Genomic DNA, 72089 nt, shown 5'->3' with positions numbered 1-72089 from the left:
AGCAAGGACCAAAGGTCCTGTGGCCGCAGCCGACAAGGGAATAGTGACACGGGGCTGGACACGCTGCTGGGGAACAAAGATTCTAAATGCACAAGTTCTGCAGCCCGGACAGCGCCATATTATGGAGGGCTCCCCCAGGCAGCAATTGCCAGCAGCACTGCGGACTTCCCTCGGGGTACAGAGGGAATACCCAGCCTACCGACTTAGTCCAAATAGCTCTTGCAGCCAGGACAAACCGCTCCTCTCCAACGTCCTCCTGGGAAGGTCACCAAACAGCGTCTTGCACTGTCCCACCACCTCCTCTCGCCTTCCCCTGCTCACAGCACAGCAGCTCCTCCAGAGCAGAGCAGGGCAGGGCAGGGCAGAGCTGTGGCGAGAGCAGCCCCAAGTGCCTGGGCTCAGCTCAGGCTCCCGGGGCCATATGCGGAGGGGGCAGCTGTTGCTGTGATGCACTGTGTGATGGCCCAGCCTGTGTCACAGAGGGGCTGCAGGGACCCCTTTACCCCTCAAGGCGCTGCCAAGATGGCCCTGCAAGGGCAAGGGGAGCTGCCTGGGGCACTTTAGGGAGCTGCCCCCACCTCACTGCCCACTCCCCAAGGATGCCAGGGGGCACAGGCAGCAACAGGAGGGGTTGCCCAGGCTGCGGCTCACCTCAGGCATGCCGCTCCTGAGATGTCCCCAAATCAGGGTGGCGGGGCTATAACTGCTGGCAAGGAGAGGCTCTGCTGAGGAAGGAAGGCCTAAATAAGCACCCGAATGAATAAAGAGGAAGACTCTGATTGCACTCACTCAGCCTCTGGGGAGGAAGGGCCAAGTCCCAGCTGTTGCTTCACTAGGCCTCAGGAATGGAGATGCCATGGCCTAGTGCAGGAGCAGAGGGGTTTGCTCTCTCACCCTGAAAACTGTGTTAAGGCAAATCCACCATGAATGGCTCCCAGCAGTGTAAGAGCCTGGGAAAATCAGGAAAAAAAAAAAAAAAAAGAAAAGCTTATTGGAAAGGTCATTTCTTCCCCTCGGCACTAAATTTTCTCTGCGTTAGAGGCAGCCTCTGGGAATCCTGGTCTTGGGGTGGGTTCTAATTTGGGGGGTTTTAAAGATGTGATCCTAACAGGGCAAAACAAAGTGAAGGGTGGGGCCAGGCTGGGATTATCACTGGAGCCCCAAAACCCATTTTCATTCACTGACCGCAGAAGAGAGAAGCTGTAGAGGGGAAGTGAGTGGGAGTGGGGGAAAAGGGAGGGGATGCGAGCTTGCTGGGAGGTGAATGGAGGGAAGGGGAGCACAGAGGGAAGGGAACGGAGGGGCTGGGAGTGCGCGTGGTGAGCAACGGTGGCGATCAGAGCATGCCTCAGGGGAGCATCCGGGCAAGGCTTTACAGCGAGGGTCCCACCTGGGTCACCAGAAAACTGTTGTCCAAAAAGCGGATTCGTTGCCCGGTGTGCAATAAGCCAATAATGACACCCTCAGCAGAGACATTTGCTTCTTTATTTCAGAGTTGCGCAAGCCTGGGTGCTCGGTGGTTTCCCACAAATCAAGTGCACCCCCCCCGCCCCGGCTTTCCAAGTAGCATTTACACAAACAAATTGCCAGGTTTGCAACTTTCCCTTTTACACTGGTTGGTTAGTGATTTACATACAATTCTAATATTGCTTACACACCATTTTACTACTACGCATGCTCAGGGGAGGGGTCTTCACCCGGGCACGGGTCTTTCTGACCAATGGGCGTGATCTTTTTGTATTACGGCAAGGACAGTTCAGTTAGGGGATACCTCGAATTCTTTTGCTAAATTGGCAATGTATGCATAGAAAACAAAACATTTTGATTTAGAGTTTCTTTAAGGCTTTAGCAGTTCTAGGATGGCCTTGATTAAAGAATTATTTCCTCCCAGGAAACAGAGAGAGAGAGAGGTTCTGCTCATCTGCCTAGTTTAAACAGCAGGAACACTCTTTCTGAGCTTCCAAGGTTGTCTTGCAACACCACCAGAGATGGAAAATGCTTCCTGCCCTGTACCGGGGAAAACCAGGGACATTCCACTGTCCCCCGTGACCTGTGGGGACTCAGGCACGAGTGACACGTGTCCAGTAAGGAACAGACCCAGCGGGCCACTGCTGCAGGGCTGAGAAGGCACCGGCCCCTGGAACTACAGCTCCCGGCCTGCCACAGAGCACGACGCGGCCGGCTGGTGGGAGCCCCGCTGGCAGGGACCTGCCCGCCCCCGCCCCCTCGAGAGGCGCAGCATGGTCACCCAGTAGCCCCGTCTGAGAAGACTACACCTCCCAGCATACCGTGCACGTGAAAATGGCGGCCCGGAAGCCCAGTGCCGGCAGACGACTGCTCCCGGCATGCCGCGGCGAAAACTACAGCTCCCCGCATGCCAGGCCGCCAATCCCGCCCCCCACCCGCAGCGCTAGGGGAGGTTTGACCCTCTGGAGATTCCGTTCCTTTATGGCTACAAATAGCTGATGGGCGGGTGTTAGATTACAGCATGTGCAGAAGATTTTTTAGAGAATGTCATCAAGCGGAAAGACTCAGAACATATCTTGTATTTACACTCTCTTACCAGCACCACTTTGTCTGCCTGTCTAGTTGCAGTGTCCTTAAACGATGGCAGCTATAAGCAACTTTTGCCCCCTGGTCTCCAGGACGGGCTCTTTAAACAAGTGTTGTCCTTTCTGAGAGAGCCCAGAGTGACCTACCACTGACTTCCTAAGTGTGTGGTGATGTACATATTTGTGGTACAATGCTGAAGTAAGCCTTGTTAGCAAGACTCTTTGTATCATCAGAAGACAAATACAGTGCAGTCTCCATCCTTCAAGGCATTCAGAATGCAACTGGACATGATCCGGGGCAACTTGCTCTAGTTGACCTTGCTCTGAGCTGGGTGGGGGAGAGGGGAAGGGTGTTGGACTAGATGATCTCCTGAGGTCCCTTCCAACCTCAGTCATTGTGTAATTCTGTGAGAATTATCTGAGATGAATCCCACACTTTGAGTTCTACTTGGTAGTTTTTCTATTTGAAGAAACAAGAAGAGAATATAGACGATTAACACTGCTTATGTGTGTGCACGTGATTTACATATGTCCATATCCGTGTTGAAATTCCAGAGAAATCCATGCGTGAATACAGTACCACAGAAACGTTTCTTTATACATTGTAATAGGAAGAGTTTTGTATTTTAAGATTCAGACGTGCAAAGAGATGTTGTCAGCCGAAAATCCTCTTCTGTTCAGCAGGATTATTTAGCATAATGACATTACATATTCAGCTTTGAATATCAAAAGGCAGTATTATGTTTCTTCTTTAATTCCTGTATTTTCATGGGCCAATGATTTTTTTGATCCTGTTGGTATTCTATAATTACATATTAATTGCATTAAGTTCAGAAACATCATCAAAGAAGCACCATGCAATGGTAATCTTAAAAATGTTAGGATTCAGACTTCTATCGTCTTCCATTCTACATTGTTATAACCACAGCTCTCCTTTTGTAATCTTTTTTCCTTGGTATAGCCTTTATCACAAATAGAGATTCCTAATATGCTCAGAATATGATGCCTCAAAATATTGTATAAATTGCAGCCATGTGTTGTCTTGCTTTGATGCTTGCACTGATTCTTTAGCTCAGTGCATTGTCCTTTGTCTTGACCTCATTATTTATGGCTCCAATGACCTGTGGAAAATGAGCAGCCAGGTCATCCTTTCCAAATTAAAACACTAGCAAGGTCAATGTAGGACAGGAAATAGAACATTTGGAACATTGCCATTTTTCTGCCTTATTTGCATATAAAAAGTGGAGACTGGAACGGTAGGAAAAGGGTCCATTTTAATTTATTACAAAAAATGATGATCTTACCCTTCCCTCTGCCCGGTTTATGCCTTAATATCAAGAGAACACTCTTGCCCTTACTGTTTCAATCTTCCTAGTGTGACTGCATGGGGGAGGGGGGGAAAGCGTGGCTATGTATGTGGAAAAGGAATGCTTTAAATAGCTGATCTTCTTCAGCATTGTCCTGTAAACACATTTGCTGCCGTCATTATTTCTGAAGTGCATGTTAGAAGTTGAATATTTACCATAGTCTTTACCAATGTTTCTGACAGCGCAATGGAGGAAGGGAAGGACGTCATCAGCCTTTCAATTCAAAAAATGTTGTCCACAGTCTGCTGTGAACAGTTAACCTGCTATGTCACTCACGGGCACTAGAGTCTTGATTACACACAAAACTATTTTCTAATCATTTTCCGTATTACCCTGGAAATTAGCTGTGTGTCTTTGGTGTGACTTACAATGGCATCTAGTAACTTATAACCTGTACCAATATACCTAGTTAACTTTTTGTTAGAATCAAATGTTCAAGGAAAATAAGAGCTTGGGGCACAGCAGTGAGGTTGAGGTGGACAAATAAACTGAAAAACAGGGATTCTTCTTTTCTGCTTATTTCAGAGATGCTGTGTAGCAGGATAACAAAGTGCTTGCTTTCATGTCACCTGTTAACTGGTTAATGGCCTATGGAAATTTTATGTCTTGTCCTGTTCACTTTTGCCAAGAATATATCAGTGATTCTTCTTTTTCCTGGATATCTTTTTTTTTTTTTTAATACCAAGTGGTTACCTTAGAAAAATATCGTATGGTCAGTAGACAGAGATCCTTTCTTATTGTAAAAATAGAAGAAGAAAATGGATTAATTAGGCTTTGGACCTAGGCAATATCATTCACTCTGTTTTATTTTTATGGATTATGTGTTCATGAATATCTTGTGCATCTCTTTGATCCCCTGAGAGAACATCCACACAATGTCCTCTATGTTTGATGTCCCAGGGTTGCAGCTACATATTACAGGATATCTGGTCATCATTGCACCGCTGCTATTTCACCTTATGACTGTGAATATCCAAGTGTGGTGGTTGACATTGCCAGACTGGTGTTGCCACATGATGGGCACATGAACTTTTCCTGCTCCAACCTGTTTGCCTATATGCATGTTTTCATTCTTTGTCAAGCATCTTTTTCAGATATTATGAGGAGGATGTATCTGATGAAGCATAGGTGTCTAGATCTGGTCTAGTCATCTTAGGCTCCCTTTATATTCAGAAGAGAGTGAAAGGAGTTTTGCTGGCTCAGTTCATCTTATCCCAAAGTAGATGTTTAAAACAGGTCAGATAAGCAGCAACTTAACATGACTTCAGTCTTTTACTGTGCATAAAAAGACATAACATGATTAACTTGGATGTAGATATTTACTATGGAGAGATCTAAGATCAGGTGAGGGGCCTAACATTAAAGATGTGTCAGGTTTTCTTTACTAATAATAGCAGGGCAAATTACACTCAGAATTCTCTTGGATGTTTTAAAATTATTTCTTTAGCTTCATGATTGCTGCTGTAGAGAAAGACATACAAGCGAAGAGCATTTCTGTGTCTTCACTGGTAAAAATTAAATAAAATCAAGATGTATTAGCTCTTTGAGGAATAGGTCCTTCACAGCCATTTTGTATTTTAATCAACCAAATATTTATGTACCACTTAAAAGAGCCCTTTTCTTGATATAACCATGAACTAAATGTTCTTTATGGATGGAGTTCTTAGAGCCTGCTAACCTGATATACAGGCAAACTCATTTCCAGGTTCAAAAACTTTCCGCTGCCTTAGTGCTGGAAGCGCTAGCAGAGCACAAGCGTGATTAATTGTAACTAGGAGAATCTATGCGCTTTATCAGGACTAGGCTATGGTTCATCAGGGGAGAGGTACATGATAGAGAGTATCTTAAGACACATACTTATTTCTACAGTTTTGACTAATCTCTAATGCTATGGAGGAGGAGACCTTTTCCCCACAGTTTCTATCCAGAAATCAAACTCTCGTGACGGAGGTATCCAAGGGCACACCGTGCTCCCCTCCCCCTCCCCCGCCATGGCCTTTCCGGTAGGTGACAAACACCCCTGAAGAGTCAAAACCGGTATGAGGCGGTGCTGACTGCCTGTTCCCGCCCAGCGCCCCGCGTGCTCCGCCAGCGGTGATTGGACAGCCACGGGAAGCGTGTCGAACCGCGATTGGCCGAACGAGTTCACAAGACTAGATGAGCTGCGTGGATTGGATACCAGCGAAGCCACCGGGTCCCCCCGGAGGGCTCGTCCCGGGGGCGCCGCGGGCACACAACTGAAATTGTCCTCGTGGTCCCAAACTCTGTGTCCGTGTCTCTCTCCTCAGCTGGCAAGAGCCAGTCGCACTTTCGTGGCATTAGGGGGAAAAAACACAGTCTTCCCTGCCACGCAGGATTAATATGGTATCGTGCAAACGAGCTCTCCCAAAACATCCCTGTACGTATCATCGCGTTGTGTTTTCAAAGCTTGCTCAACTGGCTTGTTCAACTCAACCAACGTAAAATTAAGAGGGGATTTAATGGACTCCATATAACTGCATTTTGAGGTAAATATACCAGAGGGAGAAAGCTATGTAAGTTCAATGATAATATCTGCACAAGCTTGCGTAAGTCTATATTGGCCATGAATAAATTTAGGTCTGAAATTAGAACAGCATTCCTAACTGTACAGGGAGCGAAAACTGCGAATGAACTTCCGAATGGGGTAGTGCAAAAAAGGGGCCAAATGATTTAAGCATTTAAATGGGAATGTATAACGAAGTAAGAAAATGTCTAGAAATAGCACATTTGGAAAATTGAGTGTTATCCTCATTTTTATCCCCTTTCAGTCTTTTTGTGGGGGGGGGAGGGATGTTTTTTTCCTACTTTTGCACCTTTACTGAGAAATTGACCTCTTTGGCAGCCAGGATCTTGCCTTGTGGCTGTTGTATTTGCCAGTCTGCAAATAGCAGCACAATTGAGCAAATAAATAGCAAGCTGTATTTAGTCAGGGCCAGTTGCCTTCTGGAGTCAACACTTCAGACAGCACATTTCATGGGTTTCCCCTGATTCTAATAACACTAATGCTGTTATCATTGGTTGCTTAGTTAGTTAGCTAGTTCCATAACTTGATATTACTCCTTTCTTAAAAGTACTCTGTCTTTTTCTTCAGTAATTAGCTTGCTAATGTAATAAAGTGGAGGGGAAAGTGTATTTCGTATTTATTTATTTTTTCCTCAGTACCTATGTTATTGAACTTCATCTTTGTAATGCAGCCATCTCCACTGCTTTCCTCTGATTGGATTGTCAAAATTCTTATGACTTCTTTTTCTTAGAATAGACATGACCGAGTGATCGGAACATTATTCATTAATTAGTCTTTTAGTAAGTCCTTCCATCCTAGGCTCTTGCTCCTCTGTCCTTCTTTGAGTTCAGACTACTTCTTCACTACTTACAACACAATTGTTTCATTCAGGACAATTACTTCTATAGCTGAAGCTATGAACACCTTATTATCTTTGCATCAGCTTTTACCTATTTGTAGAGAATTACATGAACTCCCTTTATTCTTATCTTGTCTACACTAAGCAATCTAGTTTGTCAGTCTTTTCCGATTAGTAATGCTTTTGGGAGGTGGTGGGGTCTTTAGTGGCTTGCTCCTTCACCTGTGAGGAGGTAGTTGGAGAGCGCATTGATGTCTGGGAGGAATTCTTTCCGAGATGAAGAGATTACAGTTCTGGTGGGGTAAGGGCCACTCCTCAGTTCTTTATGGCAGGCCCACAGAGCTCCTCCCGTTCGGGGCTGTTCTCTGCTCGATTTCTAAATGCCTCATCTCGACCTGGATCCTCCTGCTGTGAACTTCTCACCCAAGAAACTCATCCCTATCAGCAAGGTGAGAGTGCAGGAGGGAGGGGTTTTCAAATGAAAGGGTAGAAGATGCAGAGGAGCAGGAGCACCTGGGCAGCAACCCTCTCTGAGAGGACACAGTGAGTAGAATGTAAAACCAAATCAGCAAAGGTTGTGCCCCTTGAGGGATGCTCACGGTTTTACAGCTCGGGTGGCCATTGCCTTTGTAAGTGCTTAGCTGTCTTGGAGTTTCTCCAACGTCTGAGGTAAAGTCTGCGTGGCGGCTTCAGCTGTTCACTCTCAGCTCTTCCTGCTGCATCGCACACCACTGCACTGCACGAAGGGGAAGGGCAGGAGTGCTGCCTCCTCCTGATTTTCATGGCCGTCTGCTCTGCGATCGCCATCTGGCAATGGCCATCTAGCAGGGCAGCTTTTGGATCTGGGCTCAGAAAGGCAGGCTGTGACCAACCTCTGGCAGCTCTCCATTTGGGAAGAAGGCACGTTACCGCTGCCCATCCAGGTGAGCAAGCCTGGCAAGGGAGTTACCATTGCTGCAAGCTAATTTCTTGTGTTACAATGCCAGATACGAGACTTTAAAGCAATGCAACGAACGCACTGAGCTCAAGAGATTATCTACATATGTACATATAGACAATATGTGTGGAACAAGAAGAACGGGGGCACTGGGGGCAGGCAGGGCACCGGGACTGTGGGCTGCAAGTGCTGTGGTGGGTGCACAGGACCCGCAGGGGTGTGAGCAGTTCAGGATAGCGATGGGGTGTGTGTGCGCTGCTCATGTGCACGTGCATAGAGGTGAATTTGTGGCAAAGGTGCTGAGCCTTGGTGGTGGTGGGGGGCGAGCAGGAGGGCACTGGGGAACAGCCAGAGAGGCACTGAGATTACTTGGAAGACGTCCAGATGTGTGTAGGTCCAAAGGCACTGACAACCACTGGTCTCCTAAAAATGCCAGGCACGAGACTTTCAGGCAATGCACATGGGAAAGGAAGGCCGAACACACTGATCTCAACAGATCATGTATGTATGCACAATATGTATGGAACAACAACAACAACAGATAGCCAGTAAGAAAGCTTAAAAGGATTTATATGAGATTTATGAATCTATTCTAGATATATATGTATGCATATATGCACAGCTCTATTTATATTCTATCTACAAGCTCTCTTTACTGAATTATGCACTGATGACAAGACAGCAAATAAAGAAAAAGAATGGGGGAATAGAAGCACGTTCCCTGTTACTGAGCATGGGAGAAGTTTTCAATTTCTTCCTTCATTTCCTAAAAAAGATAACAAAGAATAATCACCAACTAAACAAAGGCAAACTTGATAGAAGCTGGAATAGAAACATAAACATCCTGTAGTCAGCTGCTTTATATAAAACAAAAGTGCATACAAGTGTTGGCTGGTGCTATTTAGAAAGTACATGTGCTCCATCCATTGCAATGTCTTTGATCAGCTCCAGCTTTAAAGTTATCCTCAGGTGTGCAAAACAGAGTAGGACACAGAACGCACAGTCAGAACAGAGCACCTGTTCTCGCTCTTTTTGCAGTGTGGAAGAAGAGATCAAGACGAGCCAGGCTCGGGAGATCTCCTCTTCTGAAGGCAAACCACAGAGGGACAGAGAAGTTTGCCTCCTCCCATGCACAAGCATCTCAAAGAGAAATGGGTTTGTGGCTCTTGAATCTCAAGACTGAATGTGTGGCCTATCTGAAAGTGCCAGGAGTCACTGCAAACTGAACGAGGGCTTTGCAGTCTGGCCCAATGCCTTCCAGATGGAAGTCAGCAACTCGTATGTAACACAGACTACTAAGCAGGAAAGGGATGGAGAGTGACTAAGCAGAATAACTGCAGTGCACATGGAAGACGTGCAGAGCAGTGACAGGAAGTGCTGTGTCAACAAAGTACCTCTATTAACTGTGTTTTGTCATCATCTTGCCGATGGCGGTAAACACACTGGCTGAGCACCAGATGTAGTTTTTTGAGGTGGTGGATGTTGCAGTCCTTCATGGCCTCACCAACGACATTCAGCAGTTGCTGAAGAAAAAAGGGAGACAGTACAAGTTTAGAATGGCATGAGATCTTTTGAATAGGCTCTCGATGTGTTCAGACACAAAAGAAAATAGTCCAACACAACTCGCATCCTCCTTTCTTCTATCACCAAATAAAAAAGGAGTGCTCCAACCCACCCTGAGACACATGCTGGCTTCCTTCTCAGCACGGGGTGAACATTTCCTCCTCTTCTCTGCTAGGCTCTCTGAGGGTGACGTGTTCCTCCTTCGCTTTCGTCTGCGGACAGCTGCACAGAGGCAGGAGAAAAAGCAAGCCAAAGCATTACCTAAGCAGGTCTGTCTGCAAAATCTAGCATTGTGAGAGGGACTGGAGTACCATTGTGCTGGCTCACTACATACATGTGTTGAGGGAGAGAGGGCAGCAAGTGAAGGGGGTCAGTTTGTTATTAGAATTGAAAAGCACAAGAACTGGTTAGGTGATATCAAGCACAAAAGAATCCTCCTCAAGTTTCTGAGGAGAAAGAAGAAAAAAGAAAAGAAAAGAAAAGAAAAGAAAAGAAAAGAAAAGAAAAGAAAAGAAAAGAAAAGAAAAGAAAAGAGAAGAGAAGAGAAGAGAAGAGAAGAGAAGAGAAGAGAAGAGAAGAGAAGAGAAGAGAAGAGAAGAGAAGAGAAGAGAAAAGGAACTTGCCACTAGAGAGGGGTGTACTGGAAGCTCCGGGCACCGCTGGCCATGTCTCATCCCCTTGCTCCTCAAGCTGCCTCTCTTCCTCCTCTGTCAGCAGTCGAGGCTCGGGTGGTGATGCCACAAGCAGGACTTCCAGTGCCTGACAAGCTTCAGTCAACCAGAAAAGGTTAGCCAAGTGATGGTACTCAGATACCAGCAGAGTAAACATTCATGCCAGGAAATCTATTACCAAAGCAAATGCCGAATGGCTGCTAAGCTACAGATAGCAAAGCTGTGTTTGCAGAATAGCCTCACCTGCTTTTTTTTGTGCTGCAGCAGGTTTAGCAGCTTGGGGAACAAGCAAGTCCTCAAAAAACTTTCTCCTTTCCTGCTTGCCAGGTGACTGGACGTTGAAAACTTCTCCATAAAGCTCAGAAAACAACACTTGTACCTGGGGTGGGAGGAGAAAAGACAGTGCAGCCCTAAGGCCCACCCCCCCACCAAATTTGTCTTCTACTCCAAAAAGATGAATACCTTTTTCCATGAAGCTGAGGAATGCTTTGAACAAGGGAGAGACTAGAACAAGTTTGCTTCCTGGCCTTAAAGGCGAGATTATAGTGGGTCAGCCCAGCAATCTAGGGCATCTTCTTTAAGGAACCCCTCTAGGATTGAAGCTCTGTGAAGCGACCCTAGGTTCCAGTGCTCCCAGGGAGGACACTGGCCATCTCCGAGGCTGCCTGTTTTGGATTTACTTGCCTTGCTGCCCTTCAGTTTGAAGCCTTGTGGCAACTGCAGAGGGAAGAGATGCCAGCAGGGTGCCCTAGTGATACTGGTGTTGAATGGAGTGATGAATTAAGAGGAGACTGGAAAAGGCCAGAAAAGCAGTGAGAGAAATACCTCTTGCGGGAGATCTGCATGGCAAACATCCGAGGTAGCGAGCAACAGCACTGGAGCATATGCTGGAATGCGCTCGAGTAATGTTGTGAGCGTAGCTCTCAAGGTGACTCCAGCAGCCTCCCACCAGACATGGATACGTGGAATATAAATGATGCTCGGTGCTGTCCTCTGGGCTTCTCGGATCAACTGGTAAAAAGGAAGTTGGGAGAAGACTCTTGAACCGGGGAGCAGAAGCTGCTCATGAGCAACAATGTATCAGTCAAAGTTGCCTCCAAAACCACATGGCACAAAGACCAAGTGTCCAAACGAGCCACCAAGAATAAGGTAACATTTCTGCTTGGACCCAGCTCCTTGGACATAGCTACACGGCGAGAGGCAGACCTGAACCTCTGCCCGATTTCCAAATTGCTTAGATGTCAGCTAACTCCCCCAGAGCTTCGCCCCTGGGTGCAAGTAGCAGTGCGCTTGAAAAGCAGGCCCAGCCCTTCAGCAGGGTCCCACATGAGCCTGGGGCCACTGCTACACCACTCAGTTTCCAGCTGAGGGAGGGCTTGTATGCAAGTGAGTGTGGAGCAGAGGCTGAACAAACACAGGCCTAGGTGAAAGGCTGAGAGCAGAGCCCCAGAAAGAAGCCTGCCTATCATTCCAAATTTCAGGGTTCAGTGCGTAAGAGGTGAACAACCTGCAGCCAGTCTGAAAGGCTCTCTCGCTCACAGCTGACCATCTCATTTCCAGAGGATCCTTCAGAGCAGATTACTTGCTCTGTACTGTCAGTAATTGCCCAGCTACGAAGAATGCTCATAGTTATCAGCAAGTGTATTCTTGCCTCTTCCCTGTGGTATGACGAGAGAAAAGAATCGCTTTTCTTTCCCCCCAAACCTGGGTTGCATTTCAGTATTCTAAAGAAGGAGGCTAGAGAAAGGGCATGACATGCAGTCAGGCTGATGCACAGGTGCCTCCTGGGAGCAACAGAGTCTGAAGAGGCAAAGGAAACAGCTCTGGAGAGCCCACTGTCAGCAGCAGCAGCTCTTGCCATGCAGAGGGGTTTATCCAGAGCATCTTGGAGCTCCCTGAGCTGCTAGCAACATCCTTACTGTTTAACTTGGAATGGAAAAGATGCTCGTGCACAACATCCTTCTTCTCCATTGTTCAGTGTACAAGAAAAGTGTTCTTTTGGTGTGAAATAAACACCACAGAAAGCAGAGGAAAGCCAGGCCATGGCCATTAACCTCGTGAAGTCTGCCTACGTCCCCTGAGTCTCTTCATCCTGTGAGACTGCAGAGAGAAGAGGTACCTGTGCACATCTCTCTTCGGGTGAGGTGCTGCTAGCAAAGAGAACCGGCAGGTCCAGCACATGAATTGCAAACCTCTCCAGCGCGTGTATTAGCGCAGGTGCCAAGTGAGAACTTTGCCCGTATCCAGGCTCTCCAGCGATTAAGAACCTGGGCCTATGACATGTTGGCTGGCAACAAGCACTGCTAGGAGCATAACTGCAAAACAAGAAGTTTACAAAGAAAACAATCAGGACACAGATGTTAAAGGTGTCTTTCTTTGTCCAGCACACACCAGTCAGGCTCTCTTCCCCCCCTGCCCCCCAACATGAGGCACTTATGTTCAGCATGTCCTGACTGAGCAGCCTTGAGGTCTCTGCTTTGGTCAGGTTTAGGTGCAGGTGGTCAACTGGAAATGCAGAAGGTGGTCAGGAAGGAGCAGAACAACCCTTCTGAGAAAACAAATGCCGTGGGCTCTGAAAGGCCTTAGCTGTATCTAAGGAAGTGCAAAACATTCCTGTGAGTCCACGGAACTGGAGGATATTTATCTGATTCCTTCATTCAAAAGGTTTCATCTTTCCTTGTGTGCTGTCTCCTAGATTGCAAATACAACTTTCTTGTGATTTTTTTTCACTGTTATCATGGAATACATCTGTGAATAGCACCTTTTTTTTTTTTTTTTGCCATCCCAGTACTGCAGGACCTTTTCTGGCTCAGGTCAAGGAGCCTAGAGACTGAACCAAGTTCTGTGGGTCAGAAGCTTTCCTGAGCAGCACAGTAAGAGAAACTGACAATAATTATTGACCCAGCTGGGACCTCATAAGCTAATATCTCCACTGTGGGATTGAATTACTTTCACAATCCAATGGCAAAATACAAATGTAAGCACAGTGGCTTAAAGATAGCAAATGAAGACATTCTTTGCAGAGTTTTTATTAAGCTCTTTTAGCAGGCCATTCCTCAGTTTTCTTCCTATGATGTGAGTCCCTACTGCCTTCCCAATCTGGGAAGCTAGATGGCTCCACAAACCCACATTGCATTGTTTTTAGCTAAGAGGAGAGACAATGCATTTCTTTGGTCTGGAATCCTTAAAGAATAGCATGCATGAAATCCGTGTGCCCTGATTGTCTGTGGATGTCTCAGGTGGAGGAAAAGGAGGCTGTCTCCTTCAGTATGATTGGCTGGAGCTACTTGCTTTCTTACAACTGTATCACCTGTTTATATCGCCGTGCTTCCTTCTTGCAGTTTTTGATGCCCAAACACCCTGGACTAACTCTTCCTTCCTCCCTCATCTAACACCCCTCCCACTTGTAACCGCCAAGACAGTTTGGAAAGCCCCAGCAATCAGAATTGCAATCAAAGGACACAGACAGTTACCTGTTCCAGTTAAGGAAGGTTTGCTTTTGCTGGCCAGGCCTGGGATGAAACGGCTCATCTTCAGGACCAGAAGGCGACTCCTCATCACTGTGCACGCAGTCGTTTTCTAAGAGAGGAGTGGTACCATGAGAAGGCAAGAGAGGCTTGTTAACTTTCCCACAGAGTCTGCAACCTTCTCTTGCACTAAGACAGCTTCTAACTGAGAGCTGAAACCCAGGGCCTTGCATTTCTTCACCTGAGGGGCATACACTGAATGCCATTTCCAAAGCCCTCAGTCTCTACAAAGCTCTCCCAAGTGTCTGGATTTGTGCGAGCTATGTTTTGCTAGCGGCGAAAGCTCCTTTTCTCCTTGGAAACAGCAAAGAGGATGCTGACAGCCTTCAGAAACTGGATGCTTGAGTGGAGAACACGCTACTGTTCTCTACTGTGAAGTGGGAGGAGTTCCCAGCTCTTCCCTCTCTACCATTCAACTTCACCTCCTCCTGACTGAAAGCTTTGTTTCTGTGCATTGCACAAACTAGCAGTCTTTGCTTTGGGAGAGTTTTATGACAGTGAATGCCATGGCCTTACCTGGCTGTTGGTCCTTCTTAAGTGCAAGTGCTGCGTGGGGAAATACCCTCTGCACGCCTTTGAGGAGTCTCTCTAGCGTGTTCTGAAGCAGTGGCTTGCAAACTGGTGACAGTGGTTGTCCAGAGGAAGCCACAGCCCTCTGTGAAGCTGGGGCAGTCTTCTGCATAGCCACAAGAAAATCTGTTGCTGTGACTTCAATGGCAGCAACATCGATCTGCAGCTTCTGACTGCTTGTGTAGATCTGGGGATAGCATCGATGCAAAGCACAGAGGACAGCTTCAGCGCAGAGGGCTTGGATATCAGCCCCACAGTATCCTAACCAACAAGAGCAGAATCAACAGGTATGTCAGCCTCAGGCACCACAAAGGAGTCAAGGATGGGCTTTGCAAAGGGACATTCTCAGTCTTTGCACGTGGCCCAATGGGAGAAGAGTTTCATGGACAATGGAAAAAGAGTTCCTGCACTGCAGAGGAGTTCCATGATGGGGAACTTGCATTACGGGAGGCACAGCACCCTATAGCCTGTGCTTTGGAAGTAGCCCTCTGAGCCAAACTTCGCTCCTGAGGAAGATGCCCCCCAGACCCTTCCATGTTCTGAGGGGGGAGGGAAGGGAAGTAGACAGAAGCATCCCACTCTGACAGCAACCAAGTCATGCTGCCTGGCTCGTGGGCGTGGAATTCTGAGGGAAGGCATGGGAGCCTGGGGACTGCCTGGCACAAGCTCAGACGCTGTCACGCCCCAGGCACAGGCAGGAACTGGGGGTGCTTTTTCATCTTACCGACGCATTTTTCAGCAAGCTCGTCAAGCAATGCGTCCAGTGGCTTGGGGCTCCAGGCTCTCGTGTGGATCTTGAAAATCTCTTTTCGCGCCTACAAACCAGATGGTTACATTTCAGTTTGTCTTAAACCTTTTTCTCAAAACAAACTAAACAGTGCACAACCCCTGCCCCCCCGGCCACACTCCAGCCCAACTTTTCCTTCGAGGCTTTCCCAAATGGCAAACTGAGAGCAAGGCGGCAACTTCAGAAGGCAAGTGCCTAGGTGGACTCACTAACTAAGCAAAGAGAAAGCACTTGGGCAAGGAAGATTGTCCATGTGCTCCAGCCGGAGTGAAACTCCTGCTTGCAGCCTTCCTGCCGGTTCTGTTTGGGGAACAGGGAGGTGTGCAGCACATACACCACTTCTTTCCTTCCTCACTCTCGCAGATGCTGTGCGGCAGCCTGGTTTTCTTGTCAAGCAAGGCTTTGCCCCAGTAGCAGGAAGGTTGACTGAACAGCCTTACCTCCTTGTTTGGCAAGGTGAAAAGGAACTCCCTGTCAAAGCGTCCAGGCCTTCGTAAAGCAGGATCCAGGGAGTCTGGCCTGTTGGTGGCTCCAATGACTACGATCTCTCCTCTGCTGTCTAAGCCATCCATAAGTGCCAGGAGCGTTGTGACAATAGAACTGACAAAAAAAAGTTGTTTGGATTCCCTGGTTTAGTAGCTGTTGTTACCTCCGGCATGACTTTCTCCAAAGTCACGTCACTCCAAAAGGACAAGCTTTTGTGGATGAGCTGTTGATTAGCAAAAGGACTCATGGGAAGACAGAAAAAGGTCGAGGCAAGGTCTCGAGAGCGACCTTGTCTGGACACCAAGCTTAGTGACCTAATTTCAACTCTTGTCTTTAAAATCCTATGAAGCGCTCTGTCACTGGGCAGAATAAGCGTGTGTGTTGTATAAAGGGAAGCAGGTGGGTCTTCTTTTCCTAGAGGTGAAGCAGATTACATGGAAATGGAAGAAAAAGGAAGTACCTATGAATCTGGTCTTGGCGACTGGAGCGCACAGGAGCAAGACCATCGATCTCATCAAAGAAAATAATCGAAGGCTGCATCTCATAGGCCTGGAAAGGAAGTACAGAGACAGTCATAGTGATGTATGTAGGACACAGCACTACTCAGCAAGACCATGCAGGAGAAACATTCTGGCTGCCAAGGCACTGGCACTGTGCTGGAGCCAACATCTGCAAGATTTCCAGCCCCTCAGGCAAAGCAGGACGGCAGGGAAAAAGGAAACACTGATGTTCCCTTTTCAACAGGAGACACTGCCCAGCTGCCCACGAGGCCAAGTTCTCCTGCAAGACATCCACCATGGAAAAGTAGAGGTCCAACTCTGACCCAACCTGTAGCTCATTCCCTCCTTACCTGCTGAAATAATGAGCGCAGCTGCCGCTCGGATTCTCCCACCCACTGGCTGAGGCAGTCGGCACCTTTTCTCATGAAGAACGCTATTCTCCTGTCTCCCTGCCTACACTCATTTACGAGCGCTCGAGCCACCAGTGTCTTTCCAGTGCCTGGTGGGCCATAAAACAGACAGCCTCTGCAACATGAAAAAGAGAGATTTATGTAGCTTCAGCAAAAACATGGAAAAGTGCCTACGACAACCCCCATTGTGAAAGCAAAGCATCCTTCCCTCCTCATCAAAACATTTCCAATATTAGAAAGCAGGCAGAGCTGCAGTGTGAGGAAAGTCCAAAGAGGTGCAAGTGTTGCTAAGAGGCGAGATTTGAGAGCAAAGACTGTCTTTCTCCCTGCAAAAGTTCAAAGCTCTTGGACTGTGCCTTCCAGAAGTTGTTGGCAACTGCTGGGGAGGAAGCCTTAAGCTGGGAGACCGAAAAAGGTCTTCCCTGTTTCCACACCCTACTTAAAACATCAACTGGAAAAAAGAATTCCTATGAACAAAGCAGCAAAACATCTGAAGATCTGCAATACTTTTAAAGGCATAGAAAGGAGAGGATTTAAAGTCATGTCTCAACATCCAGTGAGTTAAGCTTTGTTGGCCAAGGATATATAAAGCTAGCCTTTAAGTCTTGAGATATTGCCCCTCCAAAAAAAAAAAAAAAAAAAGAAGAAGAAGAAGAATACTTTTCCTGTTAAAAAGCATATCACAACAGTTAGCTCTGTAGTTCTAATGCACCGCCTGTTACCTGGGGGGTCGGATTTGGAATCTCTCAAAGATTTCTGGGTAAAGCAGTGGGAACAGGACCGTCTCCTTTAAGGCTGAAATGTGGTGAGAGAGACCGCCCACACCATCGAAGCATACCTAAAGAGACATGCAACAGAAGACATGTCAGAGGTCAGAGAAAGCTGCATCCTCGAAAAAAAGGCTTCCTCCAAACTTCCTTAGTGCTTCCTATGCCAGCACAAAGGCAAGGTTCAGGACGATCTTGAAGTTCCCTGAGAGAAAACTGTAAAGCCTGGGAGCTGTCAACAGCACAGTAGGGAAGGTTTTTCATGACCCCTGGAAAAGGCCCCACCAACACAATGAGTCACCGCTCCTTACCGAACTCTCAATTCGCACTGGATCACCTTCCGGCAAGGTGGTTCCGGTTTTCCTTCCATCCACGTGCTTTCCCTTGAATTTGTCTTTCCCAGAGTTTAGGGGTAGGCACCTGATGTGAATGAAAGAGAAAGGGAAAGGGGCTCTCTAACTGACCATGCAGTTAGCGAGATTGCTGTGGTTTTCATAATCGAAAGTGAGTGTAGAAGCACTTCTACACTGGCATAAACTTCCCAAACTGTTAAAAATGCCCTAGAATTGATTGGCATTCACTATCCAAGCATGAAGAAAAGCAGGTGGGCATTTTTATACATCATGATGAAATCGTTGAATGACAACGTGTGGAAGGGGATTCTAGCTTCAAGTGTAGAAGAGAAGAATTGCAGATACCCAGTCTCAGCCAGGACATCCGCAATCATCGCTGACCCCCAAATCCCGCCTTTTTAAAAGCTGTTGGCTAATGAAAGTTCTCTTCTTTCCCAAAGAAAAAGCCTTGCTTCCTCTAGACCCTCCAGCTGCCACAGCTACAGTGCTGTGCTTTTCCCATCATGACCATCAATCGGAAAATCTTCTCAAGCATTACTCAGTGATGGGAGTGGCACCACTATGGATCCCTGAGAACTATCACTATCCATACGCCAACCTGTTTGTTCTTTTGCAGCACGGGCTTCGCGACCGAGCACGGGTAGATGCAGCCCTTTGCCTGACAGGAGAAGATGGGCCTGAAGAAATGGAAAGCAGCAGTGAGCATGCACACTGTCCAAGAACTGCAGTGTGCACAGGATACACACCTCTCAATCACAAAGAGAGAGTTTTACCTGCAGAATGAAGGCAAGGAATTGAAATGAAAGTTGGGGGGGGGGAGGTATATGTCTTTTCATCTAGCAACTTGTAGCCCACTGTACACAAGAAATCAGCTCTTCTGAGAAAGTGTGCACGTAACCTACTTTCCAATGGATCCTGGAAGTACAGGACAGTCTTCCTGGGTCGAAGGTTATACTCCTCGCAGGGATCTTTGCCATCTTCCCCTTCTCGGCCTTCACCTTCTTGTGTTGCCCCTGTGCTTGTAGAACCTAGAGAGAACTTCTTATTTGTCTGTACACGTATAGAGTTTCATTCAACAACCTGTATCTCACTTATACACAAGAAATTAGCCCTTCAGAGAGGCTCTGCATATAGCCTACCTTTCAGCGGGGCTTGAGCATCTTCAGCAGTTTGCCTAAGGTTACATGGCTTTGGAGTATCTTCGTCATCAGCCTCTTCCTGCTCTTCATCGTCTTCTGAGGACCCTGTAACCATAGTACCAAGACATCATTTCTTGTTTGTCTCTGCATATGCACATTGTCATGCAAGGACTTATTCCTCCCACCCTTAAGCACAAGGAATCAGCCCTTCTGACAAACTGGGCGCATAACCCACCTTCCAAAGGCTCTTGATACTGGACAACAGTCTTCCTGGGCCGAAGGTTATACTCCTTGGGAGCATCTTGGCCATCTTCCCCTTCTCGGTGTCCACCAGCCTTTGATGGCCCTACAATTACAGAGCCTAGCTATAATTTCTGATTGCGCTGTGCATACCTATGTTTTCATTTAACGTCTTCTATCCCCCTTCTACATGAGAAATTAGCCCTTCCGAGAAACTGTGCCTATAACCTACTTGCCAGTGGAGCTTGATAGCATTCCACAAGTTTCCTTTCTCTCACACTATAGCGTGCCTACAGGGAGCAAAGGTACAGGCTCTTTTAGACTGGGGTACACTTTGGAGGAAGTTCTTTCAGCAGCGGCATCATTGTGCTGTGTGAAATACATTACTTACCGAAAAGGAGCAAGGTAAAGACGTTCTGCCTTCTGCAAGGACTCCCTCAGTCTGCCTGAGGTCCATTCTTCCTCAGAACCTGAACTCAAACAGCAGTATGAAGCCCATATCAACTTTTGTGAGCACGGAAGAAAAGCTCTTTACTTTTGAAGAAGTTTCTCAGGCAAAGGAAATTGCTGAAGAGGACAAGGCAAACCTCCTGAGAGTGAAGCAAGCGTTTGGTTCACAAGACAATACGGAAATTACTGAGCCCATAGACACGAGTGCCAGTAGTCCCAAGGTCTGGGTGGAATGATAATCCAAAACCAAAGACAGCAGCAACAGGGAATTACACAGGAGCTGTCTGCAAATTCTTGAGACAGGAAGCACCTTTACAATCCCTCCTCTCACGCACCTTCTCAGTCCTCAGAGACTTCAGTAGCCATGACCGTCTACCTCCAAAACACTCCTGGCAAACCAGGTTGGTTCCACAATACCAAGGACCACAAGTGTGACAGCAGCAAAGGAGGGGACAGTTAGTGGAGCAAGGACCAAAGGTCCTGTGGCCGCAGCCGACAAGGGAATAGTGACACGGGGCTGGACACGCTGCTGGGGAACAAAGATTCTAAATGCACAAGTTCTGCAGCCCGGACAGCGCCATATTATGGAGGGCTCCCCCAGGCAGCAATTGCCAGCAGCACTGCGGACTTCCCTCGGGGTACAGAGGGAATACCCAGCCTACCGACTTAGTCCAAATAGCTCTTGCAGCCAGGACAAACCGCTCCTCTCCAACGTCCTCCTGGGAAGGTCACCAAACAGCGTCTTGCACTGTCCCACCACCTCCTCTCGCCTTCCCCTGCTCACAGCACAGCAGCTCCTCCAGAGCAGAGCAGGGCAGGGCAGGGCAGAGCTGTGGCGAGAGCAGCCCCAAGTGCCTGGGCTCAGCTCAGGCTCCCGGGGCCATATGCGGAGGGGGCAGCTGTTGCTGTGATGCACTGTGTGATGGCCCAGCCTGTGTCACAGAGGGGCTGCAGGGACCCCTTTACCCCCCAAGGCGCTGCCAAGATGGCCCTGCAAGGGCAAGGGGAGCTGCCTGGGGCACTTTAGGGAGCTGCCCCCACCTCACTGCCCACTCCCCAAGGATGCCAGGGGGCACAGGCAGCAACAGGAGGGGTTGCCCAGGCTGCGGCTCACCTCAGGCATGCCGCTCCTGAGATGTCCCCAAATCAGGGTGGCGGGGCTATAACTGCTGGCAAGGAGAGGCTCTGCTGAGGAAGGAAGGCCTAAATAAGCACCCGGATGAATAAAGAGGAAGACTCTGATTGCACTCACTCAGCCTCTGGGGAGGAAGGGCCAAGTCCCAGCTGTTGCTTCACTAGGCCTCAGGAATGGAGATGCCATGGCCTAGTGCAGGAGCAGAGGGGTTTGCTCTCTCACCCTGAAAACTGTGTTAAGGCAAATCCACCATGAATGGCTCCCAGCAGTGTAAGAGCCTGGGAAAATCAGGAAAAAAAAAAAAAAAAGAAAAGCTTATTGGAAAGGTCATTTCTTCCCCTCGGCACTAAATTTTCTCTGCGTTAGAGGCAGCCTCTGGGAATCCTGGTCTTGGGGTGGGTTCTAATTTGGGGGGTTTTAAAGATGTGATCCTAACAGGGCAAAACAAAGTGAAGGGTGGGGCCAGGCTGGGATTATCACTGGAGCCCCAAAACCCATTTTCATTCACTGACCGCAGAAGAGAGAAGCTGTAGAGGGGAAGTGAGTGGGAGTGGGGGAAAAGGGAGGGGATGCGAGCATGCTGGGAGGTGAATGGAGGGAAGGGGAGCACAGAGGGAAGGGAACGGAGGGGCTGGGAGTGCGCGTGGTGAGCAACGGTGGCGATCAGAGCATGCCTCAGGGGAGCATCCGGGCAAGGCTTTACAGCGAGGGTCCCACCTGGGTCACCAGAAAACTGTTGTCCAAAAAGCGGATTCGTTGCCCGGTGTGCAATAAGCCAATAATGACACCCTCAGCAGAGACATTTGCATCTTTATTTCAGAGTTGCGCAAGCCTGGGTGCTCGGTGGTTTCCCACAAATCAAGTGCACCCCCCCCGCCCCGGCTTTCCAAGTAGCATTTACACAAACAAATTGCCAGGTTTGCAACTTTCCCTTTTACACTGGTTGGTTAGTGATTTACATACAATTCTAATATTGCTTACACACCATTTTACTACTACGCATGCTCAGGGGAGGGGTCTTCACCCGGGCACGGGTCTTTCTGACCAATGGGCGTGATCTTTTTGTATTACGGCGAGGACAGTTCAGTTAGGGGATACCTCGAATTCTTTTGCTAAATTGGCAATGTATGCATAGAAAACAAAACATTTTGATTTAGAGTTTCTTTAAGGCTTTAGCAGTTCTAGGATGGCCTTGATTAAAGAATTATTTCCTCCCAGGAAACAGAGAGAGAGAGAGAGGTTCTGCTCATCTGCCTAGTTTAAACAGCAGGAACACTCTTTCTGAGCTTCCAAGGTTGTCTTGCAACACCACCAGAGATGGAAAATGCTTCCTGCCCTGTACCGGGGAAAACCAGGGACATTCCACTGTCCCCCGTGACCTGTGGGGACTCAGGCACGAGTGACACGTGTCCAGTAAGGAACAGACCCAGCGGGCCACTGCTGCAGGGCTGAGAAGGCACCGGCCCCTGGAACTACAGCTCCCGGCCTGCCACAGAGCACGACGCGGCCGGCTGGTGGGAGCCCCACTGGCAGGGACCTGCCCGCCCCCGCCCCCTCGAGAGGCGCAGCATGGTCACCCAGTAGCCCCGTCTGAGAAGACTACACCTCCCAGCATACCGTGCACGTGAAAATGGCGGCCCGGAAGCCCAGTGCCGGCAGACGACTGCTCCCGGCATGCCGCGGCGAAAACTACGGCTCCCCGCATGCCAGGCCGCCAATCCCGCCCCCCACCCGCAGCGCTAGGGGAGGTTTGACCCTCTGGAGATTCCGTTCCTTTATGGCTACAAATAGCTGATGGGCGGGTGTTAGATTACAGCATGTGCAGAAGATTTTTTAGAGAATGTCATCAAGCGGAAAGACTCAGAACATATCTTGTATTTACACTCTCTTACCAGCACCACTTTGTCTGCCTGTCTAGTTGCAGTGTCCTTAAACGATGGCAGCTATAAGCAACTTTTGCCCCCTGGTCTCCAGGACGGGCTCTTTAAACAAGTGTTGTCCTTTCTGAGAGAGCCCAGAGTGACCTACCACTGACTTCCTAAGTGTGTGGTGATGTACATATTTGTGGTACAATGCTGAAGTAAGCCTTGTTAGCAAGACTCTTTGTATCATCAGAAGACAAATACAGTGCAGTCTCCATCCTTCAAGGCATTCAGAATGCAACTGGACATGATCCGGGGCAACTTGCTCTAGTTGACCTTGCTCTGAGCTGGGTGGGGGAGAGGGGAAGGGTGTTGGACTAGATGATCTCCTGAGGTCCCTTCCAACCTCAGTCATTGTGTAATTCTGTGAGAATTATCTGAGATGAATCCCACACTTTGAGTTCTACTTGGTAGTTTTTCTATTTGAAGAAACAAGAAGAGAATATAGACGATTAACACTGCTTATGTGTGTGCACGTGATTTACATATGTCCATATCCGTGTTGAAATTCCAGAGAAATCCATGCGTGAATACAGTACCACAGAAACGTTTCTTTATACATTGTAATAGGAAGAGTTTTGTATTTTAAGATTCAGACGTGCAAAGAGATGTTGTCAGCCGAAAATCCTCTTCTGTTCAGCAGGATTATTTAGCATAATGACATTACATATTCAGCTTTGAATATCAAAAGGCAGTATTATGTTTCTTCTTTAATTCCTGTATTTTCATGGGCCAATGATTTTTTTGATCCTGTTGGTATTCTATAATTACATATTAATTGCATTAAGTTCAGAAACATCATCAAAGAAGCACCATGCAATGGTAATCTTAAAAATGTTAGGATTCAGACTTCTATCGTCTTCCATTCTACATTGTTATAACCACAGCTCTCCTTTTGTAATCTTTTTTCCTTGGTATAGCCTTTATCACAAATAGAGATTCCTAATATGCTCAGAATATGATGCCTCAAAATATTGTATAAATTGCAGCCATGTGTTGTCTTGCTTTGATGCTTGCACTGATTCTTTAGCTCAGTGCGTTGTCCTTTGTCTTGACCTCATTATTTATGGCTCCAATGACCTGTGGAAAATGAGCAGCCAGGTCATCCTTTCCAAATTAAAACACTAGCAAGGTCAATGTAGGACAGGAAATAGAACATTTGGAACATTGCCATTTTTCTGCCTTATTTGCATATAAAAAGTGGAGACTGGAACGGTAGGAAAAGGGTCCATTTTAATTTATTACAAAAAATGATGATCTTACCCTTCCCTCTGCCCGGTTTATGCCTTAATATCAAGAGAACACTCTTGCCCTTACTGTTTCAATCTTCCTAGTGTGACTGCATGGGGGAGGGGGGGAAAGCGTGGCTATGTATGTGGAAAAGGAATGCTTTAAATAGCTGATCTTCTTCAGCATTGTCCTGTAAACACGTTTGCTGCCGTCATTATTTCTGAAGTGCATGTTAGAAGTTGAATATTTACCATAGTCTTTACCAATGTTTCTGACAGCGCAATGGAGGAAGGGAAGGACGTCATCAGCCTTTCAATTCAAAAAATGTTGTCCACAGTCTGCTGTGAACAGTTAACCTGCTATGTCACTCACGGGCACTAGAGTCTTGATTACACACAAAACTATTTTCTAATCATTTTCCGTATTACCCTGGAAATTAGCTGTGTGTCTTTGGTGTGACTTACAATGGCATCTAGTAACTTATAACCTGTACCAATATACCTAGTTAACTTTTTGTTAGAATCAAATGTTCAAGGAAAATAAGAGCTTGGGGCACAGCAGTGAGGTTGAGGTGGACAAATAAACTGAAAAACAGGGATTCTTCTTTTCTGCTTATTTCAGAGATGCTGTGTAGCAGGATAACAAAGTGCTTGCTTTCATGTCACCTGTTAACTGGTTAATGGCCTATGGAAATTTTATGTCTTGTCCTGTTCACTTTTGCCAAGAATATATCAGTGATTCTTCTTTTTCCTGGATATCTTTTTTTTTTTTTTTAATACCAAGTGGTTACCTTAGAAAAATATCGTATGGTCAGTAGACAGAGATCCTTTCTTATTGTAAAAATAGAAGAAGAAAATGGATTAATTAGGCTTTGGACCTAGGCAATATCATTCACTCTGTTTTATTTTTATGGATTATGTGTTCATGAATATCTTGTGCATCTCTTTGATCCCCTGAGAGAACATCCACACAATGTCCTCTATGTTTGATGTCCCAGGGTTGCAGCTACATATTACAGGATATCTGGTCATCATTGCACCGCTGCTATTTCACCTTATGACTGTGAATATCCAAGTGTGGTGGTTGACATTGCCAGACTGGTGTTGCCACATGATGGGCACATGAACTTTTCCTGCTCCAACCTGTTTGCCTATATGCATGTTTTCATTCTTTGTCAAGCATCTTTTTCAGATATTATGAGGAGGATGTATCTGATGAAGCATAGGTGTCTAGATCTGGTCTAGTCATCTTAGGCTCCCTTTATATTCAGAAGAGAGTGAAAGGAGTTTTGCTGGCTCAGTTCATCTTATCCCAAAGTAGATGTTTAAAACAGGTCAGATAAGCAGCAACTTAACATGACTTCAGTCTTTTACTGTGCATAAAAAGACATAACATGATTAGCTTGGATGTAGATATTTACTATGGAGAGATCTAAGATCAGGTGAGGGGCCTAACATTAAAGATGTGTCAGGTTTTCTTTACTAATAATAGCAGGGCAAATTACACTCAGAATTCTCTTGGATGTTTTAAAATTATTTCTTTAGCTTCATGATTGCTGCTGTAGAGAAAGACATACAAGCGAAGAGCATTTCTGTGTCTTCACTGGTAAAAATTAAATAAAATCAAGATGTATTAGCTCTTTGAGGAATAGGTCCTTCACAGCCATTTTGTATTTTAATCAACCAAATATTTATGTACCACTTAAAAGAGCCCTTTTCTTGATATAACCATGAACTAAATGTTCTTTATGGATGGAGTTCTTAGAGCCTGCTAACCTGATATACAGGCAAACTCATTTCCAGGTTCAAAAACTTTCCGCTGCCTTAGTGCTGGAAGCGCTAGCAGAGCACAAGCGTGATTAATTGTAACTAGGAGAATCTATGCGCTTTGTCAGGACTAGGCTATGGTTCATCAGGGGAGAGGTACATGATAGAGAGTATCTTAAGACACATACTTCTTTCTCCAGTTTTGACTAATCTCTAATGCTATGGAGGGGGAGAACTTTTCCCCACAGTTTCTATCCAGAAATCAAACTCTCGTGATGGAGGTATCCAAGGGCACACCGTGCTCCCCTCCCCCTCCCCCGCCATGGCCTTTCCGGTAGGTGACAAACACCCCTGAAGAGTCAAAACCGGTATGAGGCGGTGCTGACTGCCCGTTCCCGCCCAGCGCCCCGCGTGCTCCGCCAGCGGTGATTGGACAGCCACGGGAAGCGTGTCGAACCGCGATTGGCCGAACGAGTTCACAAGACTAGATGAGCTGCGTGGATTGGATACCAGCGAAGCCACCGGGTCCCCCCGGAGGGCTCGTCCCGGGGGCGCCGCGGGCACACAACTGAAATTGTCCTCGTGGTCCCAAACTCTGTGTCCGTGTCTCTCTCCTCAGCTGGCAAGAGCCAGTCGCACTTTCGTGGCATTAGGGGGAAAAAACACAGTCTTCCCTGCCACGCAGGATTAATATGGTATCGTGCAAACGAGCTCTCCCAAAACATCCCTGTACGTATCATCGCGTTGTGTTTTCAAAGCTTGCTCAACTGGCTTGTTCAACTCAACCAACGTAAAATTAAGAGGGGATTTAATGGACTCCATATAACTGCATTTTGAGGTAAACATACCAGAGGGAGAAAGCTATGTAAGTTCAATGATAATATCTGCACAAGCTTGCGTAAGTCTATATTGGCCATGAATAAATTTAGATCTGAAATTAGAACAGCATTCCTAACTGTACAGGGAGCGAAAACTGCGAATGAACTTCCGAATGGGGTAGTGCAAAAAAGGGGCCAAATGATTTAAGCATTTAAATGGGAATGTATAACGAAGTAAGAAAATGTCTAGAAATAGCACATTTGGAAAATTGAGTGTTATCCTCATTTTTATCCCCTTTCAGTCTTTTTGTGGGGGGGGGAGGGATGTTTTTTTCCTACTTTTGCACCTTTACTGACAAATTGACCTCTTTGGCAGCCAGGATCTTGCCTTGTGGCTGTTGTATTTGCCAGTCTGCAAATAGCAGCACAATTGAGCAAATAAATAGCAAGCTGTATTTAGTCAGGGCCAGTTGCCTTCTGGAGTCAACACTTCAGACAGCACATTTCATGGGTTTCCCCTGATTCTAATAACACTAATGCTGTTATCATTGGTTGCTTAGTTAGTTAGCTAGTTCCATAACTTGATATTACTCCTTTCTTAAAAGTACTCTGTCTTTTTCTTCAGTAATTAGCTTGCTAATGTAATAAAGTGGAGGGGAAAGTGTATTTCGTATTTATTTATTTTTTCCTCAGTACCTATGTTATTGAACTTCATCTTTGTAATGCAGCCATCTCCACTGCTTTCCTCTGATTGGATTGTCAAAATTCTTATGACTTCTTTTTCTTAGAATAGACATGACCGAGTGATCGGAACATTATTCATTAATTAGTCTTTTAGTAAGTCCTTCCATCCTAGGCTCTTGCTCCTCTGTCCTTCTTTGAGTTCAGACTACTTCTTCACTACTTACAACACAATTGTTTCATTCAGGACAATTACTTCTATAGCTGAAGCTATGAACACCTCATTATCTTTGCATCAGCTTTTACCTATTTGTAGAGAATTACATGAACTCCCTTTATTCTTATCTTGTCTACACTAAGCAATCTAGTTTGTCAGTCTTTTCCGATTAGTAATGCTTTTGGGAGGTGGTGGGGTCTTTAGTGGCTTGCTCCTTCACCTGTGAGGAGGTAGTTGGAGAGCGCATTGCTGTCTGGGAGGAATTCTTTCCGAGATGAAGAGATTACAATTCTGGTGGGGTAAGGGCCACTCCTCAGTTCTTTATGGCAGGCCCACAGAGCTCCTCCCGTTCGGGGCTGTTCTCTGCTCGATTTCTAAATGCCTCATCTCGACCTGGATCCTCCTGCTGTGAACTTCTCACCCAAGAAACTCATCCCTATCAGCAAGGTGAGAGTGCAGGAGGGAGGGGTTTTCAAATGAAAGGGTAGAAGATGCAGAGGAGCAGGAGCACCTGGGCAGCAACCCTCTCTGAGAGGACACAGTGAGTAGAATGTAAAACCAAATCAGCAAAGGTTGTGCCCCTTGAGGGATGCTCACGGTTTTACAGCTCGGGTGGCCATTGCCTTTGTAAGTGCTTAGCTGTCTTGGAGTTTCTCCACAGTCTGAGGTAAAGTCTGCGTGGCGGCTTCAGCTGTTCACTCTCAGCTCTTCCTGCTGCATCGCACACCACTGCACTGCACGAAGGGGAAGGGCAGGAGTGCTACCTCCTCCTGATTTTCTTGCCTACTTTTGCTTGATTTCTGTTTGTGGTGGGCGGAACCAGGAAAAGAAAGGTGATGATACCATGGCCGTCTGCTCTGCGATCGCCATCTGGCAATGGCCATCTAGCAGGGCAGCTTTTGGATCTGGGCTCAGAAAGGCAGGCTGTGACCAACCTCCGGCAGCTCTCCATTTGGGAAGAAGGCACGTTACCGCTGCCCATCCAGGTGAGCAAGCCTGGCAAGGGAGTTACCATTGCTGCAAGCTAATTTCTTGTGTTACAATGCCAGATACGAGACTTTAAAGCAATGCAACGAACGCACTGAGCTCAAGAGATTATCTACATATGTACATATAGACAATATGTGTGGAACAAGAAGAACGGGGGCACTGGGGGCAGGCAGGGCACCGGGACTGTGGGCTGCAAGTGCTGTGGTGGGTGCACAGGACCCGCAGGGGTGTGAGCAGTTCAGGATAGCGATGGGGTGTGTGTGCGCTGCTCATGTGCACGTACATAGAGGTGAATTTGTGGCAAAGGTGCTGAGCCTCGGTGGTGGTGGGGGGCGAGCAGGAGGGCACTGGGGAACAGCCAGAGAGGCACTGAGATTACTTGGAAGACGTCCAGATGTGTGTAGGTCCAAAGGCACTGACAACCACTGGTCTCCTAAAAATGCCAGGCACGAGACTTTCAGGCAATGCACATGGGAAAGGAAGGCCGAACACACTGATCTCAACAGATCATGTATGTATGCACAATATGTATGGAACAACAACAACAACAGATAGCCAGTAAGAAAGCTTAAAAGGATTTATATGAGATTTATGAATCTATTCTAGATATATATGTATGCATATATGCACAGCTCTATTTATATTCTATCTACAAGCTCTCTTTACTGAATTATGCACTGATGACAAGACAGCAAAGAAAGAAAAAGAATGGGGGAGTAGAAGCACGTTCCCTGTTACTGAGCATGGGAGAAGTTTTCAATTTCTTCCTTCATTTCCTAAAAAAGATAACAAAGAATAATCACCAACTAAACAAAGGCAAACTTGATAGAAGCTGGAATAGAAACATAAACATCCTGTAGTCAGCTGCTTTATATAAAACAAAAGTGCATACAAGTGTTGGCTGGCGCTATTTAGAAAGTACATGTGCTCCATCCATTGCAATGTCTTTGATCAGCTCCAGCTTTAAAGTTATCCTCAGGTGTGCAAAACAGAGTAGGACACAGAACGCACAGTCAGAACAGAGCACCTGTTCTCGCTCTTTTTGCAGTGTGGAAGAAGAGATCAAGACGAGCCAGGCTCGGGAGATCTCCTCTTCTGAAGGCAAACCACAGAGGGACAGAGAAGTTTGCCTCCTCCCATGCACAAGCATCTCAAAGAGAAATGGGTTTGTGGCTCTTGAATCTCAAGACTGAATGTGTGGCCTATCTGAAAGTGCCAGGAGTCACTGCAAACTGAACGAGGGCTTTGCAGTCTGGCCCAATGCCTTCCAGATGGAAGTCAGCAACTCGTATGTAACACAGACTACTAAGCAGGAAAGGGATGGAGAGTGACTAAGCAGAATAACTGCAGTGCACATGGAAGACGTGCAGAGCAGTGACAGGAAGTGCTGTGTAAACAAAGTACCTCTATTAACTGTGTTTTGTCATCATCTTGCCGATGGCGGTAAACACACTGGCTGAGCACCAGATGTAGTTTTTTGAGGTGGTGGATGTTGCAGTCCTTCATTGCCTCACCAACGACATTCAGCAGTTGCTGAAGAAAAAAGGGAGACAGTACAAGTTTACAATGGCATGAGATCTTTTGAATAGGCTCTCGATGTGTTCAGACACAAAAGAAAATAGTCCAACACAACTCGCATCCTCCTTTCTTCTATCACCAAATAAAAAAGGAGTGCTCCAACCCACCCTGAGACACATGCTGGCTTCCTTCTCAGCACGGGGTGAACATTTCCTCCTCTTCTCTGCTAGGCTCTCTGAGGGCGACGTGTTCCTCCTTCGCTTTTGTCTGCAGACAGCTGCACAGAGGCAGGAGAAAAAGCAAGCCAAAGCATTACCTAAGCAGGTCTGTCTGCAAAATCTAGCATTGTGAGAGGGACTGGAGTACCATTGTGCTGGCTCACTACATACATGTGTTGAGGGAGAGAGGGCAGCAAGTGAAGGGGGTCAATTTGTTATTAGAATTGAAAAGCACAAGAACTGGTTAGGTGGTATCAAGCACAAAAGAATCCTCCTCAAGTTTCTGAGGAGAAAGAAGAAAAAAGAGAAGAGAAGAGAAGAGAAGAGAAGAGAAGAGAAGAGAACAGAAGAGAAGAGAAGAGAAGAGAAGAGAAGAGAAGAGAAGAGAAGAGAAGAGAAGAGAAGAGAAGAGAAGAGAAGAGAAGAGAAAAGGAACTTGCCACTAGAGAGGGGTGTACTGGAAGCTCCGGGCACCGCTGGCCATGTCTCATCCCCTTGCTCCTCAAGCTGCCTCTCTTCCTCCTCTGTCAGCAGTCGAGGCTCGGGTGGTGATGCCACAGGCAGGACTTCCAGTGCCTGACAAGCTTCAGTCAACCAGAAAAGGTTAGCCAAGTGATGGTACTCAGATACCAGCAGAGTAAACATTCATGCCAGGAAATCTATTACCAAAGCAAATGCCGAATGGCTGCTAAGCTACAGATAGCAAAGCTGTGTTTGCAGAATAGCCTCACCTGCTTTTTTTTGTGCTGCAGCAGGTTTAGCAGCTTGGGGAACAAGCAAGTCCTCAAAAAACTTTCTCCTTTCCTCCTTGCCAGGTGACTGGACGTTGAAAACTTCTCCATAAAGCTCAGAAAACAACACTTGTACCTGGGGTGGGAGGAGAAAAGACAGTGCAGCCCTAAGGCCCGCCCCCCCCCCCCCCAAATTTGTCTTCTACTCCAAAAAGATGAATAGCTTTTTCCATGAAGCTGAGGAATGCTTTGAACAAGGGAGAGACTAGAACAAGTTTGCTTCCTGGCCTTAAAGGCGAGATTATAGTGGGTCAGTCCAGCAATCTAGGGCATCTTCTTTAAGGAACCCCTCTAGGATTAAAGCTCTGTGAAGCGACCCTAGGTTCCAGTGCTCCCAGGGAGGACACTGGCCATCTCCGAGGCTGCCTGTTTTGGATTTACTTGCCTTGCTGCCCTTCAGTTTGAAGCCTTGTGGCAACTGCAGAGGGAAGAGATGCCAGCAGGGTGCCCTAGTGATACTGGTGTTGAATGGAGTGATGAATGAAGAGGAGACTGGAAAAGGCCAGAAAAGCAGTGAGAGAAATACCTCTTGCGGGAGATCTGCATGGCAAACATCCGAGGTAGCGAGCAACAGCACTGGAGCATATGCTGGAATGCGCTCGAGTAATGTTGTGAGCGTAGCTCTCAAGGTGACTCCAGCAGCCTCCCACCAGACATGGATACGTGGAATATAAATGATGCTCGGTGCTGTCCTCTGGGCTTCTCGGATCAACTGGTAAAAAGGAAGTTCGGAGAAGACTCTTGAACCGGGGAGCAGAAGCTGCTCATGAGCAACAATGTATCAATCAAAGTTGCCTCCAAAACCACATGGCACAAAGACCAAGTGTCCAAACAAGCCACCAAGAATAAGGTAACATTTCTGCTTGGACCCAGCTCCTTGGACATAGCTACACGGCGAGAGGCAGACCTGAACCTCTGCCCGATTTCCAAATTGCTTAGATGTCAGCTAACTCCCCCAGAGCTTCGCCCCTGGGTGCAAGTAGCAGTGTGCTTGAAAAGCAGGCCCAGCCCTTCAGCAGGGTCCCACATGAGCCTGGGGCCACTGCTACACCACTCAGTTTCCAGCTGAGGGAGGGCTTGTATGCAAGTGAGTGTGGAGCAGAGGCTGAACAAACACAGGCCTAGGTGAAAGGGTGAGAGCAGAGCCCCAGAAAGAAGCCTGCCTATCATTCCAAATTTCAGGGTTCAGTGCATAAGAGGTGAACAACCTGCAGCCAGTCTGAAAGGCTCTCTCGCTCACAGCTGACCATCTCATTTCCAGAGGATCCTTCAGAGCACATTACTTGCTCTGTACTGTCAGTAATTGCCCAGCTACGAAGAATGCTCATAGTTATGAGCAAGTGTATTCTCGCCTCTTCCCTGTGGTATGACGAGAGAAAAGAATCGCTTTTCTTTCCCCCCAAACCTGGGTTGCATTTCAGTATTCTAAAGAAGGAGGCTAGAGAAAGGGCATGACATGCAGTCAGGCTGATGCACAGGTGCCTCCTGGGAGCAACAGAGTCTGAAGAGGCAAAGGAAACAGCTCTGGAGAGCCCACTGTCAGCAGCAGCAGCTCTTGCCATGAAGAGGGGTTTATCAAGAGCATCTTGGAGCTCCCTGAGCTGCTAGCAACATCCTTACTGTTTAACTTGGAATGGAAAAGATGCTCGTGCACAACATCCTTCTTCTCCATTGTTCAGTGTACAAGAAAAGTGTTCTTTTGGTGTGAAATAAACACCACAGAAAGCAGAGGAAAGCCAGGCCATGGCCATTAACCCCGTGAAGTCTGCCTACGTCCCCTGAGTCTCTTCATCCTGTGAGATTGCAGAGAGAAGAGGTACCTGTGCACATCTCTCTTCGGGTGAGGTGCTGCTAGCAAAGAGAACCGGCAGGTCCAGCACATGAACTGCAAACCTCTCCAGCGCGTGTATTAGCGCAGGTGCCAAGTGAGAACTTTGCCCGTATCCAGGCTCTCCAGCGATTAAGAACCTGGGCCTGTGACATGTTGGCTGGCAACAAGCACTGCTAGGAGCATAACTGCAAAACAAGAAGTTTACAAAGAAAACAATCAAGACACAGATGTTAAAGGTGTCTTTCTTTGTCCAGCACACACCAGTCAGGCTCTCTTCCCCCCCCCACCGCCCCCCAACATGAGGCACTTATGTTCAGCATGTCCTGACTGAGCAGCCTTGAGGTCTTTGCTTTGGTCAGGTTTAGGTGCAGGTGGTCAACTGGAAATGCAGAAGGTGGTCAGGAAGGAGCAGAACAACCCTTCTGAGAAAACAAATGCCGTGGGCTCTGAAAGGCCTTAGCTGTATCTAAGGAAGTGCAAAACATTCCTGTGAGTCCACGGAACTGGAGGATATTTATTTGATTCCTTCATTCAAAAGGTTTCATCTTTCCTTGTGTGCTGTCTCCTAGATTGCAAATACAACTTTCTTGTGATTTTTTTTCACTGTTATCATGGAATACATCTGTGAATAGCACCTTTTTTTTTTGCCATCCCAGTACTGCAGGACCTTTTCTGGCTCAGGTCAAGGAGCCTAGAGACTGAACCAAGTTCTGTGGGTCAGAAGCTTTCCTGAGCAGCACAGTAAGAGAAACTGACAATAATTATTGACCCAGCTGGGACCTCATAAGCTAATATCTCCACTGTGGGATTGAATTACTTTCACAATGCAATGGCAAAATACAAATGTAAGCACAGTGGCTTAAAGATAGCAAATGAAGACATTCTTTGCAGGGTTTTTATTAAGCTCTTTTAGCAGGCCATTCCTCAGTTTTCTTCCTATGATGTGAGTCACTACTGCCTTCCCAATCTGGGAAGCTAGATGGCTCCACAAACCCACATTGCATTTTTTTTTAGCTAAAAGGAGAGACAATGCATTTCTTTGGTCTGGAATCCTTAAAGAATAGCATGCATGAAATCCGTGTGCCCTGATTGTCTGTGGATGTCTCAGGTGGAGGAAAAGGAGGCTGGCTCCTTCAGTATGATTGGCTGGAGCTACTTGCTTTCTTACAACTGTATCACCTGTTTATATCGCCGTGCTTCCTTCTTGCAGTTTTTGATGCCCAAACACCCTGGACTAACTCTTCCTTCCTCCCTCATCTAACACCCCTCCCACTTGCAACCGCCAAGACAGTTTGGAAAGCCCCAGCAATCAGAATTGCAATCAAAGGACACGGACAGTTACCTGTTCCAGTTAAGGAAGGTTTGCTTTTGCTGGCCAGGCCTGGGATGAAACGGCTCATCTTCAGGACCAGAAGGTGACTCCTCATCACTGTGCACGCAGTCGTTTTCTAAGAGAGGAGTGGTACCATGAGAAGGCAAGAGAGGCTTGTTAACTTTCCCACAGAGTCTGCAACCTTCTCTTGCACTAAGACAGCTTCTAACTGAGAGCTGAAACCCAGGGCCTTGCATTTCTTCACCTGAGGGGCATACACTGAATGCCATTTCCAAAGCCCTCAGTCTCTACAAAGCTCTCCCAAGTGTCTGGATTTGTGCGAGCTATGTTTTGCTAGCGGCGAAAGCTCCTTTTCTCCTTGGAAGCAGCAAAGAGGATGCTGACAGCCTTCAGAAACTGGATGCTTGAGTGGAGAACACGCTACTGTTCTCTACTGTGAAGTGGGAGGAGTTCCCAGCTCTTCCCTCTCTACCATTCAACTTCACCTCATCCTGACTGAAAGCTTTGTTTCTGTGCATTGCACAAACTAGCAGTCTTTGCTTTGGGAGAGTTTTATGACAGTGAATGCCATGGCCTTACCTGGCTGTTGGTCCTTCTTAAGTGCAAGTGCTGCGTGGGGAAATACCCTCTGCACGCCTTTGAGCAGTCTCTCTAGCGTGTTCTGAAGCAGTGGCTTGCAAACTGGTGACAGTGGTTGTCCAGAGGAAGCCACAGCCCTCTGTGAAGCTGGGGCAGTCTTCTGCATAGCCACAAGAAAATCTGTTGCTGTGACTTCAATGGCAGCAACATCGATCTGCAGCTTCTGACTGCTTGTGTAGATCTGGGGACAGCATCGATGCAAAGCACAGAGGACAGCTTCAGCGCAGAGGGCTTGGATATCAGCCCCACAGTATCCTAACCAACAAGAGCAGAATCAACAGGTATGTCAGCCTCAGGCACCACAAAGGAGTCAAGGATGGGCTTTGCAAAGGGACATTCTCAGTCTTTGCACGTGGCCCAAAGGGAGAAGAGTTTCACGGACAATGGAAAAAGAGTTCCTGCGCTGCAGAGGAGTTCCATGATGGGGAACTTGCATTACGGGAGGCACAGCACCCTATAGCCTGTGCTTTGGAAGTAGCCCTCTGAGCCAAACTTAGCTCCTGAGGAAGATGCCCCCCAGACCCTTCCATGTTCTGAGGGGGGAGGGAAGGGAAGTAGACAGAAGCATCCCACTCTGACAGCAACCAAGTCATGCTGCCTGGCTCGTGGGCGTGGAATTCTGAGGGAAGGCATGGGAGCTTGGGGACTGCCTGGCACAAGCTCAGACGCTGTCACGCCCCAGGCACAGGCAGGAACTGGGGGTGCTTTTTCATCTTACCGACACATTTTTCAGCAAGCTCGTCAAGCAATGTGTCCAGGGGCTTGGGGCTCCAGGCTCTCGTGTGGATCTTGAAAATCTCTTTTCGCGCCTACAAACCAGATGGTTACATTTCGGTTTGTCTTAAACCTTTTTCTCAAAACAAACTAAACAGTGCACAACCCCTGCCCCCCGGCCACACTCCAGCCCAACTTTTCCTCCGAGGCTTTCCCAAATGGCAAACTGAGAGCAAGGCGGCAACTTCAGAAGGCAAGTGCCTAGGTGGACTCACTAACTAAGCAAAGAGAAAGCACTTGGGCAAGGAAGATTGTCCATGTGCTCCAGCCGGAGTGAAACTCCTGCTTGCAGCCTTCCTGCCGGTTCTGTTTGGGGAACAGGGAGGTGTGCAGCACATACACCACTTCTTTCCTTCCTCACTCTCGCAGATGCTGTGCGGCAGCCTGGTTTTCTTGTCAAGCAAGGCTTTGCCCCAGTAGCAGGAAGGTTGACTGAACAGCCTTACCTCCTTGTTTGGCAAGGTGAAAAGGAACTCCCTGTCAAAGCGTCCAGGCCTTCGTAAAGCAGGATCCAGGGAGTCTGGCCTGTTGGTGGCTCCAATGACTACGATCTCTCCTCTGCTGTCTAAGCCATCCATAAGTGCCAGGAGCGTTGTGACAATAGAACTGACAAAAAAAAGTTCTTTGGATTCCCTGGTTTAGTAGCTGTTGTTACCTCTGGCATGACTTTCTCCAAAGTCACGTCACTCCAAAAGGACAAGCTTTTGTGGATGAGCTGTTGATTAGCAAAAGGACTCATGGGAAGACAGAAAAAGGTCGAGGCAAGGTCTCGAGAGCGACCTTGTCTGGACACCAAGCTTAGTGACCTAATTTCAACTCTTGACTTTAAAATCCTATGAAGCGCTCTGTCACTGTACTCGAGGAGTTGAGAATAAGCGTGTGTGTCGTATAAAGGGAAGCAGGTGGGTCTTCTTTTCCTAGAGGTGAAGCAGATTATATGGAAATGGAAGAAAAAGGAAGTACCTATGAATCTGGTCTTGGCGACTGGAGCGCACAGGAGCAAGACCATCGATCTCATCAAAGAAAATAATCGAAGGCTGCATCTCATAGGCCTGGAAAGGAAGTACAGAGACAGTCATACTGATGTATGTAGGACACAGCACTACTCAGCAAGACCATGCAGGAGAAACATTCTGGCTGCCAAGGCACTGGCACTGTGCTGGAGCCAACATCTGCAAGATTTCCAGCCCCTCAGGCAAAGCAGGACGGCAGGGAAAAAGGAAACACTGATGTTCCCTTTTCAACAGGAGACACTGCCCAGCTGCCCACGAGGCCAAGTTCTCCTGCAAGACATCCACCATGGAAAAGTAGAGGTCCAACTCTGACCCAACCTGTAGCTCATTCCCTCCTTACCTGCTGAAATAATGAGCGCAGCTGTCGCTCGGATTCTCCCACCCACTGGCTGAGGCAGTCGGCACCTTTTCTCATGAAGAACGCTATTCTCCTGTCTCCCTGCCCACACTCGTTTGCGAGCGCTCGAGCCACCAGTGTCTTTCCAGTGCCTGGTGGGCCATAAAACAGACAGCCTCTGCAACATGAAAAAGAGAGATTTATGTAGCTTCAGCAAAAACATGGAAAAGTGCCTACGACAGCCCCCATTGTGAAAGCAAAGCAGCCTTCCCTCCTCATCAAAACATTTCCAATATTAGAAAGCAGGCAGAGCTGCAGTGTGAGGAAAGTCCAAAGAGGTGCAAGTGTTGCTAAGAGGCGAGATTTGAGAGCAAAGACTGTCTTTCTCCCTGCAAAAGTTCAAGGCTCTTGGACTGTGCCTTCCAGAAGTTGTTGGCAACTGCTGGGGAGGAAGCCTTAAGCTGGGAGACCGAAAAAGGTCTTCCCTGTTTCCACACCCTACTTAAAACATCAGCTGGAAAAAAGAATTCCTATGAACAAAGCAGCAAAACATCTGAAGATCTGCAATACTTTTAAAGGCATAGAAAGGGGAGGATTTAAAGTCATGTCTCAACATCCAGTGAGTTAAGCTTTGTTGGCCAAGGATATATAAAGCTAGCCTTTAAGTCTTGAGATATTGCCCCTCCAAAAAAAAAATAAAAAAAAAAAGAAGAAGAAGAATACTTTTCCTGTTAAAAAGCATATCACAACAGTTAGCTCTGTAGTTCTAATGCACCGCCTGTTACCTGGGGGGTCGGATTTGGAATCTCTCAAAGATTTCTGGGTAAAGCAGTGGGAACAGGACCGTCTCCTTTAAGGCTGAAATGTGGTGAGAGAGACCGCCCACACCATCGAAGCATACCTAAAGAGACATGCAACAGAAGACATGTCAGAGGTCAGAGAAAGCTGCATCCTCGAAAAAAAGGCTTCCTCCAAACTTCCTTAGTGCTTCCTATGCCAGCACAAAGGCAAGGTTCAGGACGATCTTGAAGTTCCCTGAGAGAAAACTGTAAAGCCTGGGAGCTGTCAACAGCACAGTAGGGAAGGTTTTTCATGACCCCTGGAAAAGGCCCCACCAACACAATGAGTCACCGCTCCTTACCGAACTCTCAATTCGCACTGGATCACCTTCCGGCAAGGTGGTTCCGGTTTTCCTTCCATCCACGTGCTTTCCCTTGAATTTGTCTTTCCCAGAGTTTAGGGGTAGGCACCTGATGTGAATGAAAGAGAAAGGGAAAGGGGCTCTCTAACTGACCATGCAGTTAGCGAGATTGCTGTGGTTTTCATCATCGAAAGTGAGTGTAGAAGCACTTCTACACTGGCATAAACTTCCCAAACTGTTAAAAATGCCCTAGAATTGATTGGCATTCACTATCCAAGCATGAAGAAAAGCAGGTGGGCATTTTTATACATCATGATGAAATCGTTGAATGACAACGTGTGGAAGGGGATTCTAGCTTCAAGTGTAGAAGAGAAGAATTGCAGATACCCAGTCTCAGCCAGGACATCCGCAATCATCGCTGACCCCCAAATCCCGCCTTTTTAAAAGCTGTTGGCTAATGAAAGTTCTCTTCTTTCCCAAAGAAAAAGCCTTGCTTCCTCTAGACCCTCCAGCTGCCACAGCTACAGTGCTGTGCTTTTCCCATCATGACCATCAATCGGAAAATCTTCTCAAGCATTACTCAGTGATGGGAGTGGCACCACTATGGATCCCTGAGAACTATCACTATCCATACGCCAACCTGTTTGTTCTTTTGCAGCACGGGCTTCGCGACCGAGCACGGGTAGATGCAGCCCTTTGCCTGACAGGAGAAGATGGGCCTGAAGAAATGGAAAGCAGCAGTGAGCATGCACACTGTCCAAGAACTGCAGTGTGCACAGGATACACACCTCTCAATCACAAAGAGAGAGTTTTACCTGCAGAATGAAGGCAAGGAATTGAAATGAAAGTTGGGGGGGGGGAGGTATATGTCTTTTCATCTAGCAACTTCTAGCCCACTGTACACAAGAAATCAGCTCTTCTGAGAAAGTGTGCACGTAACCTACTTTCCAATGGATCCTGGAAGTACAGGACAGTCTTCCTGGGTCGAAGGTTATACTCCTCGCAGGGATCTTTGCCATCTTCCCCTTCTCGGCCTTCACCTTCTTGTGTTGCCCCTGTGCTTGTAGAACCTAGAGAGAACTTCTTATTTGTCTGTACACGTATAGAGTTTCATTCAACAACCTGTATCCCAGTTATACACAAGAAATTAGCCCTTCAGAGAGGCTCTGCATATAGCCTACCTTTCAGCGGGGCTTGAGCATCTTCAGCAGTTTGCCTAAGGTTACATGGCTTTGGAGTATCTTCGCCATCAGCCTCTTCCTGCTCTTCAGCGTCTTCTGAGGACCCTGTAACCATAGTACCAAGACATCATTTCTTGTTTGTCTCTGCATATGCACATTGTCATGCAAGGACTTATTCCTCCCACCCTTAAGCACAAGGAATCAGCCCTTCTGACAAACTGGGCGCATAACCCACCTTCCAAAGGCTCTTGATACTGGACAACAGTCTTCCTGGGCCGAAGGTTATACTCCTTGGGAGCATCTTGGCCATCTTCCCCTTCTCGGTGTCCACCAGCCTTTGATGGCCCTACAATTACAGAGCCTAGCTATAATTTCTGATTGCGCTGTGCATACCTATGTTTTCATTTAACGTCTTCTATCCCCCTCATACATGAGAAATTAGGCCTTCCGAGAAACTGTGCCTATAACCTACTTGCCAGTGGAGCTTGATAGCATTCCACAAGTTTCCTTTCTCTCACACTATAGCGTGCCTACAGGGAGCAAAGGTACAGGCTCTTTTAGACTGGGGTACACTTTGGAGGAAGTTCTTTCAGCAGCGGCATCATTGTGCTGTGTGAAATACATTACTTACCGAAAAGGAGCAAGGTAAAGACGTTCTGCCTTCTGCAAGGACTCCCTCAGTCTGCCTGAGGTCCATTCTTCCTCAGAACCTGAACTCAAACAGCAGTATGAAGCCCATATCAACTTTTGTGAGCATGGAAGAAAAGCTCTTTACTTTTGAAGAAGTTTCTCAGGCAAAGGAAATTGCTGAAGAGGACAAGGCAAACCTCCTGAGAGTGAAGCAAGCGTTTGGTTCACAAGACAATACGGAAATTACTGAGCCCATAGACACGAGTGCCAGTAGTCCCAAGGTCTGGGTGGAATGATAATCCAAAACCAAAGACAGCAGCAACAGGGAATTACACAGGAGCTGTCTGCAAATTCTTGAGACAGGAAGCACCTTTACAATTCCTCCTCTCACGCACCTTCTCAGTCCTCAGAGACTTCAGTAGCCATGACCGTCTACCTCCAAAACACTCCTGGCAAACCAGGTTGGTTCCACAATACCAAGGACCACAAGTGTGACAGCAGCAAAGGAGGGGACAGTTAGTGGAGCAAGGACCAAAGGTCCTGTGGCCGCAGCCGACAAGGGAATAGTGACACGGGGCTGGACACGCTGCTGGGGAACAAAGATTCTAAATGCACAAGTTCTGCAGCCCGGACAGCGCCATATTATGGAGGGCTCCCCCAGGCAGCAATTGCCAGCAGCACTGCGGACTTCCCTAGGGGTACAGAGGGAATACCCAGCCTACCGACTTAGTCCAAATAGCTCTTGCAGCCAGGACAAACCGCTCCTCTCCAACGTCCTCCTGGGAAGGTCACCAAACAGCGTCTTGCGCTGTCCCACCACCTCCTCTCGCCTTCCCCTGCTCACAGCACAGCAGCTCCTCCAGAGCAGAGCAGGGCAGGGCAGGGCAGAGCCGTGGCGAGAGCAGCCCCAAGTGCCTGGGCTCAGCTCAGGCTCCCGGGGCCATATGCGGAGGGGGCAGCTGTTGCTGTGATGCACTGTGTGATGGCCCAGCCTGTGTCACAGAGGGGCTGCAGGGACCCCTTTACCCCCCAAGGCGCTGCCAAGATGGCCCTGCAAGGGCAAGGGGAGCTGCCTGGGGCACTTTAGGGAGCTGCCCCCACCTCACTGCCCACTCCTCAAGGATGCCAGGGGGCACAGGCAGCAACAGGAGGGGTTGCCCAGGCTGCGGCTCACCTCAGGCATGCCGCTCCTGAGATGTCCCCAAATCAGGGTGGCGGGGCTATAACTGCTGGCAAGGAGAGGCTCTGCTGAGGAAGGAAGGCCTAAATAAGCACCCGAATGAATAAAGAGGAAGACTCTGATTGCACTCACTCAGCCTCTGGGGAGGAAGGGCCAAGTCCCAGCTGTTGCTTCACTAGGCCTCAGGAATGGAGATGCCATGGCCTAGTGCAGGAGCAGAGGGGTTTGCTATCTCACCCTGAAAACTGTGTTAAGGCAAATCCACCATGAATGGCTCCCAGCAGTGTAAGAGCCTGGGAAAATCAGGGAAAAAAAAAAAAAAAAAGAAAAGCTTATTGGAAAGGTCATTTCTTCCCCTCGGCACTAAATTTTCTCTGCGTTAGAGGCAGCCTCTGGGAATCCTGGTCTTGGGGTGGGTTCTAATTTGGGGGGTTTTAAGGATGTGATCCTAACAGGGCAAAACAAAGTGAAGGGTGGGGCCAGGCTGGGATTATCACTGGAGCCCCAAAACCCATTTTCATTCACTGACCGCAGAAGAGAGAAGCTGTAGAGGGGAAGTGAGTGGGAGTGGGGGAAAAGGGAGGGGATGCGAGCTTGCTGGGAGGTGAATGGAGGGAAGTGGAGCACAGAGGGAAGGGAACGGAGGGGCTGGGAGTGCGCGTGGTGAGCAACGGTGGGGATCAGAGCATGCCTCAGGGGAGATGGAAGGGAGGAGAGTGCTGAGGGAGGGGGAAGCAGGGGACCAGGGTGCTGATGGAGGGAAATGGAAAGAACTTGGGGATGCAGGGAGAGGACTGGAGGAGACTTTAGCATGCACGAGGGGACCAGAGCATGCATGGAGAAGGGATCTAAGGTTGTGCAAAGGAGCCTGGAGTACGCCAAGGGAGCAATCCAGGCGGCTGCAAGGCACACGACTGCACCCCCCGGGAAAGCAGACAGATACACGAAGGGCGCACTGAGCCCATGGCTTTAAGATCCCAGGAAGGCAGCTCCCTCAAGGCACCGGCACCTCGGCACTGCCACACCAGGCCTGGGCTGGTGGCAGTGTGTGGGGCCCTGAGGCTCAGCTCGGGCAGACTCGGCCCCTGCCCTCTATGGGGCCCCAGACAGCTCTTTCCCCCTGCCCCACAGCCCCGGCCCGGACCTCCTGCTCCACAGACCCAGCTGCCACTCACTGCCCCAAGGCCACAGCTCTGTCCCAGTGCCCCACAGAGCCCAACTGTGACCTCCTGCCCCGACTGGCAGGCTCCAGCCCGGGGGTGGGAAGTGAAAGCAGAGGCACCCCATGATTTTCAGACATGCCCACATGGTCTATTGCATTGCCGCCCCGGCCTCTGTGGAGAGTCCGGGCAGAGAGTGTGCAGCGTGACACGAGCAAGGCCAGGAGATCCCAAGAATAAAATACCCTCTGAGCTGCACTGCAAGGTTTCTGAAGGAGTTCCTTTGCCTGTATCCAAATCTGATCTGTTTGAAAGCCCTTGCCTAATAGACAATGGAATAGGCAGCAGCTCACAGTAGACAATGTAAGGGTTTGTGAATTTTCAGAGCATCTGCTTCATGGAGTGTTGTGGAACCATGCGGAACTGACTAAGCAATATGTGGGGCAGGGGATCAGGGAGGAACAAAGAAGGGGAATAGGGAAGTGGTGTGTAAAAGGGACTGGTCATATGGAAGCAGTTGCCAGTCATTATGCTTGTGTGACAGAGCCCTGCGGCTCATCACCGCAGTCTATCCTATCTTCCTGCTAAATCCTCTCAACTATCTTTCCATGTAACTTCACTCCGCCCCCCGTGTGTGAGTGCTGTAAGGTCTAGGTGCCAGCAACCGGAGAGATCTGAATGAGCAAATTGGAGGCCAGCAACTGGAGTCAGAACTGAGACAGCAGTGGCCCCCATGACTGTGATGCCAGTAACTGAGGTGAGAGAGGGTCTCAGGTGCTCAGCACTCATATTGCCCATGTATCATGCAGGCCAGCTGGGGGTGGGGAGGGGTGAGTAGAGTGAGGGTCTCAGTGTTAGTGGCTGGTGCTGGACCACATTTCATAGCAGCCACGTGCTTGGGCGCCAGCTGCTGAGGGGGCCACAGTGTTTTTGTGTTTTCCCCTCACCTGGTGTGCGTTGGGATGTGATTCTCCAGCAAACTCCAGGCTGGACTAGCCATTGAGCAAGAGGCCCAGAGTCTGGGTAGGGATATTAGAGGCACAGAGGGCTCAGCCTTGCTATTGACTGAACCTGCACATGGGAGAGCAGCAGCTGCATCCATCAGCCTGGGACAGAAAGCCTTCCAGGTCCCCAGCCTCACTGGGCTGGGCTCCAGTGGCCAGGCAGGAGGGATCCCTGGTTCCCACAGCCTGCCAGGACAGTGACTCTGTAACATCCTTTAACACACTGGTTATGCTAACTGTGGGGTTTTCTTTCATTTACTTACTGATTCTGGTGGGAAACTTGGAGATGGTGATGTTAATCAAGACCGAGTCTCAGCTGCATGCTCCCATGTACTTCCTTCTTAGGAACCTGCCCATCTTAGATGTCAGCTACTCTGCTGTTATTGCCCCAAGGATGTTGCTGACTTTTGCAGCAAAGAGCAAGGCTACAGGCAAAGGCAGGTAACTATTAACAAAAAAAAAAAAAAAAAAAAGTTGGGGGTCCTCTTGGAGTCAACAGCAAAAACAGACACCGCCAGAGGACAAGTTGTATTACCTATCTCACACATGTTTTATCATGAGAATGAACCATCTGAATACACCTCCATTTTAAGTGACTACTGACCCCGTTAGAAACACATGTGGTGTAGGATTCATCCCTCTGAACTTCACAGGCATCTAAAGAGAGACTAGAATGCCAGTTCCAAGGTGTAGGCAGTAGAGGTGTGGTCAAGAAAATATAGTAATTCATCTAAAAATAGGTGTCTCTTCTGGAGTAAGATGAACCATTACCCAAATGAATCCCAGACAACTGGTTGATGTGTGGCTCTCTGTGAGCATTCCTGCAATGGTTGGTCTCTGATGAGCAAATAATTCCCCCTACTTTCACCACTTAGGGAAGGTAAGCATGAGGAATTAACAGAGCAAGGGGAACTACAACACCTAGCTATTTCGCAGGTGAAAATCATGTAACAAGAAAGTGGTGATTTCCCTTTAATTTTTGCTCAAGATCATTCCCAGATGAAATGAAAACAATGAAATAAATGAGAGAGTAGTCAGTAAATCTAAAAAAACCCCAAACACAGTCTGAATGCTATCTTTTGATTGTGGAAAGGCCCACATCAACCTTGACCACCTCAACCATACCTTCAGGGCTGCTTTCTTCTGAATCATGTATTTTTAGTACAGAGCCCCTAGTTATGTAAACAAATTCCTGTTTACGGCTCTTCAGAAATGAGAAGGTTGTTGTTTGGTTAAACTAGAAATGGTAATCAAAGGTGATATTTGAGTGGAGTCTTAATTATAAACACGCCCAGTTCTTCAGAAAAATACTGCTTAGGAAAGCGCTAGAGTTCTGGGAGGATTTCAGCAAGGCCATATAGCTTCCAGCTCTGAACAAGGTTGTGATAATGCCCCAAAATATCACCGCTTATTAATCATCCTGTTTTTACAAGGTCATCATCTTCTAAATCTGCAGTCATTTTGATTTGCTGATGTGCATACCTTTTTTCCTGTCCTCTGTAGATAGCCATTTTTATTTAGAAATGTAGAGAACCGGTACTAGATGCGGTTTTGTCTCGACATTGCTGCCGCTGCTGCAGAGCTGCCGCCGCCGAGGCGTGTCGGGCAATGCCGCGCCGGCGCCCCCGGGAGCCGTCCGCGAGGGAAACAACCTCGTGCACCTGCACGGGGGAAAAAGGCACGAAAAGGGCAGAAGGCGGCTTCTAGGGGAACAGCACGTCTGGCACAAACCACACGTACACATTTGCCATCTGCGCATGAGCAGGAGACCCCCAGATGCCCCCAGCCCGTTTCTGGAAGGTCCCGAGAGGGCGGACTGCGCGTGACAGCTAATCTGCAGGGGAAGTGAGGAAGCACCTCCCAGAGCGGGGCAAGAACCTATAAAAACTGCAGACTGGGTGAACGGGGGGGGCTTGTTTGCCAGGACTGGAGATCTCGAGCGGAGTAGGCGGAACATCATCGGACTCGGAGTGGCGGTAGCCAGTTTCTTTTCTCCTTTTCCAACTTTCTCTGTCTTTTCCTCTTACCCTTTTTCCCTCTCCCCTTCGCCTTTCCCCACCTTTTCTCCCCACTCTGTTGAAAATAAAGTTAAAAGGTTGTACGGTATTTGACCGGTTTTAGGGTCTTAATCTCGTCCTTGGGATTGTAACGAAACCTTCCCGATATTGGATCGGGACATCTAATTGGCGTCACAGACAGGATCCCTTGAGATGAGAGTGTCATACAACCTTATGGTGTGCTGAGCGATTAGTGAATGCCCCAACACACACCAGGTTAGGGGAAACTTGGATTTTGGATTGGGACATCTAATTGGCGAAATTGATCTCTTAGTTTTACACTTCAGACACTTCTCTCTCTCTCGCTTCCTCTTCGGTAAATCTGGTCACTTGACTACCAGTCCCCTCAGATAATAACTTGCTGTCTCGCAGCTCTTAAAAGTATGATGCTTCACAGACACGTAGTGTCACACGCAGAGATGAATGTATGCAGCACACGTCTCGTAACGCGTACAGACCTTCCGTTATATGTTGGTGAGCTATTATTCGGATCACTATTAACAGCGATCCTTCCTCGCCAGGAGGAACGGGCTTTCCCTTTTTCTGGCAGAGGGAGACAGCTTTCACTTGGCTCCATTTGATTTTATTACTTCAGCTTGCTTATATTCATATATAGTCTCTTCAACTTCAGCCACGGCAATTAATCTAAAAAAGTAAGCATTCTATCTTTCTCTTTCCATATATGCATGTACGGTAACAAAATGAAATAGAAACAACCAAAGCAAAACTAAGGGCAGATACAGTTAACAATAGCCACGGGGTAGGAACGGGTTACTCAGTCCTCAGTGCTGCCTCTGGGAGGCCAAAATAACTAACGGTCATTATCAATAGCTACCTTAGTTACCCGTGCCAGAACACCTCCTGCTGTAGCCATTTCTGGTGATATCGAGGGTCCGCTGCATTTTGGCTTCCTTGTTTCATCCCATCCCTTAGGGATTAATCTCAAAAAACTGCTTGTCCAGCTTTTCTCTTGGTCAGCATTTCCTATCGTTGGTCCCATCTCTGTAACAAAGACAGAAACTCCCATTTTACTTTCAATGAAATGCTTAAAATTATGCACGTTTTTTTTCTCTTTAATGCTCCTTTTCTTTTTTCCCCTCTTTTTTTTTTTTCTTCTTTTCCTTAAGGGAAAGGTCTTAATACAGCACTTTGCATCATACGTTACAGGGTAAACAGTTTAGAAACATTACACACAGCAATTAGGGCTAGCTTATTAGGCAGGCGGGCACATCACCTAATACTTACCTGCGCCATCTTCCACAAAACCTTATTTTGATTCTGCTTCAGTGTTATTGTTACTGTTCTCAAACCCTTGTATACATGCGCTTAACTGACAATTCTCTTGGTCTTTAACTACATGGAAGAACGATAGCCCTTGATTTGCCTGTCTCCGTTTCAAACCTATTACCTTTTCGAGACAGCTCCTGGGCGTTGGGGCAGGATTTGTGGGTGGTTTAATGGCTTCGGGGCGGGGCTGGTTGCAGGAAGGGTGGGACTCTGCGGGGCCCTCGGGGTGGGGGGGCCATCCCAGATGCGTAGGGAGCGCATAGGGGTGCCCCACGTGGCTGTCAGCTTGGCAGGAGGAGCCACCGGTCTCCCACCCCACCAGACAGGGGGGCGGGGGGAGGAGGAGGAGGGATCTATGAGCTCGCAGAGAACGCCAGAGGAGGCAGCAGGGAACTCACCAAGGGCCCCACATCCCAGAAGAGCTGCGAAGGAACCCGCATCCCAGATGAGAGGAGGCATCAGGCTGCCGTGGCACTGCTGGAGACATCCAGACTCCCGCGCAGACACCCTCCCCCCGCTCCTCCAGGCTGCATCTGCAGGGGCGAGCGCACGCCCTGGCCCGCGCTGGGGAGGAACCGGGGCCCTACAGGCGACACACGCAAAAGGGAGAGTCAGAGCCGCGCTCCGGCAGACCCGGCACGGCGCGCAGCCGGGCCCGACCCACCCCCGCCCCATCGCCTCCACGCAGCGACGACCCCACCAGCCAGGACACAGCCCGACGCCCGCGGCCACCCAAAAGCACACGCTCGCCTCACCGGGGCCCCCACATGCTCGACTCCAGGCGGCCTCGGCCCTCGCCCGCCGCCCTCCAGTGAAAACACCCGCCCTGCTCGCCGCCATCTTGCTCCCCACCGCCGCGCATGCGCTGCCCCCCGCAGCTTACACACCATTTTACTACTACGCATGCTCAGGGGAGGGGTCTTCACCCGGGCACGGGTCTTTCTGACCTATGGGCGTGATCTTTTTGTATTACGGCGAGGACAGTTCAGTTAGGGGATACCTCGAATTCTTTTGCTAAATTGGCAATGTATGCATAGAAAACAAAACATTTTGATTTAGAGTTTCTTTAAGGCTTTAGCAGTTCTAGGATGGCCTTGATTAAAGAATTATTTCCTCCCAGGAAACAGAGAGAGAGAGAGAGGTTCTGCTCATCTGCCTAGTTTAAACAGCAGGAACACTCTTTCTGAGCTTCCAAGGTTGTCTTGCAACACCACCAGAGATGGAAAATGCTTCCTGCCCTGTACCGGGGAAAACCAGGGACATTCCACTGTCCCCCGTGACCTGTGGGGACTCAGGCACGAGTGACACGTGTCCAGTAAGGAACAGACCCAGCGGGCCACTGCTGCAGGGCTGAGAAGGCACCGGCCCCTGGAACTACAGCTCCCGGCCTGCCACAGAGCACGACGCGGCCGGCTGGTGGGAGCCCCGCTGGCAGGGACCTGCCCGCCCCCGCCCCCTCGAGAGGCGCAGCATGGTCACCCAGTAGCCCCGTCTGAGAAGACTACACCTCCCAGCATACCGTGCACGTGAAAATGGCGGCCCGGAAGCCCAGTGCCGGCAGACGACTGCTCCCGGCATGCCGCGGCGAAAACTACGGCTCCCCGCATGCCAGGCCGCCAATCCCGCCCCCCACCCGCAGCGCTAGGGGAGGTTTGACCCTCTGGAGATTCCGTTCCTTTATGGCTACAAATAGCTGATGGGCGGGTGTTAGATTACAGCATGTGCAGAAGATTTTTTAGAGAATGTCATCAACCGGAAAGACTCAGAACATATCTTGTATTTACACTCTCTTACCAGCACCACTTTGTCTGCCTGTCTAGTTGCAGTGTCCTTAAACGATGGCAGCTATAAGCAACTTTTGCCCCCTGGTCTCCAGGACGGGCTCTTTAAACAAGTGTTGTTCTTTCTCAGAGAGCCCCGAGTGACCTACCACTGACTTCCTAAGTGTGTGGTGATGTACATATTTGTGGTACAATGCTGAAGTAAGCCTTGTTAGCAAGACTCTTTGTATCATCAGAAGACAAATACAGTGCAGTCTCCATCCTTCAAGGCATTCAGAATGCAACTGGACATGATCCGGGGCAACTTGCTCTAGTTGACCTTGCTCTGAGCTGGGTGGGGGAGAGGGGAAGGGTGTTGGACTAGATGATCTCCTGAGGTCCCTTCCAACCTCAGTCATTGTGTAATTCTGTGAGAATTATCTGAGATGAATCCCACACTTTGAGTTCTACTTGGTAGTTTTTCTATTTGAAGAAACAAGAAGAGAATATAGACGATTAACACTGCTTATGTGCGTGCACGTGATTTACACATGTCCATATCCGTGTTGAAATTCCAGAGAAATCCATGCGTGAATACAGTACCACAGAAACGTTTCTTTATACATTGTAATAGGAAGAGTTTTGTATTTTAAGATTCAGACGTGCAAAGAGATGTTGTCAGCCGAAAATCCTCTTCTGTTCAGCAGGATTATTTAGCATAATGACATTACATATTCAGCTTTGAATATCAAAAGGCAGTATTATGTTTCTTCTTTAATTCCTGTATTTTCATGGGCCAATGATTTTTTTGATCCTGTTGGTATTCTATAATTACATATTAATTGCATTAAGTTCAGAAACATCATCAAAGAAGCACCATGCAATGGTAATCTTAAAAATGTTAGGATTCAGACTTCTATCATCTTCCATTCTACATTGTTATAACCACAGCTCTCCTTTTGTAATCTTTTTTCCTTGGTATAGCCTTTATCACAAATAGAGATTCCTAATATGCTCAGAATATGATGCCTCAAAATATTGTATAAATTGCAGCCATGTGTTGTCTTGCTTTGATACTTGCACTGATTCTTTAGCTCAGTGCATTGTCCTTTGTCTTGACCTCATTATTTATGGCTCCAATGACCTGTGGAAAATGAGCAGCCAGGTCATCCTTTCCAAATTAAAACACTAGCAAGGTCAGGAGGACAGGAAATAGAACATTTGGAACATTGCCATTTTTCTGCCTTATTTGCATATAAAAAGTGGAGACTGGAACGGTAGGAAAAGGGTCCATTTTAATTTATTACAAAAAATGATGATCTTACCCTTCCCTCTGCCCGGTTTATGCCTTAATATCAAGAGAACACTCTTGCCCTTACTGTTTCAATCTTCCTAGTGTGACTGCATGGGGGAGGGGGGGAAAGCGTGGCTATGTATGTGGAAAAGGAATGCTTTAAATAGCTGATCTTCTTCAGCATTGTCCTGTAAACACATTTGCTGCCGTCATTATTTCTGAAGTGCACGTTAAAAGCTGAATATTTACCATAGTCTTTATCGATGTTTCTGACAGCGCAATGGAGGAAGGGAAGGACGTCATCAGCCTTTCAATTCAAAAATGTTGTCCACAGTCTGCTGTGAACAGTTAACCTGCTATGTCACTCACGGGCACTAGAGTCTTGATTACACACAAAACTATTTTCTAATCATTTTCCGTATTACCCTGGAAATTAGCTGTGTATCTTTGGTGTGACTTACAATGGCATCTAGTAACTTATAACCTGTACCAATATACCTAGTTAACTTTTTGTTAGAATCAAATGTTGAAGGAAAATAAGATCTTGGGGCACAGCAGTGAGGTTGAGGTGGACAAATAAACTGAAAAACAGGGATTCTTCTTTTCTGCTTATTTCAGAGATGCTGTGTAGCAGGATAACAAAGTGCTTGCTTTCATGTCACCTGTTAACTGGTTAATGGCCTATGGAAATTTTATGTCTTGTCCTGTTCACTTTTGCCAAGAATATATCAGTGATTCTTCTTTTTCTTGGATATCTTTTTTTTTTTTTTTTAATACCAAGTGGTTACCTTAGAAAAATATCGTATGGTCAGTAGACAGAGATCCTTTCTTATTGTAAAAATAGAAGAAGAAAATGGATGAATTAGGCTTTGGACCTAGGCAATATCATTCACTCTGTTTTATTTTTATGGATTATGTGTTCATGAATATCTTGTGCATCTCTTTGATCCCCTGAGAGAACATCCACACAATGTCCTCTATGTTTTATGTCCCAGAGTTGCAGCTTCATATTACAGGATATCTGGTCATCATTGCACCGCTGCTGTTTCACCTTATGACTGTGAATATCCAAGTGTGGTGGTTGACATTGCCAGACTGGTGTTGCCACATGATGGGCACGTGAACTTTTCCTGCTCCAACCTGTTTGCCTATATGCATGTTTTCATTCTTTGTCAAGCATCTTTTTCAGATATTATGAGGAGGATGTATCTGATGAAGCATAGGTGTCTAGATCTGGTCTAGTCATCTTAGGCTCCCTTTATATTCAGAAGAGAGTGAAAGGAGTTTTGCTGGCTCAGTTCATCTTATCCCAAAGTAGATGTTTAAAACAGGTCAGATAAGCAGCAACTTAACATGACTTCAGTCTTTTACTGTGCATAAAAAGGACATAACATGATTAGCTTGGATGTAGATATTTACTATGGAGAGATCTAAGATCAGGTGAGGGGCCTAACATTAAAGATGTGTCAGGTTTTCTTTACTAATAATAGCAGGGCAAATTACACTCAGAATTTTCTTGGATGTTTTAAAATTATTTCTTTAGCTTCATGATTGCTGCTGTAGAGAAAGACATACAAGCGAAGAGCATTTCTGTGTCTTCACTGGTAAAAATTAAATAAAATCAAGATGTATTAGCTCTTTGAGGAATAGGTCCTTCACAGCCATTTTGTATTTTAATCAACCAAATATTTATGTACCACTCAAAAGAGCCCTTTTCTTGATATAACCATGAACTAAATGTTCTTTATGGATGGAGTTCTTAAAAACTCACAACTTTCACATTAGCAACCTCTAGACTACTCTGAGTCACCTTAGCTAATTGCTTATTGATCTCTTTGTATTCCTATGTAATATAGAACTCTCCTTGCTTCTTCAGTGGCCTAAGATGGCAAATGTTTACAAGGCAATGACTCCAAGGAGGAATAAGCAGAAACTGTAGGTAATGATTTTGCATAGCAGGCAGTGTTATGCATTATTTCTGCTTTTATTGTGTTTTGCCTAGACTTTCTGTAGCAGACTTTTTTTTTGGGGGGTGGGGGGAAGGGGGAGTGGGATGGGACAGGAGGGGGAAGAGGGAAGTGTTAATATATAACCTGGATAGCTATGTAGACGAAAGCTATACTAAACTCAAGTTCTGACTGTGTTCAAGGAAAGTTTTTTGGAACAGTTTGGTTGTTTTTTGGGCTTGCCCACTCCAGAAATACACTATTATACAATACTAGAATCTGCACTATGTTTCTTAGACATTCTCTTCTTGCAATCAGTGTTTCACAGTGGCTATTATCTTATGCAGAAAATCCTATATAGAAAGTCACATTTTTACTGTGAGTGCTTATTAGTTTGGCTTATAAACTAAGGTAGACTTTCAGGTATAGCAACAGCATATAGCTTCATGTTTATTTCTATGCTTCCAATACACTTGCTTTCTGTATTTCACAGTTCCACGTAAGTCAAAAATGGCAAATGAAGAGAGTTAGAGTATGACATCTTTGTTAAATGACTTTATGAGGCTCTATAGTATTGTGATCAATAACTTTTCACCTGAATAAATCTGGGTTGTGAAAAGTTTTTGGACTAGTTTCATTTGAAGTAAATTTTTTTGAGTGAGGAAGTTTTCTGGAGACTTCAGTGCTTACACGTAAGGAACCTGTCAAGTCACAGGACAAGAGATAGAGAGGACTGTCTAGGTCTTCAGGTCCAATCTCGGATGATCGTTCACAGGTGGAAAACAGGATGGACCACTTCACAATTCCATAGAGTAACCTTTAGATCTGTATCAAAAAACCAAATGCCACGGGTACAATGGAGTGGATCAAGAGCACTGCAAATGTCAAATAGCAGAGGCTTTATGAACAAAACTAACTGAAACTCCAAGATGCTCCTGGGAAGAAGGTCAAATTCATAGAGCCTGCTAACCTGATATACAGGCAAACTCATTTCCAGGTTCAAAAACTTTCCGCTGCCTTAGTGCTGGAAGCGCTAGCAGAGCACAGGCGTGATTAATTGCAACTAGGAGAATCTATGCGCTTTGTCAGGACTAGGCTATGGTCCATCAGGGGAGAGGTACATGATAGAGAGTATCTTAAGACACATACTTCTTTCTCCAGTTTTGACTAATCTCTAATGCTATGGAGGGGGAGAACTTTTCCCCACAGTTTCTATCCAGAAATCAAACTCTCGTGATGGAGGTATCCAAGGGCACACCGTGCTCCCCTCCCCCTCCCCCGCCATGGCCTTTCCGGTAGGTGACAAACACCCCTGAAGAGTCAAAACCGGTATGAGGCGGTGCTGACTGCCCGTTCCCGCCCAGCGCCCCGCGTGCTCCGCCAGCGGTGATTGGACAGCCACGGGAAGCGTGTCGAACCGCGATTGGCCGAACGAGTTCACAAGACTAGATGAGCTGCGTGGATTGGATACCAGCGAAGCCACCGGGTCCCCCCGGAGGGCTCGTCCCGGGGGCGCCGCGGGCACACAACTGAAATTGTCCTCGTGGTCCCAAACTCTGTGTCCGTGTCTCTCTCCTCAGCTGGCAAGAGCCAGTCGCACTTTCGTGGCATTAGGGGGAAAAAACACAGTCTTCCCTGCCACGCAGGATTAATATGGTATCGTGCAAACGAGCTCTCCCAAAACATCCCTGTACGTATCATCGCGTTGTGTTTTCAAAGCTTGCTCAACTGGCTTGTTCAACTCAACCAACGTAAAATTAAGAGGGGATTTAATGGACTCCATATAACTGCATTTTGAGGTAAACATACCAGAGGGAGAAAGCTATGTAAGTTCAATGATAATATCTGCACAAGCTTGCGTAAGTCTATATTGGCCATGAATAAATTTAGATCTGAAATTAGAACAGCATTCCTAACTGTACAGGGAGCGAAAACTGCGAATGAACTTCCGAATGGGGTAGTGCAAAAAAGGGGCCAAATGATTTAAGCATTTAAATGGGAATGTATAACGAAGTAAGAAAATGTCTAGAAATAGCACATTTGGAAAATTGAGTGTTATCCTCATTTTTATCCCCTTTCAGTCTTTTTGTGGGGGGGGGAGGGATGTTTTTTTCCTACTTTTGCACCTTTACTGAGAAATTGACCTCTTTGGCAGCCAGGATCTTGCCTTGTGGCTGTTGTATTTGCCAGTCTGCAAATAGCAGCACAATTGAGCAAATAAATAGCAAGCTGTATTTAGTCAGGGCCAGTTGCCTTCTGGAGTCAACACTTCAGACAGCACATTTCATGGGTTTCCCCTGATTCTAATAACACTAATGCTGTTATCATTGGTTGCTTAGTTAGTTAGCTAGTTCCATAACTTGATATTACTCCTTTCTTAAAAGTACTCTGTCTTTTTCTTCAGTAATTAGCTTGCTAATGTAATAAAGTGGAGGGGAAAGTGTATTTCGTATTTATTTATTTTTTCCTCAGTACCTATGTTATTGAACTTCATCTTTGTAATGCAGCCATCTCCACTGCTTTCCTCTGATTGGATTGTCAAAATTCTTATGACTTCTTTTTCTTAGAATAGACATGACCGAGTGATCGGAACATTATTCATTAATTAGTCTTTTAGTAAGTCCTTCCATCCTAGGCTCTTGCTCCTCTGTCCTTCTTTGAGTTCAGACTACTTCTTCACTACTTACAACACAATTGTTTCATTCAGGACAATTACTTCTATAGCTGAAGCTATGAACACCTCATTATCTTTGCATCAGCTTTTACCTATTTGTAGAGAATTACATGAACTCCCTTTATTCTTATCTTGTCTACACTAAGCAATCTAGTTTGTCAGTCTTTTCCGATTAGTAATGCTTTTGGGAGGTGGTGGGGTCTTTAGTGGCTTGCTCCTTCACCTGTGAGGAGGTAGTTGGAGAGCGCATTGCTGTCTGGGAGGAATTCTTTCCGAGATGAAGAGATTACAATTCTGGTGGGGTAAGGGCCACTCCTCAGTTCTTTATGGCAGGCCCACAGAGCTCCTCCCGTTCGGGGCTGTTCTCTGCTCGATTTCTAAATGCCTCATCTCGACCTGGATCCTCCTGCTGTGAACTTCTCACCCAAGAAACTCATCCCTATCAGCAAGGTGAGAGTGCAGGAGGGAGGGGTTTTCAAATGAAAGGGTAGAAGATGCAGAGGAGCAGGAGCACCTGGGCAGCAACCCTCTCTGAGAGGACACAGTGAGTAGAATGTAAAACCAAATCAGCAAAGGTTGTGCCCCTTGAGGGATGCTCACGGTTTTACAGCTCGGGTGGCCATTGCCTTTGTAAGTGCTTAGCTGTCTTGGAGTTTCTCCACAGTCTGAGGTAAAGTCTGCGTGGCGGCTTCAGCTGTTCACTCTCAGCTCTTCCTGCTGCATCGCACACCACTGCACTGCACGAAGGGGAAGGGCAGGAGTGCTACCTCCTCCTGATTTTCTTGCCTACTTTTGCTTGATTTCTGTTTGTGGTGGGCGGAACCAGGAAAAGAAAGGTGATGAAACCATGGCCGTCTGCTCTGCGATCGCCATCTGGCAATGGCCATCTAGCAGGGCAGCTTTTGGATCTGGGCTCAGAAAGGCAGGCTGTGACCAACCTCCGGCAGCTCTCCATTTGGGAAGAAGGCACGTTACCGCTGCCCATCCAGGTGAGCAAGCCTGGCAAGGGAGTTACCATTGCTGCAAGCTAATTTCTTGTGTTACAATGCCAGATACGAGACTTTAAAGCAATGCAACGAACGCACTGAGCTCAAGAGATTATCTACATATGTACATATAGACAATATGTGTGGAACAAGAAGAACGGGGGCACTGGGGGCAGGCAGGGCACCGGGACTGTGGGCTGCAAGTGCTGTGGTGGGTGCACAGGACCCGCAGGGGTGTGAGCAGTTCAGGATAGCGATGGGGTGTGTGTGCGCTGCTCATGTGCACGTACATAGAGGTGAATTTGTGGCAAAGGTGCTGAGCCTCGGTGGTGGTGGGGGGCGAGCAGGAGGGCACTGGGGAACAGCCAGAGAGGCACTGAGATTACTTGGAAGACGTCCAGATGTGTGTAGGTCCAAAGGCACTGACAACCACTGGTCTCCTAAAAATGCCAGGCACGAGACTTTCAGGCAATGCACATGGGAAAGGAAGGCCGAACACACTGATCTCAACAGATCATGTATGTATGCACAATATGTATGGAACAACAACAACAACAGATAGCCAGTAAGAAAGCTTAAAAGGATTTATATGAGATTTATGAATCTATTCTAGATATATATGTATGCATATATGCACAGCTCTATTTATATTCTATCTACAAGCTCTCTTTACTGAATTATGCACTGATGACAAGACAGCAAAGAAAGAAAAAGAATGGGGGAGTAGAAGCACGTTCCCTGTTACTGAGCATGGGAGAAGTTTTCAATTTCTTCCTTCATTTCCTAAAAAAGATAACAAAGAATAATCACCAACTAAACAAAGGCAAACTTGATAGAAGCTGGAATAGAAACATAAACATCCTGTAGTCAGCTGCTTTATATAAAACAAAAGTGCATACAAGTGTTGGCTGGCGCTATTTAGAAAGTACATGTGCTCCATCCATTGCAATGTCTTTGATCAGCTCCAGCTTTAAAGTTATCCTCAGGTGTGCAAAACAGAGTAGGACACAGAACGCACAGTCAGAACAGAGCACCTGTTCTCGCTCTTTTTGCAGTGTGGAAGAAGAGATCAAGACGAGCCAGGCTCGGGAGATCTCCTCTTCTGAAGGCAAACCACAGAGGGACAGAGAAGTTTGCCTCCTCCCATGCACAAGCATCTCAAAGAGAAATGGGTTTGTGGCTCTTGAATCTCAAGACTGAATGTGTGGCCTATCTGAAAGTGCCAGGAGTCACTGCAAACTGAACGAGGGCTTTGCAGTCTGGCCCAATGCCTTCCAGATGGAAGTCAGCAACTCGTATGTAACACAGACTACTAAGCAGGAAAGGGATGGAGAGTGACTAAGCAGAATAACTGCAGTGCACATGGAAGACGTGCAGAGCAGTGACAGGAAGTGCTGTGTCAACAAAGTACCTCTATTAACTGTGTTTTGTCATCATCTTGCCGATGGCGGTAAACACACTGGCTGAGCACCAGATGTAGTTTTTTGAGGTGGTGGATGTTGCAGTCCTTCATTGCCTCACCAACGACATTCAGCAGTTGCTGAAGAAAAAAGGGAGACAGTACAAGTTTACAATGGCATGAGATCTTTTGAATAGGCTCTCGATGTGTTCAGACACAAAAGAAAATAGTCCAACACAACTCGCATCCTCCTTTCTTCTATCACCAAATAAAAAAGGAGTGCTCCAACCCACCCTGAGACACATGCTGGCTTCCTTCTCAGCACGGGGTGAACATTTCCTCCTCTTCTCTGCTAGGCTCTCTGAGGGCGACGTGTTCCTCCTTCGCTTTTGTCTGCAGACAGCTGCACAGAGGCAGGAGAAAAAGCAAGCCAAAGCATTACCTAAGCAGGTCTGTCTGCAAAATCTAGCATTGTGAGAGGGACTGGAGTACCATTGTGCTGGCTCACTACATACATGTGTTGAGGGAGAGAGGGCAGCAAGTGAAGGGGGTCAATTTGTTATTAGAATTGAAAAGCACAAGAACTGGTTAGGTGGTATCAAGCACAAAAGAATCCTCCTCAAGTTTCTGAGGAGAAAGAAGAAAAAAGAGAAGAGAAGAGAAGAGAAGAGAAGAGAAGAGAAGAGAAGAGAAGAGAAGAGAAGAGAAGAGAAGAGAAGAGAAGAGAAGAGAAGAGAAGAGAAGAGAAGAGAAAAGGAACTTGCCACTAGAGAGGGGTGTACTGGAAGCTCCGGGCACCGCTGGCCATGTCTCATCCCCTTGCTCCTCAAGCTGCCTCTCTTCCTCCTCTGTCAGCAGTCGAGGCTCGGGTGGTGATGCCACAGGCAGGACTTCCAGTGCCTGACAAGCTTCAGTCAACCAGAAAAGGTTAGCCAAGTGATGGTACTCAGATACCAGCAGAGTAAACATTCATGCCAGGAAATCTATTACCAAAGCAAATGCCGAATGGCTGCTAAGCTACAGATAGCAAAGCTGTGTTTGCAGAATAGCCTCACCTGCTTTTTTTTGTGCTGCAGCAGGTTTAGCAGCTTGGGGAACAAGCAAGTCCTCAAAAAACTTTCTCCTTTCCTCCTTGCCAGGTGACTGGACGTTGAAAACTTCTCCATAAAGCTCAGAAAACAACACTTGTACCTGGGGTGGGAGGAGAAAAGACAGTGCAGCCCTAAGGCCCGCCCCCCCCCCCCCCAAATTTGTCTTCTACTCCAAAAAGATGAATAGCTTTTTCCATGAAGCTGAGGAATGCTTTGAACAAGGGAGAGACTAGAACAAGTTTGCTTCCTGGCCTTAAAGGCGAGATTATAGTGGGTCAGTCCAGCAATCTAGGGCATCTTCTTTAAGGAACCCCTCTAGGATTAAAGCTCTGTGAAGCGACCCTAGGTTCCAGTGCTCCCAGGGAGGACACTGGCCATCTCCGAGGCTGCCTGTTTTGGATTTACTTGCCTTGCTGCCCTTCAGTTTGAAGCCTTGTGGCAACTGCAGAGGGAAGAGATGCCAGCAGGGTGCCCTAGTGATACTGGTGTTGAATGGAGTGATGAATGAAGAGGAGACTGGAAAAGGCCAGAAAAGCAGTGAGAGAAATACCTCTTGCGGGAGATCTGCATGGCAAACATCCGAGGTAGCGAGCAACAGCACTGGAGCATATGCTGGAATGCGCTCGAGTAATGTTGTGAGCGTAGCTCTCAAGGTGACTCCAGCAGCCTCCCACCAGACATGGATACGTGGAATATAAATGATGCTCGGTGCTGTCCTCTGGGCTTCTCGGATCAACTGGTAAAAAGGAAGTTCGGAGAAGACTCTTGAACCGGGGAGCAGAAGCTGCTCATGAGCAACAATGTATCAATCAAAGTTGCCTCCAAAACCACATGGCACAAAGACCAAGTGTCCAAACAAGCCACCAAGAATAAGGTAACATTTCTGCTTGGACCCAGCTCCTTGGACATAGCTACACGGCGAGAGGCAGACCTGAACCTCTGCCCGATTTCCAAATTGCTTAGATGTCAGCTAACTCCCCCAGAGCTTCGCCCCTGGGTGCAAGTAGCAGTGTGCTTGAAAAGCAGGCCCAGCCCTTCAGCAGGGTCCCACATGAGCCTGGGGCCACTGCTACACCACTCAGTTTCCAGCTGAGGGAGGGCTTGTATGCAAGTGAGTGTGGAGCAGAGGCTGAACAAACACAGGCCTAGGTGAAAGGGTGAGAGCAGAGCCCCAGAAAGAAGCCTGCCTATCATTCCAAATTTCAGGGTTCAGTGCATAAGAGGTGAACAACCTGCAGCCAGTCTGAAAGGCTCTCTCGCTCACAGCTGACCATCTCATTTCCAGAGGATCCTTCAGAGCACATTACTTGCTCTGTACTGTCAGTAATTGCCCAGCTACGAAGAATGCTCATAGTTATGAGCAAGTGTATTCTCGCCTCTTCCCTGTGGTATGACGAGAGAAAAGAATCGCTTTTCTTTCCCCCCAAACCTGGGTTGCATTTCAGTATTCTAAAGAAGGAGGCTAGAGAAAGGGCATGACATGCAGTCAGGCTGATGCACAGGTGCCTCCTGGGAGCAACAGAGTCTGAAGAGGCAAAGGAAACAGCTCTGGAGAGCCCACTGTCAGCAGCAGCAGCTCTTGCCATGAAGAGGGGTTTATCAAGAGCATCTTGGAGCTCCCTGAGCTGCTAGCAACATCCTTACTGTTTAACTTGGAATGGAAAAGATGCTCGTGCACAACATCCTTCTTCTCCATTGTTCAGTGTACAAGAAAAGTGTTCTTTTGGTGTGAAATAAACACCACAGAAAGCAGAGGAAAGCCAGGCCATGGCCATTAACCCCGTGAAGTCTGCCTACGTCCCCTGAGTCTCTTCATCCTGTGAGATTGCAGAGAGAAGAGGTACCTGTGCACATCTCTCTTCGGGTGAGGTGCTGCTAGCAAAGAGAACCGGCAGGTCCAGCACATGAACTGCAAACCTCTCCAGCGCGTGTATTAGCGCAGGTGCCAAGTGAGAACTTTGCCCGTATCCAGGCTCTCCAGCGATTAAGAACCTGGGCCTGTGACATGTTGGCTGGCAACAAGCACTGCTAGGAGCATAACTGCAAAACAAGAAGTTTACAAAGAAAACAATCAAGACACAGATGTTAAAGGTGTCTTTCTTTGTCCAGCACACACCAGTCAGGCTCTCTTCCCCCCCCCACCGCCCCCCAACATGAGGCACTTATGTTCAGCATGTCCTGACTGAGCAGCCTTGAGGTCTTTGCTTTGGTCAGGTTTAGGTGCAGGTGGTCAACTGGAAATGCAGAAGGTGGTCAGGAAGGAGCAGAACAACCCTTCTGAGAAAACAAATGCCGTGGGCTCTGAAAGGCCTTAGCTGTATCTAAGGAAGTGCAAAACATTCCTGTGAGTCCACGGAACTGGAGGATATTTATTTGATTCCTTCATTCAAAAGGTTTCATCTTTCCTTGTGTGCTGTCTCCTAGATTGCAAATACAACTTTCTTGTGATTTTTTTTCACTGTTATCATGGAATACATCTGTGAATAGCACCTTTTTTTTTTGCCATCCCAGTACTGCAGGACCTTTTCTGGCTCAGGTCAAGGAGCCTAGAGACTGAACCAAGTTCTGTGGGTCAGAAGCTTTCCTGAGCAGCACAGTAAGAGAAACTGACAATAATTATTGACCCAGCTGGGACCTCATAAGCTAATATCTCCACTGTGGGATTGAATTACTTTCACAATGCAATGGCAAAATACAAATGTAAGCACAGTGGCTTAAAGATAGCAAATGAAGACATTCTTTGCAGGGTTTTTATTAAGCTCTTTTAGCAGGCCATTCCTCAGTTTTCTTCCTATGATGTGAGTCACTACTGCCTTCCCAATCTGGGAAGCTAGATGGCTCCACAAACCCACATTGCATTTTTTTTTAGCTAAAAGGAGAGACAATGCATTTCTTTGGTCTGGAATCCTTAAAGAATAGCATGCATGAAATCCGTGTGCCCTGATTGTCTGTGGATGTCTCAGGTGGAGGAAAAGGAGGCTGGCTCCTTCAGTATGATTGGCTGGAGCTACTTGCTTTCTTACAACTGTATCACCTGTTTATATCGCCGTGCTTCCTTCTTGCAGTTTTTGATGCCCAAACACCCTGGACTAACTCTTCCTTCCTCCCTCATCTAACACCCCTCCCACTTGCAACCGCCAAGACAGTTTGGAAAGCCCCAGCAATCAGAATTGCAATCAAAGGACACGGACAGTTACCTGTTCCAGTTAAGGAAGGTTTGCTTTTGCTGGCCAGGCCTGGGATGAAACGGCTCATCTTCAGGACCAGAAGGTGACTCCTCATCACTGTGCACGCAGTCGTTTTCTAAGAGAGGAGTGGTACCATGAGAAGGCAAGAGAGGCTTGTTAACTTTCCCACAGAGTCTGCAACCTTCTCTTGCACTAAGACAGCTTCTAACTGAGAGCTGAAACCCAGGGCCTTGCATTTCTTCACCTGAGGGGCATACACTGAATGCCATTTCCAAAGCCCTCAGTCTCTACAAAGCTCTCCCAAGTGTCTGGATTTGTGCGAGCTATGTTTTGCTAGCGGCGAAAGCTCCTTTTCTCCTTGGAAGCAGCAAAGAGGATGCTGACAGCCTTCAGAAACTGGATGCTTGAGTGGAGAACACGCTACTGTTCTCTACTGTGAAGTGGGAGGAGTTCCCAGCTCTTCCCTCTCTACCATTCAACTTCACCTCATCCTGACTGAAAGCTTTGTTTCTGTGCATTGCACAAACTAGCAGTCTTTGCTTTGGGAGAGTTTTATGACAGTGAATGCCATGGCCTTACCTGGCTGTTGGTCCTTCTTAAGTGCAAGTGCTGCGTGGGGAAATACCCTCTGCACGCCTTTGAGCAGTCTCTCTAGCGTGTTCTGAAGCAGTGGCTTGCAAACTGGTGACAGTGGTTGTCCAGAGGAAGCCACAGCCCTCTGTGAAGCTGGGGCAGTCTTCTGCATAGCCACAAGAAAATCTGTTGCTGTGACTTCAATGGCAGCAACATCGATCTGCAGCTTCTGACTGCTTGTGTAGATCTGGGGACAGCATCGATGCAAAGCACAGAGGACAGCTTCAGCGCAGAGGGCTTGGATATCAGCCCCACAGTATCCTAACCAACAAGAGCAGAATCAACAGGTATGTCAGCCTCAGGCACCACAAAGGAGTCAAGGATGGGCTTTGCAAAGGGACATTCTCAGTCTTTGCACGTGGCCCAAAGGGAGAAGAGTTTCACGGACAATGGAAAAAGAGTTCCTGCGCTGCAGAGGAGTTCCATGATGGGGAACTTGCATTACGGGAGGCACAGCACCCTATAGCCTGTGCTTTGGAAGTAGCCCTCTGAGCCAAACTTAGCTCCTGAGGAAGATGCCCCCCAGACCCTTCCATGTTCTGAGGGGGGAGGGAAGGGAAGTAGACAGAAGCATCCCACTCTGACAGCAACCAAGTCATGCTGCCTGGCTCGTGGGCGTGGAATTCTGAGGGAAGGCATGGGAGCTTGGGGACTGCCTGGCACAAGCTCAGACGCTGTCACGCCCCAGGCACAGGCAGGAACTGGGGGTGCTTTTTCATCTTACCGACACATTTTTCAGCAAGCTCGTCAAGCAATGTGTCCAGGGGCTTGGGGCTCCAGGCTCTCGTGTGGATCTTGAAAATCTCTTTTCGCGCCTACAAACCAGATGGTTACATTTCGGTTTGTCTTAAACCTTTTTCTCAAAACAAACTAAACAGTGCACAACCCCTGCCCCCCGGCCACACTCCAGCCCAACTTTTCCTCCGAGGCTTTCCCAAATGGCAAACTGAGAGCAAGGCGGCAACTTCAGAAGGCAAGTGCCTAGGTGGACTCACTAACTAAGCAAAGAGAAAGCACTTGGGCAAGGAAGATTGTCCATGTGCTCCAGCCGGAGTGAAACTCCTGCTTGCAGCCTTCCTGCCGGTTCTGTTTGGGGAACAGGGAGGTGTGCAGCACATACACCACTTCTTTCCTTCCTCACTCTCGCAGATGCTGTGCGGCAGCCTGGTTTTCTTGTCAAGCAAGGCTTTGCCCCAGTAGCAGGAAGGTTGACTGAACAGCCTTACCTCCTTGTTTGGCAAGGTGAAAAGGAACTCCCTGTCAAAGCGTCCAGGCCTTCGTAAAGCAGGATCCAGGGAGTCTGGCCTGTTGGTGGCTCCAATGACTACGATCTCTCCTCTGCTGTCTAAGCCATCCATAAGTGCCAGGAGCGTTGTGACAATAGAACTGACAAAAAAAAGTTCTTTGGATTCCCTGGTTTAGTAGCTGTTGTTACCTCCGGCATGACTTTCTCCAAAGTCACGTCACTCCAAAAGGACAAGCTTTTGTGGATGAGCTGTTGATTAGCAAAAGGACTCATGGGAAGACAGAAAAAGGTCGAGGCAAGGTCTCGAGAGCGACCTTGTCTGGACACCAAGCTTAGTGACCTAATTTCAACTCTTGACTTTAAAATCCTATGAAGCGCTCTGTCACTGTACTCGAGGAGTTGAGAATAAGCGTGTGTGTCGTATAAAGGGAAGCAGGTGGGTCTTCTTTTCCTAGAGGTGAAGCAGATTATATGGAAATGGAAGAAAAAGGAAGTACCTATGAATCTGGTCTTGGCGACTGGAGCGCACAGGAGCAAGACCATCGATCTCATCAAAGAAAATAATCGAAGGCTGCATCTCATAGGCCTGGAAAGGAAGTACAGAGACAGTCATACTGATGTATGTAGGACACAGCACTACTCAGCAAGACCATGCAGGAGAAACATTCTGGCTGCCAAGGCACTGGCACTGTGCTGGAGCCAACATCTGCAAGATTTCCAGCCCCTCAGGCAAAGCAGGACGGCAGGGAAAAAGGAAACACTGATGTTCCCTTTTCAACAGGAGACACTGCCCAGCTGCCCACGAGGCCAAGTTCTCCTGCAAGACATCCACCATGGAAAAGTAGAGGTCCAACTCTGACCCAACCTGTAGCTCATTCCCTCCTTACCTGCTGAAATAATGAGCGCAGCTGTCGCTCGGATTCTCCCACCCACTGGCTGAGGCAGTCGGCACCTTTTCTCATGAAGAACGCTATTCTCCTGTCTCCCTGCCCACACTCGTTTGCGAGCGCTCGAGCCACCAGTGTCTTTCCAGTGCCTGGTGGGCCATAAAACAGACAGCCTCTGCAACATGAAAAAGAGAGATTTATGTAGCTTCAGCAAAAACATGGAAAAGTGCCTACGACAGCCCCCATTGTGAAAGCAAAGCAGCCTTCCCTCCTCATCAAAACATTTCCAATATTAGAAAGCAGGCAGAGCTGCAGTGTGAGGAAAGTCCAAAGAGGTGCAAGTGTTGCTAAGAGGCGAGATTTGAGAGCAAAGACTGTCTTTCTCCCTGCAAAAGTTCAAGGCTCTTGGACTGTGCCTTCCAGAAGTTGTTGGCAACTGCTGGGGAGGAAGCCTTAAGCTGGGAGACCGAAAAAGGTCTTCCCTGTTTCCACACCCTACTTAAAACATCAGCTGGAAAAAAGAATTCCTATGAACAAAGCAGCAAAACATCTGAAGATCTGCAATACTTTTAAAGGCATAGAAAGGGGAGGATTTAAAGTCATGTCTCAACATCCAGTGAGTTAAGCTTTGTTGGCCAAGGATATATAAAGCTAGCCTTTAAGTCTTGAGATATTGCCCCTCCAAAAAAAAAATAAAAAAAAAAAGAAGAAGAAGAATACTTTTCCTGTTAAAAAGCATATCACAACAGTTAGCTCTGTAGTTCTAATGCACCGCCTGTTACCTGGGGGGTCGGATTTGGAATCTCTCAAAGATTTCTGGGTAAAGCAGTGGGAACAGGACCGTCTCCTTTAAGGCTGAAATGTGGTGAGAGAGACCGCCCACACCATCGAAGCATACCTAAAGAGACATGCAACAGAAGACATGTCAGAGGTCAGAGAAAGCTGCATCCTCGAAAAAAAGGCTTCCTCCAAACTTCCTTAGTGCTTCCTATGCCAGCACAAAGGCAAGGTTCAGGACGATCTTGAAGTTCCCTGAGAGAAAACTGTAAAGCCTGGGAGCTGTCAACAGCACAGTAGGGAAGGTTTTTCATGACCCCTGGAAAAGGCCCCACCAACACAATGAGTCACCGCTCCTTACCGAACTCTCAATTCGCACTGGATCACCTTCCGGCAAGGTGGTTCCGGTTTTCCTTCCATCCACGTGCTTTCCCTTGAATTTGTCTTTCCCAGAGTTTAGGGGTAGGCACCTGATGTGAATGAAAGAGAAAGGGAAAGGGGCTCTCTAACTGACCATGCAGTTAGCGAGATTGCTGTGGTTTTCATCATCGAAAGTGAGTGTAGAAGCACTTCTACACTGGCATAAACTTCCCAAACTGTTAAAAATGCCCTAGAATTGATTGGCATTCACTATCCAAGCATGAAGAAAAGCAGGTGGGCATTTTTATACATCATGATGAAATCGTTGAATGACAACGTGTGGAAGGGGATTCTAGCTTCAAGTGTAGAAGAGAAGAATTGCAGATACCCAGTCTCAGCCAGGACATCCGCAATCATCGCTGACCCCCAAATCCCGCCTTTTTAAAAGCTGTTGGCTAATGAAAGTTCTCTTCTTTCCCAAAGAAAAAGCCTTGCTTCCTCTAGACCCTCCAGCTGCCACAGCTACAGTGCTGTGCTTTTCCCATCATGACCATCAATCGGAAAATCTTCTCAAGCATTACTCAGTGATGGGAGTGGCACCACTATGGATCCCTGAGAACTATCACTATCCATACGCCAACCTGTTTGTTCTTTTGCAGCACGGGCTTCGCGACCGAGCACGGGTAGATGCAGCCCTTTGCCTGACAGGAGAAGATGGGCCTGAAGAAATGGAAAGCAGCAGTGAGCATGCACACTGTCCAAGAACTGCAGTGTGCACAGGATACACACCTCTCAATCACAAAGAGAGAGTTTTACCTGCAGAATGAAGGCAAGGAATTGAAATGAAAGTTGGGGGGGGGGAGGTATATGTCTTTTCATCTAGCAACTTCTAGCCCACTGTACACAAGAAATCAGCTCTTCTGAGAAAGTGTGCACGTAACCTACTTTCCAATGGATCCTGGAAGTACAGGACAGTCTTCCTGGGTCGAAGGTTATACTCCTCGCAGGGATCTTTGCCATCTTCCCCTTCTCGGCCTTCACCTTCTTGTGTTGCCCCTGTGCTTGTAGAACCTAGAGAGAACTTCTTATTTGTCTGTACACGTATAGAGTTTCATTCAACAACCTGTATCCCAGTTATACACAAGAAATTAGCCCTTCAGAGAGGCTCTGCATATAGCCTACCTTTCAGCGGGGCTTGAGCATCTTCAGCAGTTTGCCTAAGGTTACATGGCTTTGGAGTATCTTCGCCATCAGCCTCTTCCTGCTCTTCAGCGTCTTCTGAGGACCCTGTAACCATAGTACCAAGACATCATTTCTTGTTTGTCTCTGCATATGCACATTGTCATGCAAGGACTTATTCCTCCCACCCTTAAGCACAAGGAATCAGCCCTTCTGACAAACTGGGCGCATAACCCACCTTCCAAAGGCTCTTGATACTGGACAACAGTCTTCCTGGGCCGAAGGTTATACTCCTTGGGAGCATCTTGGCCATCTTCCCCTTCTCGGTGTCCACCAGCCTTTGATGGCCCTACAATTACAGAGCCTAGCTATAATTTCTGATTGCGCTGTGCATACCTATGTTTTCATTTAACGTCTTCTATCCCCCTCATACATGAGAAATTAGGCCTTCCGAGAAACTGTGCCTATAACCTACTTGCCAGTGGAGCTTGATAGCATTCCACAAGTTTCCTTTCTCTCACACTATAGCGTGCCTACAGGGAGCAAAGGTACAGGCTCTTTTAGACTGGGGTACACTTTGGAGGAAGTTCTTTCAGCAGCGGCATCATTGTGCTGTGTGAAATACATTACTTACCGAAAAGGAGCAAGGTAAAGACGTTCTGCCTTCTGCAAGGACTCCCTCAGTCTGCCTGAGGTCCATTCTTCCTCAGAACCTGAACTCAAACAGCAGTATGAAGCCCATATCAACTTTTGTGAGCACGGAAGAAAAGCTCTTTACTTTTGAAGAAGTTTCTCAGGCAAAGGAAATTGCTGAAGAGGACAAGGCAAACCTCCTGAGAGTGAAGCAAGCGTTTGGTTCACAAGACAATACGGAAATTACTGAGCCCATAGACACGAGTGCCAGTAGTCCCAAGGTCTGGGTGGAATGATAATCCAAAACCAAAGACAGCAGCAACAGGGAATTACACAGGAGCTGTCTGCAAATTCTTGAGACAGGAAGCACCTTTACAATTCCTCCTCTCACGCACCTTCTCAGTCCTCAGAGACTTCAGTAGCCATGACCGTCTACCTCCAAAACACTCCTGGCAAACCAGGTTGGTTCCACAATACCAAGGACCACAAGTGTGACAGCAGCAAAGGAGGGGACAGTTAGTGGAGCAAGGACCAAAGGTCCTGTGGCCGCAGCCGACAAGGGAATAGTGACACGGGGCTGGACACGCTGCTGGGGAACAAAGATTCTAAATGCACAAGTTCTGCAGCCCGGACAGCGCCATATTATGGAGGGCTCCCCCAGGCAGCAATTGCCAGCAGCACTGCGGACTTCCCTAGGGGTACAGAGGGAATACCCAGCCTACCGACTTAGTCCAAATAGCTCTTGCAGCCAGGACAAACCGCTCCTCTCCAACGTCCTCCTGGGAAGGTCACCAAACAGCGTCTTGCGCTGTCCCACCACCTCCTCTCGCCTTCCCCTGCTCACAGCACAGCAGCTCCTCCAGAGCAGAGCAGGGCAGGGCAGGGCAGAGCCGTGGCGAGAGCAGCCCCAAGTGCCTGGGCTCAGCTCAGGCTCCCGGGGCCATATGCGGAGGGGGCAGCTGTTGCTGTGATGCACTGTGTGATGGCCCAGCCTGTGTCACAGAGGGGCTGCAGGGACCCCTTTACCCCCCAAGGCGCTGCCAAGATGGCCCTGCAAGGGCAAGGGGAGCTGCCTGGGGCACTTTAGGGAGCTGCCCCCACCTCACTGCCCACTCCTCAAGGATGCCAGGGGGCACAGGCAGCAACAGGAGGGGTTGCCCAGGCTGCGGCTCACCTCAGGCATGCCGCTCCTGAGATGTCCCCAAATCAGGGTGGCGGGGCTATAACTGCTGGCAAGGAGAGGCTCTGCTGAGGAAGGAAGGCCTAAATAAGCACCCGAATGAATAAAGAGGAAGACTCTGATTGCACTCACTCAGCCTCTGGGGAGGAAGGGCCAAGTCCCAGCTGTTGCTTCACTAGGCCTCAGGAATGGAGATGCCATGGCCTAGTGCAGGAGCAGAGGGGTTTGCTATCTCACCCTGAAAACTGTGTTAAGGCAAATCCACCATGAATGGCTCCCAGCAGTGTAAGAGCCTGGGAAAATCAGGGAAAAAAAAAAAAAAAAAGAAAAGCTTATTGGAAAGGTCATTTCTTCCCCTCGGCACTAAATTTTCTCTGCGTTAGAGGCAGCCTCTGGGAATCCTGGTCTTGGGGTGGGTTCTAATTTGGGGGGTTTTAAGGATGTGATCCTAACAGGGCAAAACAAAGTGAAGGGTGGGGCCAGGCTGGGATTATCACTGGAGCCCCAAAACCCATTTTCATTCACTGACCGCAGAAGAGAGAAGCTGTAGAGGGGAAGTGAGTGGGAGTGGGGGAAAAGGGAGGGGATGCGAGCTTGCTGGGAGGTGAATGGAGGGAAGTGGAGCACAGAGGGAAGGGAACGGAGGGGCTGGGAGTGCGCGTGGTGAGCAACGGTGGGGATCAGAGCATGCCTCAGGGGAGATGGAAGGGAGGAGAGTGCTGAGGGAGGGGGAAGCAGGGGACCAGGGTGCTGATGGAGGGAAATGGAAAGAACTTGGGGATGCAGGGAGAGGACTGGAGGAGACTTTAGCATGCACGAGGGGACCAGAGCATGCATGGAGAAGGGATCTAAGGTTGTGCAAAGGAGCCTGGAGTACGCCAAGGGAGCAATCCAGGCGGCTGCAAGGCACACGACTGCACCCCCCGGGAAAGCAGACAGATACACGAAGGGCGCACTGAGCCCATGGCTTTAAGATCCCAGGAAGGCAGCTCCCTCAAGGCACCGGCACCTCGGCACTGCCACACCAGGCCTGGGCTGGTGGCAGTGTGTGGGGCCCTGAGGCTCAGCTCGGGCAGACTCGGCCCCTGCCCTCTATGGGGCCCCAGACAGCTCTTTCTCCCTGCCCCACAGCCCCGGCCCGGACCTCCTGCTCCACAGACCCAGCTGCCACTCACTGCCCCAAGGCCACAGCTCTGTCCCAGTGCCCCACAGAGCCCAACTGTGACCTCCTGCCCCGACTGGCAGGCTCCAGCCCGGGGGTGGGAAGTGAAAGCAGAGGCACCCCATGATTTTCAGACATGCCCACATGGTCTATTGCATTGCCGCCCCGGCCTCTGTGGAGAGTCCGGGCAGAGAGTGTGCAGCGTGACACGAGCAAGGCCAGGAGATCCCAAGAATAAAATACCCTCTGAGCTGCACTGCAAGGTTTCTGAAGGAGTTCCTTTGCCTGTATCCAAATCTGATCTGTTTGAAAGCCCTTGCCTAATAGACAATGGAATAGGCAGCAGCTCACAGTAGACAATGTAAGGGTTTGTGAATTTTCAGAGCATCTGCTTCATGGAGTGTTGTGGAACCATGCGGAACTGACTAAGCAATATGTGGGGCAGGGGATCAGGGAGGAACAAAGAAGGGGAATAGGGAAGTGGTGTGTAAAAGGGACTGGTCATATGGAAGCAGTTGCCAGTCATTATGCTTGTGTGACAGAGCCCTGCGGCTCATCACCGCAGTCTATCCTATCTTCCTGCTAAATCCTCTCAACTATCTTTCCATGTAACTTCACTCCGCCCCCCGTGTGTGAGTGCTGTAAGGTCTAGGTGCCAGCAACCGGAGAGATCTGAATGAGCAAATTGGAGGCCAGCAACTGGAGTCAGAACTGAGACAGCAGTGGCCCCCATGACTGTGATGCCAGTAACTGAGGTGAGAGAGGGTCTCAGGTGCTCAGCACTCATATTGCCCATGTATCATGCAGGCCAGCTGGGGGTGGGGAGGGGTGAGTAGAGTGAGGGTCTCAGTGTTAGTGGCTGGTGCTGGACCACATTTCATAGCAGCCACGTGCTTGGGCGCCAGCTGCTGAGGGGGCCACAGTGTTTTTGTGTTTTCCCCTCACCTGGTGTGCGTTGGGATGTGATTCTCCAGCAAACTCCAGGCTGGACTAGCCATTGAGCAAGAGGCCCAGAGTCTGGGTAGGGATATTAGAGGCACAGAGGGCTCAGCCTTGCTATTGACTGAACCTGCACATGGGAGAGCAGCAGCTGCATCCATCAGCCTGGGACAGAAAGCCTTCCAGGTCCCCAGCCTCACTGGGCTGGGCTCCAGTGGCCAGGCAGGAGGGATCCCTGGTTCCCACAGCCTGCCAGGACAGTGACTCTGTAACATCCTTTAACACACTGGTTATGCTAACTGTGGGGTTTTCTTTCATTTACTTACTGATTCTGGTGGGAAACTTGGAGATGGTGATGTTAATCAAGACCGAGTCTCAGCTGCATGCTCCCATGTACTTCCTTCTTAGGAACCTGCCCATCTTAGATGTCAGCTACTCTGCTGTTATTGCCCCAAGGATGTTGCTGACTTTTGCAGCAAAGAGCAAGGCTACAGGCAAAGGCAGGTAACTATTAACAAAAAAAAAAAAAAAAAAAAGTTGGGGGTCCTCTTGGAGTCAACAGCAAAAACAGACACCGCCAGAGGACAAGTTGTATTACCTATCTCACACATGTTTTATCATGAGAATGAACCATCTGAATACACCTCCATTTTAAGTGACTACTGACCCCGTTAGAAACACATGTGGTGTAGGATTCATCCCTCTGAACTTCACAGGCATCTAAAGAGAGACTAGAATGCCAGTTCCAAGGTGTAGGCAGTAGAGGTGTGGTCAAGAAAATATAGTAATTCATCTAAAAATAGGTGTCTCTTCTGGAGTAAGATGAACCATTACCCAAATGAATCCCAGACAACTGGTTGATGTGTGGCTCTCTGTGAGCATTCCTGCAATGGTTGGTCTCTGATGAGCAAATAATTCCCCCTACTTTCACCACTTAGGGAAGGTAAGCATGAGGAATTAACAGAGCAAGGGGAACTACAACACCTAGCTATTTCGCAGGTGAAAATCATGTAACAAGAAAGTGGTGATTTCCCTTTAATTTTTGCTCAAGATCATTCCCAGATGAAATGAAAACAATGAAATAAATGAGAGAGTAGTCAGTAAATCTAAAAAAACCCCAAACACAGTCTGAATGCTATCTTTTGATTGTGGAAAGGCCCACATCAACCTTGACCACCTCAACCATACCTTCAGGGCTGCTTTCTTCTGAATCATGTATTTTTAGTACAGAGCCCCTAGTTATGTAAACAAATTCGTGTTTACGGCTCTTCAGAAATGAGAAGGTTGTTGTTTGGTTAAACTAGAAATGGTAATCAAAGGTGATATTTGAGTGGAGTCTTAATTATAAACACGCCCAGTTCTTCAGAAAAATACTGCTTAGGAAAGCGCTAGAGTTCTGGGAGGATTTCAGCAAGGCCATATAGCTTCCAGCTCTGAACAAGGTTGTGATAATGCCCCAAAATATCACCGCTTATTAATCATCCTGTTTTTACAAGGTCATCATCTTCTAAATCTGCAGTCATTTTGATTTGCTGATGTGCATACCTTTTTTCCTGTCCTCTGTAGATAGCCATTTTTATTTAGAAATGTAGAGAACCGGTACTAGATGCGGTTTTGTCTCGACATTGCTGCCGCTGCTGCAGAGCTGCCGCCGCCGAGGCGTGTCGGGCAATGCCGCGCCGGCGCCCCCGGGAGCCGTCCGCGAGGGAAACAACCTCGTGCACCTGCACGGGGGAAAAAGGCACGAAAAGGGCAGAAGGCGGCTTCTAGGGGAACAGCACGTCTGGCACAAACCACACGTACACATTTGCCATCTGCGCATGAGCAGGAGACCCCCAGATGCCCCCAGCCCGTTTCTGGAAGGTCCCGAGAGGGCGGACTGCGCGTGACAGCTAATCTGCAGGGGAAGTGAGGAAGCACCTCCCAGAGCGGGGCAAGAACCTATAAAAACTGCAGACTGGGTGAACGGGGGGGGCTTGTTTGCCAGGACTGGAGATCTCGAGCGGAGTAGGCGGAACATCATCGGACTCGGAGTGGCGGTAGCCAGTTTCTTTTCTCCTTTTCCAACTTTCTCTGTCTTTTCCTCTTACCCTTTTTCCCTCTCCCCTTCGCCTTTCCCCACCTTTTCTCCCCACTCTGTTGAAAATAAAGTTAAAAGGTTGTACGGTATTTGACCGGTTTTAGGGTCTTAATCTCGTCC

This window comes from Dromaius novaehollandiae, unplaced genomic scaffold (genome assembly GCF_036370855.1).
Source record: "Dromaius novaehollandiae isolate bDroNov1 unplaced genomic scaffold, bDroNov1.hap1 HAP1_SCAFFOLD_32, whole genome shotgun sequence".
Taxonomy (NCBI): Eukaryota; Metazoa; Chordata; class Aves; order Casuariiformes; family Dromaiidae; genus Dromaius; species Dromaius novaehollandiae.
Note: the sequence above shows the minus strand (reverse complement) of the source record.